General features: G+C 42.4%; 1 protein-coding gene across 2 annotated transcripts; it reads left to right on the top strand.

The window, feature by feature from the left end:
• The first annotated feature begins 44,750 nt into the window (after nucleotides 1–44,750).
• LOC108711625 (tumor necrosis factor receptor superfamily member 26) lies at nucleotides 44,751–66,718 on the top strand. 2 transcript variants are annotated; one of them, XM_018253540.2, is made up of 9 exons: nucleotides 44,751–45,028; nucleotides 57,935–58,019; nucleotides 58,338–58,469; nucleotides 61,999–62,113; nucleotides 62,859–62,932; nucleotides 64,650–64,742; nucleotides 65,483–65,502; nucleotides 65,754–65,844; nucleotides 66,366–66,718. In XM_018253540.2, the coding sequence occupies exons 1-9, from the start codon at nucleotides 44,954–44,956 to the stop codon at nucleotides 66,650–66,652; spliced, it is 972 nt and encodes a 323-aa protein (XP_018109029.1). In that variant the 5' UTR covers nucleotides 44,751–44,953; the 3' UTR covers nucleotides 66,653–66,718. The 2 variants fall into 2 exon arrangements, with proteins under 2 accessions (XP_018109029.1, XP_018109028.1); XM_018253539.2 differs by having other exon boundaries at nucleotides 44,753–45,028; nucleotides 65,727–65,844.
• Nucleotides 66,719–72,089: the final 5,371 nt, after the last annotated feature.

The following is a 72,089-nucleotide window of genomic DNA, read 5'->3' as shown; positions in this document are numbered from 1 at the left end:
AATTTATCCATTGGCAGTGATGCTCCCCACTACTTATAGAAAATCAGTTGTGTCCTTCAAATAGCTGCTTGTGGAAGTTATGCAGGGTTGTAGTAACATATCAAGGTACTGTGCTAGCTTCTCATTCAGGGACCCGGTGGACGATATTATTGGTCTCCCCGGGGGTCTCTCAGGGTTTTTATGTATTCTTGGCAGCGTATATATGACTGGCACTACAGGGTTTTTGGGTATTAAGTAACTTGCCAATTCTTTGGTCAACCATCCGTGTGTTACACCCATTTTTATTAATCCTGTGAGTTCCCCTTTAAACTTTTCTGTGGGATCATATGTGAGCTTCCCGTATTGATTGGTGTCTGATAACTGGGATAAAACTTCCATTTTATAATACGAATAGTCCATAATGACTACAGCCCCACCGTTGTCGGCATTTTTTATAATGATGTCCCTATTGTCCTTCAGGCTTCTCATTGGTTCTTTTTCATCAGGGGTTAAATTGCCTCTCCACCTGTGTAACCCTTGTGTTGCCTTAGAGGTATTGTCATTAAGTAAATGGTGGAAAATTCTTATGGAGGCACTGTGACTTGGGGGGTCATATGTGCTTTTAGGTTTAAGTGCCCGTTCATATGGATCCCCTGCCCCTTTTGTGGCCAAACTGTTAACCCCTTCAGCCCCTTCAATTAATTCACTGGCTTCCATTTTGTCCCCAGCAAACTTTTCTCTCAATTTGAGCTGGCGTGTAAATTTAAAACTGTCTATTACACTTTCAAAGGGTGATTACTCACCGTTGGGATGAAGCTTAGACCTTTGTGCAGCAGGGATTTCTCAGAGGCTGTGAGGTGGTGTGAGGAGAGATTGAATATCATTTCCTCCTGTTCTGCCATCTGTCCGGATTCAGCGATCTTGTGCGTGCCGGAGTGTATTCGCCCACCCCTGCGGGTGGTTTTCCAGGGTCTTTGGTGGCTCCCCCTAAAAAAGGCGATGCAGAGATTGGAGATGAAACAGAGGGTGTCGGGTCTGATGGGACTGTTCCTCCTGCAGTGCTGAATTCGCGGTCGCTGTCTGATCCTTCGCTGCTGGACTGGTATCCCAGTGGTCTTTGCGGTCTACGCATCACTGTTCTTCTCCTAAGGGGAACACCTCCTTGTAACCAGCGGTATACTCTGGACTCTTTGTAGTCCTGGTTCACTCTCAATCATTTCGAATTTTTGAATTCGAATATTTTGCTACCTGCTCCTGTAGCCTGGCTTGCCAGTCAATTTCTTTGTCTGCAGTTATGACCGGTCTGTGTGTGGTCTCGAGGGCTTCCAGATCACTCCTCAGCTGTCTCAGTTCACTTCCTCTGTCACTAGTAGGATCAGATCCAAAGAACATCGGTCCAGGATCTGGCACCACCGTTTACAAAACTCAGGGTTTGCTCTCCCGATTGTAGATGTGTTGGTTATCCAGAATCCCCTTGGGATCTTGTGTTCACGATAATAATCTGACAGAGAGATGCCATGGAGGTGCAGTTCCACCTCTTTCTTTCTCAGGCGTAGTAATTCATAGTATGCTTCTTTGGCACCAAGATTACCAAAGGTATCCGCAAAGGTTTCCTTAAACAGTATGCTTTGTATTGCCTCCGATGTGAAGTTCTCCTTTCTGTCGGTCTGTATTTGGGCTTCAGGGAGCAAAACAAGCATAAAAATAGTTCCAGGGGTGCCAAAAAAGGGCTTTTATTGGCTATTTGTTAGCCCCTGTGTGGACTGGAAGCCTACAGGAGGCTCTGTTTGGCTGTATATCTGGTTTTTATACAACCAAAACTTGCCTCCAAGCCTGCAATTCAAAAATAAGTACTTGCTTTGAGGCCATTGGAAACAACATTCAAAGGGTTAGTGAGTAACATCTTATTTAGAAGCCACTAATTGGGGAGCACTGTTCTAATTGGGTAAATCAGTTAAAATGTAATAAGAATTATGTAAGAAGGATAAATGGTGATGGGGAATGACATGAACCTAGATAATTGAACTGATATAGAAATATGTATGGAACATGTAGAGGTGACGATGTAGGTGAAGCAGAATAGGGCGATGAAATTGGAAGGTACATAACAGGCATGATAATTTCCCTATATGTGAGTGATAAACATTCTGACTGTTGTTGAGCACTGCCTTATTTAGCCGTTAGTCAGAGGAGGAATAATTCCCGGTGCTTACAGCTTAGTCTCTGTTACTCATCAGCAGCCTGGTATCACTGAGTATCTCACCAGCGCTCATCTCTTACAATCCCGGCCCAGTAACCAGGAACATAATAACCCTCGTCCAGTTTCAGGGACATGGAGCCAATTCTTTTGGTAAGGGTAATGTCTCAATAGGTGATTCATATGAGTCTCTTGCTTATCCCACTCCTCAAAAAAGGTTGGGGATTCCTGCTTTATAAATATCAACATTTTGTCTTCTTCCTACGGACCTGGGCAATAACACCATAGAAATTGCCCACTGTGCAAATACCCTAAAGCAGTGCTGTCCAACTGCTGTGGTACCGAGGGCTGAAATTTTTCTGGCCTACATAGTGGAGGGCCGATAATGGAAGCCAGTGGGCCGCCAGTTGGACAGCCCTGCCCTAAAGAGACACTATGATTTCCCCACCAAAACGTTCAATTAGATAAGTGCTTAAAATATATAGATCAGTATTATTACCATTAGTGTTATGTACAACTTGTAAATATGTCTTGCCTGTATGTCATAGGATTCTAGCTGTCTCTATAGAAGATTAGATAAGATTAAATCTAAATTACTCCTGCTCCTTATCTCCTCCACTTTCCTTGTGCAAATAAATCATTTGTCTGCTGCATGGTTTGATATAGGAAAAATAGAGTAAATTTTACTTACCGAAATTAACATTTCCTTCAGTCCCTTCGGCAGCACCATGCGATATTTTGCCTTTTACCTGCTGGGTAGGACAATACACACAAAGAGTTAAAACATCCTATAATTCCCTTATAAATAAACACTCCCAACCCGGAAGCCAGTGTAATAGAAAAGACCAAACACATAACTGCAAAAACTTTTTAATGAGTGGGAAAACTGCTGCTGAAGGGACTAAGGGAAAAGTAAATTTTGGTAAATAAAATTTACTCTTACCCTCATGTCCCCATTCGACAGCACTATGAGAACTAGCAAGACTGCGCAGGGTGGGTACCCGGTCTGACCACCACCTGGAGCAGGGATGTCCAACTGGTGGCCCACAGGCCTCATGCGCCCCCTTGTGTGGCCCCCACATGTAAGTCTGTGTGCTATGTCTGCTTACCATGTAAATTTTACAAGGTATCACTACAGAGATTAACTGGCACCTGCATTGTTTAAACCTCAAATTCAGACAGTAATCCCCTGTATTGTTCACACATGTAATCCCCCTGCATTGTTCACACTTGTGACACCTCTATTGTTCAAGCCCTGTACTGTTCACACCTGAGACCCAGACTGAAACTGCCCACATTGTTCACCTGTTCACACTTTATTCAAAATGCTGGAGGGGCACCAGCACTGTGTCACTGTATGTAGTACATATTAGACTGGTCCTGATAGGCTTCCCTGCCTCCTGCTCTTTTCTGCCTTCCCTATGCTCCCTGTGTGTGCCATACTCTGCCTGCCATATGCTCCCTGTGTGTGTCATACTCTGCCTTCCCTATGCTCCTGTGTGTGTTATACTCTGCCTTCCCTATGCTCCTGTGTGTGTTATACTCTGCCTGCCATATGCTCCCTGTGTGTGTCATACTCTACCTGCCCTATGCTCCATGTGTGTGCCATACTCTGCCTTCCCTATGCTCCTGTGTGTGTTATACTCTGCCTTCCCTATGCTCCCTGTGTGTACCAAACTCTGCCTGCCCTATGCTCCCTGTGTGTGCCATACTCTGCCTGCCTTATGCTCTCAAGACTTTCATCACCTGTATGATATAAATCGGAATTGATGATCTCAATTTCTGCACTTCTCTGATAACTCTTTTCTTTCTCTGCTCTGGTAAATAGACACATCTCTCTGGTGTCAATTATGAATCCCAGAAACTGAATTCTCCTGGTTGCAAGTAGAATGACTTCTCTTTGTTCACTATCCACCCTAACTTCTGAAGTAACTGTGGTGTCCTTTCTAAATGCTTCTAAAGCTTCCCCTAAAGAAAAACAGCAATCAAAAGAAATTCCCTGTGATGAAAAGTTAATAGGAACATGATGATGTGTCTTTTACATCGAAAGAGGCCATATAATCCCCTGATCCACAATATTCTGGACTGATTTTATAGTTTCCATTTGGAAAGATCTTATCTTTATGAATTGATTCATACATTTTAAGTCAATGATTCTGGTTTGGGAACTAGGAAAATTCTGCAATAGGTCCCGAAACCTTCTTCTCCTGGAGGAACAAATTCTAAAACTCTTGAGGCAAGAAAATCCTCTATGGCTTTTCTAACGCTGCTTGTCTGTGACCGAAAAGACTTGGAATTACAAGAAACCTGTTGGGAGAGAGATAGGAGAATTCAATCTAATATCCCTTTCTTATTATCTGAAGGAACCAACTGTCTTTTATTATTGCTTCAGGTCAAAGTAGAAATTGTATGCACTCCCAGGCCTTCACGTATTCAATAATCTGGTGCTCAGTCCTCTAGGGAGACGGCACTCCCCTGGGTTCACAGGAAACGAAGAATGAGGAAACGGCACACAGAATGGAATGCAAAAGGGGATATACCCCTATGGATTTATTGTGTCAAACAGCACCGGTGCTGTTTGACACAATAAATCCATAGGGGTATATCCCCTTTTGCATTCCATTCTGTGTGCCGTTTCCTCATTCTTCGTTTTTTATTATTGCTTCCCATTCTTGAAGGAAAAAGCTGATCCTTCCTCCCACAGGAAGCAAATTTCTGGTATCGGAAGTTAACATTTCTCTTTTGTTGAGCCGGTCTTCCCTTGTTTCTCTCATTTCTATGAGGGGATGCCCTGAAGTTCCTGGAAGGTCAAAGATAAAACTTTCTCTGTCTTCCTCATTCTCTAGCAGACAAAGAAGAAGATCTTCTTTTTAAGGGGGAAGCTCTTCTAGACTTAAATAATTTCTCCACTTCTTTTTTTCGAATTATCTTGTGGTAATCTCTTGCCCTTTGTTCCCGATAAAGATTCCAAAAGCTTATCCAATTCTGAAGCAAAAAGATGACCCGGTTCAAAAGACATGGAACAAATGTTTTTGGAAGCTACATCGGCTAACCAACTGCGATCTCCTAGTTACTGTAGACAGAGCCATGGAATTTGCAGATAATTTAATATATTCCACTGATGCATCACAGACAAAATCGGTTGCTTTCCTTATCAGACTCCAAAAGATCTTCCTGTGGAATTCCACTCTAAATGTCATCTTTTAGCTTTTTTAGCCAGAACATATACAGTGATTGACACTAGCAATTGCCAGTTTACATTATGTTGTAATCATGTCTGAGAGAACAATCACTTTTTCTACCCATTAGGTCTTTTAATCCTGACCCATTTTCAACAGGAATTAAGTTTTTTTTGCTAGACAGGCAACAGCAATGTCTACTTTTAGAGGAGACACCAATCTTTAGATTCTTCCTCCCGAATAGGAAATAACTGCTTGAATCTTTAACTAATAGTTGGTGCTTTTTTCCGATTTTTCCATTCCCTCTGCATGAATTCCTTCACAATCTCATGAACAGGGAACGGTTTAGACTTCTTGTTAGACTGACGTGAGGATTGACCTTCTGCCTCATCCAGTCTTTCCATAGTGGTCACAACTTTCTTAATAAGTTTACTAATCTCTTCCACAGGAAACAGAGTAAAGAGTCGTCTTCCTCACTGTCAGAAGAATCAGAGTTACCAGTATCTTTAGAATTTAATGATGCCGAAAAATACTGCCTGAAGGTTGAGAATGACTCTGCATTTGAGCAAAAGCCTTAACCCATGCTGCAGAGGATTCTTGTAACTGTAAAATCATTAACCACAATTTGTGCCATGCTTTCTTGGCACAGTCTCTTGTCATAATCATTTGGTAGTGGTGTTTCACATTGTATTCACATACATACATTGTAAGTGGTTCATTTTTCTTGATCTCATAGAAGTTCAGATGGGGTGGACATTTAAAAAACAAAACCAAAAGCTGCTAAATACGTGACACAGACATGCTTCCAATACTTTTCAGCCTCAAACAGGAGACTGCACAAGAAAGAGAATTATAAGGTGATTTATAGATCGTCCACAGCACAGGGTAATCGTATGAACCAGCCGCGTCTGCCATATAATGAAAGGGCTGCGTCATTCTCTCCGCTTTATTCTGCACCAATTGCCGCCTGCCTAGCAGGGACACGTCTCATGGAATAATGATGTCCGTCTTCTTACAACTGCGTTTGGCCTAGCGAGCGCATCTTCATTGCTTTATCCACCATTTTGAAACAGGGCAACGAATAATGAGGTAAAGGTGCAACCCTCAAAAAAAGAACTAAAGAGACCTACAACCTGTGGCCCCCAAACCCAGTCAGAGTCTAAAAAAAGGGAGATATTTTCCTTACCTTACTGTTAAGCAAATCATCAGTCATATCTAGTTAGAGAGGTTCTGTTATGGGTAAAAGGAGGTGTTCCCACATATTGGTGTAGTCTTGCACTTTGGGAACCCCACCACTACCCAAATATCAATCATATAATCAATTTTTAAAAAGGGAGATAATATCCATATTTGGCGTAGCCTTAGCTAGGCACCTAAAGAGCACCTGTCTGATTGTGAATGAAAAACAGTTCTTGGATCTCCTCCATGTTTTACATAATGCTGGCAATTATGCAGCTTACACAATGACTTCCCAGTTATGTAAAGAGTTTCAGTGCCTCATAATTGCCTGTAATAGCTGCTTTATCTTTAACCTGTAGGTATTTGCAGAACCCATCTAACAGTGCATAACAGTTACTGCTGTTAGGAATAGTGCTGGAGATAAAACAGACAGGATCTGATGTGCTGTTTAACTAAGAGTTTTAATAAAGAAAGAACTAGTACCAGGGCTGGAACTGGGGGTAGGCAGAGTAGGCACGTGCCTAGGGCGCAACGTTTGGGGGTCACCCCGTCACATACCTTTAACTGCTGCCTACCACAGTCTTAAGCTCCCTGCTCTTTGCGCGCATGCATGTGCGTGTACGTGAGGGGGATGTGTGTGGCGACTTGGCTGTTAGTGTGCATGGGTTCATATATGTGTGCGCGGAGGAGGAGGCAATGCTGTTGGTCAGGTTGCCTGGGGCGCCCTGCCGGTCTGGCCCGGCCCTGACTAGTACACACTTCTGCAGATGAGCACAAATGAGGGCAGACACTAACAATTCCAAGAGACAGGCCAAAGGTCAAGAGTGGGCGCCAGACATGCGTCATCCAAAAACAGGCCGAAGGTCAGGACAGGACAGGGTCAGGACAAGAACAGGATCATGGTCATAGGAACAAGGTTGCTGAAACAAGACCAGAATTTCAAAATAAAGGACAAGAACTTGAGGCTTGGAGTCTGCAAGAAGGCCAAAGATCCAGCATGGGGGAGTCTGGGAAGCAGGCTTAAATAGCCATTTAATGAGCTATTGCCTGCAGCTGGACATGGGGCATGGATACTGGGAGATGGAGGCAGTGTCACAGAAGATATTCTATCAGGGACAGGCTACTTCCTGAGGCTCAAGCAGGAGGAGCAGTGGCAGGAATTCAACAGGTCCCTGGTTCAAAACCATGGAGTTCCGGACAAGTGCTCTTTAGTTAGGTTTCAAAACAATGATCTCAGTACCGTAACTAGAGGGGGGCAGGCCCTGGTGCATGATGCGCAGCCAGGCCCCCGCCCCCCTCTGTACGGCCCACATTTCAGTGGTGTGCGTACTCCTGTGGGCCCTGAGGGGTTGCGGGCCCTGGCCCGCTCGCACCCCCTGCTCCCCCCGGTAGTTCCGCCACTGAATGATCTTGTGGCAGCCAATACAAATCATAATTATTTGGATAAAATATAAAATAACCAAAAGTCTTTTAAATACTACAACCTAAAAAAGTATATATATACATAGTGCTAAGAGATGATTAAGAAATATATATAAAAAAGGGGTAAACAATCAATAGTCTAGTGATCAGAGTGGATGTGGGTAGTGAATAAAGTTAATTCGTACTAACATGTAGGTTAAAATATATGTTAAAATCAATTTATTTCTTAAAGTATATCAAAAGTATATCTCTTTATACACTATAGATAAGTTCTGGAGTTATCCCAGCACTATTGTCTTTTTTTAAGCACGTGAATGTGTCCTTTTCAATATACATATGGTGTATTAATATGGGTATAGAAAAAATTATCCACTATCAAATGTATTTAATGATTAGTTTCGAATTGCAATTTTACAGTAATTAATTTAAGGGTCCAAAAGGGGCACTCATATATATATATATATATATATATATATATATATATATATATATATAGTGAATAAAGTACCCCCTCTTGTAAAATATAAGGATATTATAAATATAAAACACGAGGCCGAAGGCCGAGTGTTTTTACACAGGTCATGGAACTCCGAGGTAACTTCTAATATCCTCATATTTTACAACTGGGGGTACTTTATTAATTATAATACACAAATTTTAGTGAGTCATGTGACAGAAATTACATCACTACTCACCGTTTATAACTGATGACATCAGAACTCACCGTTTATAAGGATATAATTTACAGGATATTCATGGCTTTTGTGTATTATATATATATATATATATAGAAAAAGTACTGGATCAAGCACTCCCATGCTCTAATTCATCAATTCACCCAGGTGCTATCCATTTGTCTGGTATGTAGAAGTATTCATCAATTCCGGATGCACACAAGGATTTTTAGAAAAATAAAAACTTAACTTTTATTTAATGTATCATTAAAAGAAAACAGGCCAACGTTTCGGTCCCCATCTTGGACCTTTATCAAGACGTCTTGATAAAGGTCCAAGATGGGGACCGAAACGTTGGCCTGTTTTCTTTTAATGATACATTAAATAAAAGTTAAGTTTTTATTTTTCTAAAAATCCTTGTGTGCATCCGGAATTGATGAATACATATATATATATATATATATATATATATATATATATATATATATATATATATATATATATATATAACAGTATGAGTATATCTCAACAGTCTGTAATTTTTCATTTTTATTTTTTTATAAATTGTGTGTAATTGTAAGAGGAACTGGAAATGGCCAATTAGTCTATGAAAAATCCCCCCTCCCTCCTGCCCTCTGGCCTACCTCCCCCCCTGGGCAAATGCCCCTTAGTTGCTACTTACCCCTCGGCGCAGGTCCTGTCCACGGAGTTCACAGGCGCCATCTTCTCCCGTGCGGTCTTCTTCCTGGATTGCCCGGCGTTTGGCGGCGCATGCGCAGTAGGAGTATTTGCCGGTTCAGCTCTATTGCGCATGCGCCGAAAGTCACAAAGTTTTCCAATTTCTTTTTTCTTGATAAAGGGGCTTGCCCTGAAACGTTGCACGTTCGCATTAAATAAACAGCAAGGGGTAACCCTGCATTCCTTTGCCTTGAGTGCCATTGTGTCCTATTTGCATTGATCTTTGGGGATTGGCAAATCCAGTGTGCACCAGGCTACCTCACAGAAGGTGTGTTCAGCGTGTGCGCAGCTTCACCTATTCCAGTAGACCACATATTTATGTCCCAACAGTATGTAACCAATTTCCTCTATCTTTTCTTTCAGGAAAAATACTTGGTGATACCCTATCTCTTAGGTTATATCCCCTTCTATAGATGAACTGTGGTCTCCCAGGATCAAGTTGTGAGAGGACTGGATCCGACCTCAAAATCTGCCAATGTCTATTGATTATCTGTGTAATCTTTCTGGCATCAAGATTGATTATATGTCGAAATAAATCTCATTCTATTAGTTGTTTGTGTCTGCCGTCTATTTCTGTTTTTATCATTCATCCTATATGTTCTGAATAGTTCCTCCCTATTACTTAGTACGGCCCTATCATATGATCTATAATGGAGCGAGTCTATCCCATAATTCCATTGCCCTCTGCTGGAAAGCATCCCAAGTCGAACAATTCCTCCGTAATCAGATGGACTGACAGACTGGGGACCCGGATGGCTACTGTGTCGCTGTAGGAGAGAATTTCTACTGATAGTTTTCCTATATACTGTATGTCTGTATGTACCTCACCATTCAGGGATGTAAATTGTATGTCCAAAAACTCGATTGTAGAGGGGTGGTTAGTTAGTTTGCTGTTGTAATAAAAATACCTGTGCGGCGGGGATGCCCGCCGCATGCTCCAGCCTCCAGCGCCATCTTTGATCCTTAGGGCGCGCGCGGTGCACCTGCGCGCCTCTTAAAGGTACAGGTGCGCTGGCGTTTTGGCGCGAAATTTGAATGTATTTTAGGCCCATTCTGACTCCCAGCCAGTGCCCGTGATAGAATCTTGATTCTGGTGGTTCCTGAAGCCTTGTGCTATCTGTTCCTGTGAAACTTATATCTGTTATTCCGGTTTTGATCCCTGCCTGTTCCTGACAATTCTGATATCTGAATCCTGACTTTTGCCTGCATCTCGACTACTCTTTCTGCCTGACTCCATCTGTTTGATTACCCGGTTTTGACCCTTGCCTGCCTGACAATTCTTGATATCTGCCTGCCTCGACCCAGCCTGTTTTGACGATTCCCTTGCCTGCTCCATTTGTACTGTGACCTTCGGCCCAAAAGACTCTGCTAACAGCCGTGCCCCTTTGCCAGCCAGAACATCTCGCCTTGTTCCCCTCGTTAAGTCCAGGTGGCACCCAAGTAAGCTGAGGGCTCCTCCCGAAGCCCAACGGTGGTCACACTACTGGTGAAGCCGAGTCGAGACCAGGGTACTTGGCACCTGTTCTGGTATTGGGTGCCGGCCGTGACATTATCACGGGCCATGGAGGACGACGGTCACGAAGCTGCTGCTGCCTCTGCTATACCCTTTCCTCAGGAGGAGCAAGAGCATAAGCAGAACTATTTGCTCCAAGGGTTCCACAATCTGACCCGTCAGTTGGGGCATTCTCTGCAGCCACCTAATCCTGTTTCTGTACCTCCTGTGGGTTCTTCTGCCAATTGGGGTAACTCATCTAAACCTCATGAACCCAAAATTGTGTTCCCCGAGAAATTCAGTTGGGATCGCACTAAATTTTTCGTCTTTAAAGAGGCGTGTAAGTTATACCGTAGTTTTTTCCCTCACTCATTCCAATCTGGTGAGGAGAAAGTAAGGTTCGTAATGACCCTGCTTTTGGGTGACCCCCAAATTTGGGCCCTAAGGCTGCCTTCCTCTGACCCTGCTCGTTATTCCCTAGACACCTTCTTTAACAGCATGGCAATTCTTTACAATGACCCGGATCGTGCATCTTCTGCCGACACCGAGATTCGTAAGTTGCGCCAAGGGAAAAGGGATGCGGAGGTGTTCTGCACCGAATTCCACCGGTTGGCAGTGGAAACTGGGTGGAATGATTTGGCTCTACGGAGTCAATTCCGTTTGGGGTTCTCCGATTCTGTAAAAGATAGTCTGGTTAATTACCCCCTACCTTCTAACCTGGATGGTCTCATGTCTCTCGCCATCCAGGTAGATAGAAGGCAAAGGGAGAGAAGGGGTGAGAGGAGTACAAACTTCTCTGGGGTTACTAATATAAGATCCAATGTGGTGTCCAATGTAAAATCTCCTAACCCCTTTGTGCCTCTACCTCAGGAGGAGCCTATGCAATTAGGCATATCCCATCTAACTCCTGAGGAAAAGGCACGCAGGCATTTCCTGGCCTGGGTCTCTGCATATACTGTGGTGAAAAGGGACATTTTCTGAACCAATGTTCTAAGAGGAAACTCCGAAGCCTAAATGGAGAAGATGAGCTCCATTTGGGTGCAGGAATTTCCTCTCCCCAGTCTGCCTCCAAGGTTTTGATTCCGGTTAAACTAACCTGGCCTACGGGCTCTGTCAAGGTGTCAGCATTTGTGGATTCTGGGGCGGAGGGAAACTGGATGCTGCTTTTGCAGCCAAATACAAGATTCCTTTGGTTTCCCTAACTAACCCCATGAGAATATGGGCAGTGGATAGGAGACCCTTAGGGTCAGATGTGGTTTCCAAACAAACCATTTCTCTTTCTATGAGTATAAACAATGTGCATTGCGAAGAGATAGCGTTGTACCTGATAGAAGGGGCTACCTCTCATTTTGGGGTTACCATGGCTCCAGAGGCATAACCCTCTGATTGACTGGGTTTCTAGGAAGGTAATTCGTTGGGGTTCTAAGTGTGGTGGGGTATGCTTTCCCTCAGTAGTGGCAACTACATCTCTTGAGGGGTTACCTGCTGCATATACTGAATATGCTGATGTGTTCTCTAAAAAGGCAGCAGAAACCCTACCCCCTCACCGGCAGTATGACTGCCCAATTGATTTGATCCCCGGGTCCACTCCTCCTCGTGGTAGAACCTACCCTCTTTCGTTGCCGGAAGCCCAGGCCATGAAAGAGTATATAAGGGAAAATCTCGAGAGGGTTTTTATCAGACCTTCTAGTTCCCCTGCAGGGGCGGGTTTCTTTTTTGTTGGGAAAAAAGATGGTGGTCTTCGTCCCTGTATCGACTATAGGGGGCTCAATAAGATCACATAAAGAACCGTTATCCTCTCCCTTTAATTTCCGAACTTTTTGACCAGGTTAAAAGTGCTAAGGTCTTTACCAAACTTGATCTTAGGGGGGCTTATAACCTGATACGTATCAGGAAGGGTGACGTGTGGAAGACAGCATTTAACCGAAGTGATGGCCACTACGAGTATCTTGTAATGCCTTTTGGTCTTTGTAATGCCCCCGCAGTGTTCCAGGAGTTTGTCAATGACATCTTCCGGGACCTGCTGGGGATCTTCGTAGTGGTCTACCTAGACGATATTCTTATTTTTTCCTCCAATATTGAAGAACATCAAAATCATGTTTGTGAAGTCTTACGAAGGCTATGGGGAAATAATCTTTATGCAAAACTAGAGAAATGTACTTTTGGGGTTTCTTCTGTTCAGTTTTTGGGGTTTAACATTTCCAGCAAGGGTCTAGAAATGGATCCAGGCAAGGTGAGAGCAGTCCTGGATTGGACCCAACCCCTTTCGTTACGTGCAACCCAAAGATTTCTTGGTTTTGCTAATTATTATCGGCAGTTTATCAAAAAATTTTCCCTCATTGTGGCCCCCATCACTAATCTGACTAAAAAGGGTGCTGACCCCAGCATGTGGCCCCCTGAGGCCGTTCAAGCATTTGAATTCCTCAAAAAGGATTCAGTTCAGCCCCCATTCTCAGACACCCCGATACTGCACTACCTTTTATTGTTGAGGTTGACGCCTCTGAGGTAGGAGCTGGGGCAGTCCTTTCTCAAAGGCACCCGACTACCAACAAATTGCATCCCTGTGCCTTTTTCTCCAGGAAGTTTTCATCTGCTGAGGTGAATTATGATATAGGTAACAGGGAGTTGTTGGCAGTTAAGTGGGCCTTTGAGGAATGGCGGCACCTCCTTGAAGGTGCAAAACATGTTGTGACGGTTTATACAGACCACAAGAATTTACTTTATATTGAATCTGCTAAGCGCCTAAATCCTAGGCAAGCTAGGTGGGCTCTGTTTTTCTCACGATTTAATTTTTCTTTGACATTTCGGCCAGGGTCTAAAAATACCAAGGCGGATGCACTCTCTAGGAGTTTCGAATCCTTTTCTCCTGACATTAGTGAGTGTACTCCCATCATCCCCAGGGAAATGATCGTAGCAACCCTAGAATCTGACCTTTCTTCTTTATTGCTCCCCTTACAAACATCCGCTCCCAATGATACTCCTTCTGGAAGATGGTTTGTACCTCAGGAGTTAAGGGAACAAGTATTAAGGGAGGTTCATGATTCTAAAATGGCAGGACACCCAGGCATTGCTAAAACTGTGTCTCTATTATCCCGACATGTTTGGTGGCCTTCATTCAAACAAGATACTAAGGCCTTTGTAAATTCTTGTCCAGCCTGCCAAAGGTCAAAATCCTCCTGGAAATCTTCTCAGGATTTGCTACTTTCTTTACCTATCCCAGAAAAACCATGGACCCATCTTTCGATGGATTTTATTGTTTATTTACCTCCTTCACAGGGGAAAACTGTGATCTGGGTGGTGGTGGATAGGTTTCGCAAGATGAGCCATTTTGTACCCCTTCCACACCTCCCTTCTGCTAAATCCTTGGCTGATCTGTTTGTTACTCACATTTTTAAGTTACATGGTTTGCCTGAAAATATTGTTTCTGACAGGGGGGTTCAATTTGTATCTAAGTTTTGGCGTGCTTTCTGTTCTTTGGTTGGGGTTAAATTATCCTTTTCTTCTGCTTATCACCCCCAAACCAACAGTCAAACAGAAAGGGTAAACCAGTCCCTTGAGCAAAACTCAGGTGTTTTGTTTCGGATAACCAGTCCACATGGGCAGAACTTTTACCCTGGGCAGAATTCGCATACAATAATGCTACCCATTCCTCCTCAGGGGAATCCCCCTTTTTTGTGGTTAATGGGTTGCACCCCAAAGCATTTTCATTTTCTGGTTCTGGTTCCCCTGTTCCCTCCGCTAATTCTTATATTGACCATTTTTCTAAGGTTTGGTCGCAGGTTCTCGACTCTCTGTCAGCAGCTTCCTCAGCTCAGAAAAAAGCTGCTGACAGAACCCGTAGAGAAGCACCCCAATATAAAGTGGGAGACTCCGTGTGGCTCTCTACCAGGAATATTAAACTGAAGGTTCCCTCTCTCAAACTGGGGCCTAGATTCATTGGTCCATACCCCATTTCTGAAATTATCAACCCTTCTTGTGTTCGTCTTAAATTACCTGCTAATTTCAAGAATTCTGACTCATTTCATGTTTCTTTGTTAAAACCTGCTAACCTTGTTCGTTTTGTTTCTGTTCCTCCCCCTGTGCTAGTTGAAGGTCAGCCTGAATTTGAGATCCAGGAGTTCCTTGATTCCCGCCTTGGGCGTGGTAAGTTACAATATCTTACAAGATGGAAGGGCTTTGGCCCTGAAGAGAACTCCTGGGTCTCAGTAGATGACATCAGGGCTGGTCGCCTCAGGAAGCAATTCCATCTAAAATTTCCTGGTAAGCCTGGGGGTCCAGTGGCCCCCCTGGAGAGGGGGGTAATGTAATAAAAATACCTGTGCGGCGGGGTCGCCCGCCGCATGCTCCAGCCTCCAGCACCGGTGCCATCTTTGATCCTTAGGGCGCGCGCGGCCCGCCTCTTAAAGGTACAGGCGCGCTGGCGTGATTGCGCCAGCGCTCATTGGCGCACGTTTTGGCGTGAAATTTGAATGTATTTTAGGCCCATTCTGACTCCCAGCCAGTGCCCGTGATAGAATCTTGATTCTGATGGTTCCTAAAGCCTTGTGCTGTCTGTTCCTGTGAAACTTATATCTGTTATTCTGGTTTTGATCCCTGCCTGTTCCTGACAATTCTGATATCCGAATCCTGACTTTTGCCTGCATCTCGACTACTCTTTCTGCCTGACCCCATCTGTTTGATTACCCGGTTTTGACCCTTGCCTGCCTGACGATTCTTAATATCTGCCTGCCTCGACTCTGCCTGTTTTGACGATTCCCTTGCCTGCTCCATTTGTACCGTGACCTTCGGCCCAAAAGACTCTGCTAACAGCCGTGCCCCTTTGCCAGTCAGAACATCTCTCCTTGTTCCCCTCGTTAAGTCCAGGTGGCACCCAAGTAAGCTGAGGGCTCCTCCTGAAGCCCAACGGTGGTCACACTACTGGTGAAGCCGAGACCAGGGTACTTGGCACCTGTTCTGGTATTGGGTGCCGGTCGTGACAGCTGTACACCCACTTTACCACTGTGTATTGTTTTAATAACACTTTGGCCTCCCGTGGATAAGTCTGTCAGTGCTGCGAGGAGCGGGTAATACATTTCTATTCCTACATAAGCCTGACCAGAACATTTCAGTTTTATGCCATACTATAGCATTCCACCGCTAGTACACTGGTCAAAATTCAAGAAAAATGTCAAAGGGACATTCCAGACCTGAATGACGACTTTTGGGATGATACCATAGGTCAAGTTCCAGAAATAACAATGTCAGTCAATGACAGATTTATTCAAATACATTTTTTGAACCATGTCTATCTGACACCCTATAGGCTAAGGCATGACCTTTGCCCCAAATGAAATTCAGCTGTGGGCTCCTTTCTCTGCCTTGCTATGTAAAGGTTATGGACTGCTGTGCTGAAGTATATCAATGAAACAATATCATTTCCTAATATCCGTCTTCCTAAGGTGTGGCTTTTAGGTGTTACAGGAGACCTTGGTTTGTCATTCTGTCAATGTCTGTGTTCATTTTTAACTGTTATTTTATGTTAAAAAAAACTATTTTGCTAAAATGGTAAATGGTTAATGACGTGTTACCTAAACAGAAACTGGTTTACATGACCAGAGGCATTCCAACTAAATTTGATGGCATTTAGGGCTAAATACACAAACTTCATAATAATGCTTGGCTTGCATAGACTCTCTTCTTCTTTTCCTCTCTCTTTCTTTCCTACTAATATAACTGGAAACCAAAATGTAATTTAAAACTCTGACTCTGAATGTGCAACAGATCATGTCATTGTACTTGTGCAGTGCGGATAGAGATGTCTGATAGAGGCTCACATATCCCTGCTGTGCTATGGCACTCACTGTTTATAGAAATAGTGCCCGTGTTCTTTGGCCCCATTGGGATTAAAGTCTGCCCTAATTCACCACCAGCTGTCCATTTGTATCATATACCGATCGGTTTGGAATAGGTACATAGACATGAGCTACTACTCATATGAGCAAAGGCATCCCACAATCAAAGTCTTGTTAAGAGAAACAGCCATTATAGCAATAACATTGCCTTTTTATCCAGATAGCGCTGCAAGACACAAACTCCCTTCTGGCAGGCGTTGCATATAGTTCTCTGTCACACCTTGACTGGAGGCTGCAGGCGACGCACCTACAAATTCCTGAGGCATATGTCATTCTCATTTCTTCCTTGTTGGACCATATATTGCCTATATTATACTGGATCTCATTCAACTCACAGTGAAGCCAAGGAGTTCTTGTACTATTGCATCTCCTGGGCATCCTGACAGCATGCCAAAATGTATCTTCTAGGATTAAGCCTCCTTGCAGCACTACATTTTGTTGTGATAGAATTAGTGGGGTGACTTAAGTATACCCCATTCTATCTAATACAGGATAGTCCTTTGCAAAGGTTTATTGTATGAGGTATAGCCATAAAGCTAGAATTGTAAACTTGCCCTTTACACCTTCTGACATTCTAGCCCATCATCCTCCTGGTGTCAGTGATCCAGTGTAAAGCTGACCCTGCTGGACCCCAAAAAAAGCACAATTGTTTGTGCAGTAGAACACAAGCAGCAGATACAGATGTACTGTATATTCCTACTGTAAGACACGAGGGCTCATTTATAACTGCAAGTGCAATTACGCTCGTGCACTTAGTTGCACTCCTTTTCCCACAGGGAGTTGTTTTCAAACTCCTTTCATTAACGGTACTTGCGTCAAAATGCTCTCCTTGCGCTTTAATATAGTTGTGCTCAGCGGAGCTCAGTCCTTCCAGCCTTCTTCCAGACTAAGCTCTGCTGTCGCCACCTCCTGGTAGCTCCAAGGTTGCATTCACACCCAGCGTCAATGGGTGCAGCACACTCATGCCTCAAGAGTTGGGCGCAGATGTAACTCATACCCCAAAATTTGGAAATGGAAACAAGTGTGACAGATTAGTGATGAAATGTGGGCTCAGTTGGGTTCATTTTGGTGAAGTTGACACAAATGCACAATTGTGTCAATGCTTTGTTCAAGGAAATCAAAACAAAACATAACGCATTGTGGGGGGAAAACGTGAGGATTGCACTGAAAATTGCACTTCGCTCATTACACATACATGAGCCCTACTGTCTTCCTTCTACAACCTTATATCTCTGTCTACACTCAAAATCCAGGTTTTTCTTTGCCTATAGGTAACATTTCCTACAATCTTATCTACCTCCTCCCAAAGTCCTCGTCTCAGTCTCAAGGTGACCATAGACATATCGATGTTGACAAATTAGCGGATCTCTCCCCGATATGCCCACATTGATCCGATCGTGGGCGATAGGGCCCAACGATCGTCTCATAATGCATCTGATACGGGCTGTCGGATTGCGGGACCTCATAAACGCACTGATGCAGCCACAATCCTATGGGATTTTTTTAACCTGGCCGATCAAGATCTTGCCGACTTTGGGGCAGATATCGATCTGTGATGCCCGTTGGATCGCCCCACACTGCCAATAAGGTGCAAACTCAGTCTGTCGGCAGCTTTTATCGACCCGTGTATGGGGGGGCTACCAATAACCAATTGCAACACATTTTTGTCACGCCAGGAAATTTTTGCATCCTTATGTTGCTCTCCAACTTCTTTTATAAATTTGAATGTGACATACTGGTAAAGAAGTTTGGGGGCCCCTGATCTAGGACATCAAGTAAGTGTACAGCTAATTGACCTTAAAGAGGGTATTCTAGGAGCATCTAGGGATCTAAGGCCCCCAACCCAACACTCTGAGCCTTCCTGGGGGAGCTACACATTATGGCAACTATTGGTCTACTGTAATATTTGGGTCATTGAAGACGTGACAATAAAATATGGTTAGTATTTGTAACATTTGTTCTAAAGGCACCTTGGCTGCATACTGCACACGCAGAATATGATACCGGCATCCATGCAGGGACCCTGAAATGTATGTTATGCAGCACAACTTGTATTTTTTGCAAAAACAAAACTAAATAAAGATAAATTCCTTCATTTGAGCATAAAGAAATGCTTTAGGCAACGTTACTAGAAAAAAAAGTGATTATGAATTCTGATGATACTATCGCACTAATAATTTGTTGTTAGTTATGAGGATATTGTATTTGCGTGAAAAAGGGACAGAGCGCATAGTTACTCCATTGTCACACATTAAGAATATTTACCAGCATGCCTTAATCAAGGTAAGCAGTGACCTGAACAGCCCAAACAGAATATAGAAGTATGGCAATAAAAGCTGTATAGTGGCTGGCAACCTGGCACCCTTCAAACCCAACCCCCCACTATGGCTTCTATATTTTGCTTAATGGTTTGTTTCAGCCTCTTTCATAATATTATAATTTAATCAGAGGAAGTTGGGAGTTCACGGCTATTCAGAAGTTTTTATGAGTGCTTATCTAGTGTTTTATTGTTGTTTTCTTTGTGCACCTTTACTAAGCCTGAGCATTTATCCTTTTTCTTGGTGAAATCACAAGCTATGGTTGCCATCCTAACTCTAATCTCTACAGAAATGATCCCCAGCCAGTGGCTCACAAGCAGCATGTTTCTCCCAGTGGCCTCAAAGCAGATGTTTATTTTTTATTTCGTGGCTTGGACATAGAGGCACATTTTGGAGGTATAACAACCAAGTGTACTGCCAAATAAAGCCTCCTGGGGGTAACCTTTACTCCCAGCAACTTTTTCATGCTCGTGTTGCTCCCCAACACTTTTTACTGCTCTAGAGTGACATCAGTACATCATGGTTTCCAGCATCATGTGACATCTTGAATGACATCATGGATGTCCAAATATTATCCCTGCAGCTGTTGATAAACTTCAATTTGCTGGGGATGCTTCTTAGAGTTGTAGAACAAGAACAGACGATGATGCATCCCTTTATCGCACACTTTACTACACCTGCAACATCCAACATCTTATTCTGAAATCAAGGCTAGCTGGTCATCCGTTCGCTGCTATAACAGAAATTTCTTACATCTAGGGTGGGGGTTAAATCATATAACTAAACGCTATTTATATAAGGCCATGTTCATTCAAGCCCTTAATTGTCCTTGTTGTATTCTTATTGTGGCTTTATGACAAAGGCCTTCTAGCTGTCACAAAATAAATAACTATTAAATATTATTATATATTCTTACTTGGAGTTTAATAACTATACTCATTGGGCCTCTCTGTACTTGGAATGCCTGGGCCTATTTTGACTCCCAGTTCAAACCTGCATGGGAGACAGGAGACTGGCAATTAGTAGATCCTAAAGGGGCTGCTGTACAATGCCATTGACAGTCACTATTTATTGGACCTGTAGGATGCTGATTGGGTCTCTGTGTACTTGAAATGCAATGTAATGAATATTAGGATAAGATATAGAATGTCTCTGAAATTGGTTTCTGAACCACCATCATTTCTTCACAGGCCTCTGTAGTGCTTATCTTATTCAGCCAGTAATATGACTCAGCACCGTGCATGGCTTCCAATGTAATTTCCACCCTCACTGGGGCCTTGAGCAGCCACTCTGTGGTCTCATTTTATAACCTGTTACACAAAATATTTTTTTAAATATATAATTCTAAGCAACTTTCTCATTTTTTACACATTTTCAGTGGTTGTAAAGTTAACCTGAGGAGAGTCATCAATGAGTCACAATGTTTGCCTTTGATGCATGGTGCAAGCTTTGTCCATTTGTCTGGATAACAACCTCCCATACCAATGTATACAAGTGACAAATAACCTATTTAATAAGGCAAAGGGCACAGGAAATAGCAGAGCTGGGTGTGCTCCTTTTGCTTAATATTTCGCCCATGGTGACAATGTGACTAGAATCTCAATGCCAGTAGCTGCCTATCATTTAGATGTGAAATACATTATCACAGCAAGGAAATGCACGTTGTGGCTACAGTACTCACAGTATAAGGAATATGTACTATTAGTCACCATATTCATTTGTTTGTTGCAATGTGCAACTGATACAGAGCTTGCACTCAGAATGTTCAGCTCAGAGCCTTGCACTAAAGACAAACAAACTGAGAAGGTTTACTCTGTTGCCTCTGTTTAGAGGAGCCCTTTTCTATTTGATGCTGCAATCTGCAATTATGGTCACTCCTATTGCAAAGGAATACGAAGGACACTGACTTATTTTTGCGTGTACAAACTTTACATGGAAATCTATGCAGGCTAAAACCCAGGGTTGGAACCATTGCCAGTCAGTCTATGGTTAAATAGGGCTTTTTCTTCCTTGGATTAATTAAATTATGTTTTCAAATGCTTTTGTAAATGTTTTCTGCAGTTTTCCAGCTGTAACTGACCTTCAATTCTTAGTAGAGGACAAAGGTTGCTAATAGGATGGCAGAAACTAAAGCCAGCTATACTGGAGCAGTATACTGAAGGAGGTCATACACTGGATTGGTCAAATGGATGAGTATCCATCCAGTCAAGTCACTGTGCAGGCAACTCTATAAATGGCCCTACATGTACTGAAGGATCAGAACTGCAGGGAGTGAAGGGGAGCTGGGGTTCAGATCAGATAAAAGAACTTGGGTTTAGATGAGAAAGTGGAACTTGGTTTCTCATGAAGGAGTGGAACTTGGGTTCTGATGAGGAAAAGGATTTTGGGTTCAGATGATGAAGAGGAGCTTGGGTTCAGATTAGAAAGAGGAGCTTGAATTCAGATGAAGAAGAGCAGCTTGGGTTTAGTCTAGGAAGAGGAACTTGAGTTTAGACTAGGAAGAAGAATTTACATTGGTTCTGATGAGTAAGAAAAGTTTGAGTACAGATGAGGAAGATGAGCTTGGGTTCAAATGAGGAAGAGGAGCTTGGGTTCAGATGTGGAAGAGGAGCTTGGGTTCAGATGTGGAAGAGGAGCTTGGGTTCAGGTGCGGAAAAGGAGCTTGGCTTGGGTTCAGATGAAGAAGAGGAGCTTGGGATCTGATGATGAAGTGGAATTTGGGTTCAGGTGTGGAAGAGCAGCTTGGGTTCAGATGTGGAAGTGGAGCTTGGGTTCAGATGCAGAAGAGGAGCTCGGGATCTGATGAGGAAGTGGAACTTGGGTTCAAATGAGGAAGAGGAACTTGGGTTCTGATTAGGAAGTGGAACTTGAGTTCAGATTAGAAAGAGAAATTTGAGGAAGTGGAAATTGGCTTCAGATGACAAAAGGGAACTTGGGTTCTGATGAGGAAGAGGAGTTTGGGTTCTGATGAGGAAGAGGAGTTTGGGTTCTGATAAGGAAGAGAAGGAGCTCTGATTAAGATGAGGAATGTCCAGTGATTCAGCCATTTTGTCTTGCCTGCATTTTTATTGCAATACAATGGATGCGTCTTCTGGGTCCCTGTGAATTTATCGTGGCTTCTACTAACTGTGAAATCCCCAGGACTTAACTACTGACACCAGTGGAATTTTCTGAGCACATTGTAGTAAATAGTCATGGAATGCGGCTACTTTGAAATGCTATCAACAACACTTTGTGTTATGTTGTTTTAGTAAAAACTTTACACAAGGGTTCACTTTCAGTTAGGTGTGAGTGCTGATAGGTCAAACATGTGGAACCTTGTGACACCTTTCACAGACCCCTATCCAATGGGCAGTGAGAAGAGTTTCTGTGACAGTTGTTCTTTAGTTGAAACTTCTAGTGCAAGGGACCTATATACTTACATGAGCTGGCATTGAGCAGAGCTGGGCCAGAACTGCTTTGGATTGGAAGGCAAGACACAGACCAAGAGCCTTTAACTGCCTGTGTTAATGCAGACGTGCCTCAGGGTATCAGACATACAGAGGATCATGACGTCAGGGAGGGTAATTCTGGAAAGTCCCATTATCTGCCATACACAGCTGCCTGTTCAACTTTGATACACGGGACTTACAGGGCTTTGTGTGATCATTTCTGAAAATTCTTTCACCAACAAGACCTGATGAAATATAGATGGTGACAAAAACAGTAGTTCTTTCCCATTGTCTCCAACTGGTGGTACTGGCAGTCCCAGAGCTGCAGTTCAACTACAACTAACAGCATTCAGTGGCAGCCATTGCTAGTACTGTGGTGCTTAAGGTTTCATCGGTCTGTAAATGAACAGCCCCTGTGCACAAAAATGATGTCTGGGCAGTTTGCTGTTATTATCACTTGTGGGCACACTTGCTTAAAGGGAACATTACATTACATTATGTGGCAGAGTTTGTGGCACAGTTTGAGTTACAGGATATTTTGCATTTTCTGTAATGTTTTCCCATGGTACATACCAAGTGGCATGATGCAGCCCAGGTGCCCCCCCCTACCATTCCAAAGCCAGTAGGAATAGGTGCTGGGCCTAGGATGGCACACTTTTAGGGGCTGCATGCCTCCAAGCTACATTGTATTGGGTTCAGAAGCACTGGGGACATGCAGGAGAATTGCTAGCTCTTTAAATCTCCTGCACTAATACCCATGCTCCAGACCTATTGATATAAGGCTTTCTCATGCGTGCCTTACCATATGAGGGGGAGGCAGAAAGAGGGAAAGTGGGCCTGGCCTAGGAGTGACCTATTTAGAAATCCTGACTGCCCAGCCCCCTTCCAGGTGCTCAAGCACCTTTTCAATTCTGTCCTTGTTGCACCATTTCTTCTATGGTGGGCTCCAAAGGGGGTGCAGGTCTGGGTGCAATTTCACGAAGGTTTCCACTAGATGCTAAGTGGGATTTGCTTCCATTCAGCCACAGGAGCATTAGTGAGGCTGGGCCCTAATGTTGTGGATCAGGTCTGACTCTCAGATGACACTCCAGTAGAAAGCACTGAATTGCAAAGAATGTAATTGTATGCTGAATCCTTAGACCAGGGATCCCCAACATTTTTTACCCATGAGCCACATTGAAATGTAAAAAGAGTTGGGGGAGCAACACAAGCATGAAAAAATTTCCTGGGGGTGCCAAATATGGGCTGTGATTGGCTAATTGGTAGCCCCTATGTGGACTGTCAGCCTATAGGAGACTCTGTTTGGCAGTACACTTGTTTTTTATACAACCAAAACTTACCTCCAAGCCAGGAATCCAAAAATAAGCACCTGCTTTGAGTCCACTGGGAGCAACATCCAAGGGGTTGGCAAGTAACATGTTGCTTGTGAGTCACTGGTTGGGGATCACTGCATTAGATTATATGTCTAAGATTTGGGGTTTTTGCATAATAAAAGAAAATGTAATTCAAACCAACTTATATATACATTCATTGCCCAATGTCAGTGATTTTAAAGTTTAGAATGACACTTTCTTTCACTAGGCGAAATAATGGAGATCCCCCTAATGTTTGTTACATAGTTTCACATCATTCTGTGCAGTTCATGCTCAAGGTAGGGCAGGATGTTATTGTCTGTTGTTGATAAAGAGATATGAATGTACTGACTGTAGGTGAAGTTGTAAATTATATATTGGTAAATATTGCACATATTTTCTACTGACTTTTGTTTAACAAGGAAACACACTGGCTACATTTAACCATTCACCCATATTACACCCTGTTTTCTTTCCCTTTTTTTTATATAAACAGGCCATGAAGAAGAATGTCTATATATATATATATAGCTCAGCTACTAATTGACCAACTGAAGTAATAAATAGATATTAAACATTAAGGGATGTAAGGTGGGTGAGTGGAGCACAGAAATGGCCCATTCTAGCAAACTGCTTCCACATGGGCACCAGAATGTTATTCATTAGATGCAAGTCTGTTGTATGAATAGGTTCAACACACAAACAGAACTAAAAATCAGCTGTAGCCTATAACTATTGATTTAACAGGAGAAGTAATTGAGTCCAGGTCCACCATCAGAAATTTTGGGGCTCTGTACAAATGATATATATGAGGCTCAGGCAGCAACAGCCCCAGGAACGGAGCTGAGCAGGGCTGGGTATCAGGGGGAGAAAATGGCCCCCCTAAATCAGTATGTAGACTTGGAGGATCATATTGCACCAATCCATTAAAAAAAAAGTACAGGGTAAAGTAGAGGAGTAACAGTATAAATACATAAATAAATAAACATCATAAAAAAGTGGACTGCCCCAGCCTATTGGTTGAAATTAGAAAATTTTGTATAGACACACATATAAAAACATAAATAAAAAAGTGCTTAGGTGATAAATAAGTGCTTACAATAAATGCTAGTGCCATGCAAGGCTCCAGTCGCATGGTCGAATATGAAAAAAAGAATAAAAGCAAAATAAAAGCATTAAAGTGCATGTGCATAGTGTGAATCACTGTAGTGAGTCCAGTACCTCCCCATGGGGGGCACAGCACCTCGGGCTTTCATAAAGCTAGAAAATGTTAGTTCTAATACAGGTATATCCCAGTTTACTGCTGGGCTGGGGGAGAGTATCTGCTTACAGAACACGAGGAGACACAACACATGCCAGGCATGACTGGGACTCGCTATGGAATTACAGGCTGCGTTGGACTGAGTGGGGCCTCTTGGTATTTGTTGTGTCTCTGTGTGCTGGAGACACTGATGGGTAAATCAGAAAGCTTTGTTCATAGTCTAATTCTAACTATCAACAAGTACTGGGTCTTCTAGGGTCAGATCATGAGCAGTACTTTCTGGGCAGTTTTAACTGTTGGTTCAACCTGGGCCTTCCGCATTAAAGGGGCCCTTAGCATAAATAGAATAACAGATAAACGTATAAAAGACATATTATATTGCAACTCTGCACTCCCACTGATAGACTTTGGCTTCTACGGTGACTAATTTAATACACTCAGTATACCCCAGTGGTTGTCATCAGCGCCGGACCATCACCGCTCCTCAATACATGGCCTTCCAGTTGTGACATATTTATACAGTCAGCACTTGATTATATAAATATGGTATTCATAATAATAAATAGGTATACAGAATATCTCTTTTTCCAGCACAGTAACCTGTAATATCTACCAGCCATCAATAAGCTCTCAATGGTCTAATGCAGTTAGAACAAATATTGTAGCCATCTGATGTGCAATCTGAGGCTGTACTCACTGTTTAACCAATCAGAGCAGGAGAAAGACCTTTGCATTTGATTCCTTTTATGGCTCACAATTGAAATGAATGGAATGTATTTGCTCTCTTTATTAGTTTACTTTTTTGGTTACATTGAGCCAGTGATACCTCCCTCCATTCAGCTTTGCACATTATTTCCTTGACTTACCAGCGGTGTTTACACATTGAGCTCATTATTCCGATTGTGCCACACCTTTGCACCAAGAGATATAGTGATAAGAATTTCTGAGACGCTGCTCTGCTCACAGCTCAGATGTTCTGAGTTCCTACCTGCAGCAGTTACACAGAATTATACAATATGGCACTGGGACCTGTCAGGAAACTATGAAATTCCTCAGTGGGCCCTGGTCTGGATTGACCTTTCCTTCTTTTTGGACAAAACAAAAACTGTTGTACAGTGTTAGCCAGTAGCAAAAATAACAAATAAAATGGGGATGGGATGCCCCCATTAAAAAGAGAGACTTGGGGTAACATTACCTCCATCAAAGTCAGGGAATAGGGACCATGTGGGTTAGTTGGTGATGCTTCACCTGGGCATGTAGCCGGTTAGTATATGCAGACCGGTCAGGAGAGGAGCACATCAGCTGGCCAATGTGGTCCTTACCAACAAGATTTTCTAACCTGTCAGATATCTGAGCAAGCATTGGTCATGTAGGCCATACGGAGGGCCCCATACACGGCACTGACATGGCAGAAAGAGGTGTTGTTGGGCTGCTTGTACCAGCCCCTGACTTAATTAAAGAAGTAGCTAGAAATGCTGTACATTGTTTTGGGTTTCTGTACCAGTCCAAGGCAATCACAGGGAAGCTATGTGCCTCCACAGATGCCCCAGTAGCTCCCCATTTTCTTTTCTGCTGATTCACTGCACATGCTCTGTGCTGCTGTCACTTACTGAGCTTAGGGACCCACTCACAATATACAGTACACATAGAAATGTCACAATATAAGGCTGATTAGTAATTAATAAGGATAATTACTACATGGCAGCACAGAAACCAGTGCAATTAGCATCAGAATTTAATAATCAGCCCTGTAGCATCAGCTTATATTACAGACTAATTTTCTGCTGGATAATTAGTGACGAGCCCTAAGCTTAGCTTCTCAACAGCTGCTCAGAGCCCACTGAGCATGTGAGTGTCACAGACACTTTCCAAGATGGTGACCCCCTGTGACAAGTTTGAAGTCCTGGACCATTGCTGCTATTGACAAGCTCAAACTTCAGGCTGATGCATTAAGCTTAGTATATAAAATATGGCATTTTTACCCATATTCATTTTTTGGGTTTAGTTCTCCTTTAAGGCTGCATTCTGAGTGTACTAGACTCTTCCTGTCAGCTGTTTATTGTCACTGTACTTATCATCGTAAAATTCCCACCACTGATTTGTAACAAGGGATTACACATCAGTCTGCATTTGGTCTCGTTAGTGTAACACTCTACCTACATCTAATTGAATGCTCAAGGAAAATGTTAATATGATTGTTGCCACCCTAAGCTGTATAAGTTTGGTTCACAGGCCAACATTAGACTTCTGTTAAAATCTTGCTTCTCTAAGTAAAACTCAATAAATCTTGTGAAAACAAAAATATGATGGTTGGCCGACTGTCATCTGCAGGTCTAGGTAAGAGAGCAAGTGCCTGTTATACATCTCTATGGAATCAGTGACAGGTGAGATGAGCATTTGGGCCACTGCTGTTTTCTGCCTGAACATCAAAATGTCTTGTGTGCAATTAACTTAATACCCAGCACATCACCTTTTGTATATTAATTATGATCCTTTAGACATTAACCTGTTATGTTTTATTGCTCTCTTTAAGAGCTAAATCTTTAGTATTTATTATTGCGCTCCTTTTGATGTTAACCTTCCACATCGTTTCTTAGAGTTTGTTTTCCACTTTTCATCTTTTTTATTCCTGTGCTCTTTACCTTTTAATCATTAATTCCCCCGCTGAGTGGACTTTGTGTTAAGCTGCAATTTCTGCAGATTCTGTTTTGCTTTTCAGATTGTGACGTCATATACCTGTTGTGTTTCATAATATGATTTCCTTCTATGTGTGACTGTTTCTCTATAGTCATCTATGTATTATGTATAGACTATGGATAGAAACATACATACCAACATACAAACAGTCATACATACATCAACAGACAAACCGCAGTCTATATATATATGTCTATTTCACAAGAGTATGATACACAGTATGTGCACCTATTTGATATTAAATTATAACGATTTTATCCTTGATTGTGTCACAATGGTGCTGAGCAAAAATGACTTGTTTCGTCTTGGAAAGGATCTCAACTTTCAAAAAAATTGGCACATCAATGGGCGCAACATTGGCTCCGACAGTTACTGATATTATTTTATGCACAAACATTGTGTAGAGATCAATACAAAGAGTTTTTCTGTGATTATTACAGGTTTGTGGACAATACAACATTGATCTGGGGGGTCCGGGGACCACCAGGGCTGCCACTTCAGGGGTCCCCATACACTCCTTCGGTTGAGAAAACACTTTTATCAAGTTCAGCTTTTGGTCCCAGCAAAACCTATTTACCTACCTGCTACAAGGAGAGTGTCCAAATATTTTGGTACAATATGCTTGTGTTTATGGGGGGTGGCAGAAAAATGTACAGGGACCCTTGTTGGAGTATCTTCTTGTTGGAGGCCTCCATCTTGACTCCATCACTTTTGGTTACCTGCTGGGGCCATCAATCATTTCTATACAACAGACAACTAGTGGGTCAAGGTTGGTTCTCTTTTAAAGGGGAACTATCACGAAAATGAAAATTTAAGATAAGCTTCATCATACTGAAATAAGACACTTTCTAAATACAATCAATTAAAGGGGAACTCCGGCTTCCAAACCAAAATTTGATAAAGAGGCCCACATAACACAGAAACCCCTAATATCCCCATTACAGTTACCTGTTTCTTCAAAAAGTATGAACAAATGCCATTTTCTATGCTGAAATCCATCTGTTTAATAGTTCTTCTCTTTCTGCATCATTTGAAATCCTGGCAGGGAAGGAGGGACTAAACATTGATGTTACAAATTGTAACAACTTCTCCACAGCTTACAGACAGCATGCAGGAACTACATAACCCACAATGCATTGCACTGTGATGTTCCTTTCCTTATTGAAATCATGTGTGCAGGGAATTATGGGGTTTGGGGGATGCAGGCTGAGGACAGGTGGCTGTTGAGATACAAAGTAACAGTAGTCAGCCATGTCAGCAAAGTAGTCAGACAGATCAGTAGGAGAGCAGGGGGCTAGGCCAAGGGAACTGTCAGAAGTCTGCATATTTTTTTATTGATTTATATTGAAAAGTTGCTTGAAATTATGTTTACTTTTCAAAAAGCTTAAGTTATGTTTTTGTGGAGTTACCCTTTAAATATACTGTACCGTTTCTGAAATTATCAAGTTTATCTTCACTATCCCTCTCACAGCATCTGTTTCTCTTCATTTTCTCTTCATGCAGCAGTTGGCTGTCAGATATTCATTGACAGTTAGATCCAATATATCTTATAGGGGGCTCCTTTTGCCTAGAAGATGTATTAGAGCTCACTCTATTAAAATCACCAGACATCATGTCTCTCTACATGCAGGATTTGTGCAAAAGGCAGTTATTTTGTTAGATTGTGTTTGTACTGGAATCAGTTATTTGAGTGAGCTCTAATTCATCTGCTAGGAAAGGAGCCCCCTATAAGATATATTGGATCTAACTGTCAATGAATATCTGACACCAAACTGCTGCAACAAGACAGAATGAAGAGAAACAGATGCTGAGAGAGGGATAGTGAAGATAAACTTGATTATTTCAGAAACAATGCAGAATATTTAATAGATTGTATTCAGAAAGTTTCTTATTTCAATTTGATGAAGCTTTTATTAAATTTTTTGCAATAGTTCCCTTTTAATTTCCTCAACTTGAGTGACTGGAGCCCCTAGCCAGCATAGAGGCGATACAACTTAGGTATTATAGAAATTTTCTGTATTTAACTGAAATCCAGAGCCGAGCTGCCTATCTTCATCAATAAAGAATAAGGAAGCAGACGCCAAAGAATGTGGTGTCACAAAAGAAGAGTCCATTAATACATTCCTCACACTGCCGTCAATTATAGCCTTGGTGTGCAAAATCTCTGACTCGAGTTCATAGAAATTTGCACAGTAATGTGAAACAATACCTCCATTCGGTAGGACTTGTATAGAAAAGTTGCATAAACACAACTGAACTGACAACATAAATACATATTTGTAACAGATATACATATGTGATAATGATTTCAATGGATTGTGGTATGTAGTTGCCACCTGTATTTATTCTCCTGCAGGTCAAACACCAAAAAGTTCCTTGTAGCATTACTATTGGGAACTATATCCCAACCCCCTTAGGCTAGTAGAGTCATTCAACCCCTCCCTCACCTTCTTGCATGTTGAAGTAATGGATTTAGAGACCTGAAGTCTCTTTACTTTCTATAGCGGTTGGTGTATAGATATTTTGCAAAGCATTGAGTTTGTTCAGGAACACTAGACAGCAGCGATTTCTTCCATGAAACCCGACATCGCTGATGGGGGTCCTCTACCTGCCTGTGCACCGCTGGAAAAGTGCCGCAACCTGTCAATCACAAAAGAGAAGGCGCCACAAGTATCTGATGTAGGTGACTCAACACGTTGAAGCAGTGGTATATGTGCACCAGCGCTAGACCTTCAGCTCGGGGAGCAGAAAATCGTCTGCAAAATTAACAAACAGGCTCTCCAGGAAATCCACAGGGCCACAGGTATAAAGTAAAAACACTTTATTTTAATTGAATTAAAAAGTAATCATTTCCATTGGCCCTAGTGGTTTAGTGCCCTTTAGGCATAAGCCCATGACTAAAATTATTAAATTATTTATCAAAGGTCCAATTTTAGAGTTTTTTTATACCTCAAATGAACTCACAAATGGTTTATTTTTTAAGAAAAAACTTGAATGCAAAAAACTAGAATCAGCGAGTTCGCGATTAACAACCTCAAAACTTGAATTGGTTCAATTGAGTTTTAGGCGAAAAAAAACTTGAATTCCTCAAATCGATAGTGAAGGCTAAAAATGGTTCAAGGGACCTCTGCCATTGACTCCTACATGACCTCGACAGGTTTTAGATGGTGTATTTTTGGATTCAAGCTTTTTCCAGGGTTGGGGTATAATAAATCTTGGGGAAATTTTTTTTACCAGAAAAATAGGGATTTTTGAACAAATAAATTACCATGAAAACTAGAATTTTTGTGGAAAACACAACTCAATCCTTAATAAATCTGCCCCTAAGGGTAGAACTCCACGAGTGTTTTTCGCCGGATCGACACCCGCCGACAAAACGTACGGGACAAGTCGGATGGAGTCGAAAAGTCAGAGTTAACAACTACACGGTCCGACTGTCGGATGAAGACGTTGCTTTCTGCGTCCACATCTGACAGTGCTATCACTCCGGATATAATGCAGTTGTTACCGCCGTCTTTTCATTCAGTCCAATTGTATCTTCACGCATGCGACTCCATCTGACTTGACGCGTGCGTCTTGTTGGCGGGCGTTGATCTGACGAAAAATAGTCGTGGAGCTCCACCTTAAAGGCCAGAATTATCAAAGGTTGCGGTGAATTTTCGAATTCAAAAAATGTTGAGGTTTTTTTGGTGTACTTCGACTAGGGAATAGTCCAAATTCGATTCGATTGAAAAAAATTTTTAAAAAATTAACTGACCCCATCTAAAAACAAACGCTCTGTAAGGCTACAAATGTATTGCTATTACTACTTTGTATTCCTCATCTTTCTATTCAGACCCTCTCCTATTCATATTCCAGTCTCTTATTCAAATCAATACATGGTTCTAGGGTCCTAGCAACCAGATTGCTGAACTATTATTGACATTTTCTCTTATATAGTGAAAGAACTGGCTTGGGTAGGATGACTGCAGCCATCACAGGATCTCCATTTCCCCTTTACTTCCTTTTCTCATGCCTCTTCTAATACTCAAGAACTAAAGTCACTCAATCAGTTTCCCAAAAATCATTGCAGACACCACCAGCTTGTCATAAGCCTTCTTGTACAATAGAACTGTATATTACTCAGTTACATGAGTCATTTGGAAATCTATTTTCTGCAAGGATATTGTATGTTCTTCCCATGTCGGGTGCTTGGGTTTTCCCTGGGTCCTCTGGTTTCCTTCCACACTGTGAAAACATACAGCAACTATAACTGGAGCTGACCAAAGTGTGTGTCAATGTGCCGGGAAACTTAGAACTTGCAGGTCTGGACTGGGATTCAAAATAGGTCCTGGCATTACAGTACAAAGAGGCCCAAACAGCCCCCAGCAGTCCAATAAATAATGACTGTCTATGGAATCTCTGGCATTTCCCAGAACCCACAGATTGCCAGTCCGGGCATTGCATAAGTTGTTGGTGTAAAATAATTATAGGACTATAACATATTTGGAGGACAGGGGTGGGGTGGATTGTCTGCTTTGTGAAACTTAAAGGAATTGCCTATTCTAAGCAACTTTTCATTTGGTCTTCATTAAAAACAAAAATGCCATTGGCCTTTCTGTAACATACTAAAGGTTTTGGTGAATCACCCCTTAAAGGGGTAGCTCACCTTTAAGGTAATTTTGAGTATGTTATAGAATGACCAATTCAAAGCAACTTTTCAATTGGGTTTCATTATTTATTTTGAATAGTTTTATAGTTATTTTCCTTTTTCTTCCGACTCCTTCCAGCTTTCAAATGGGTGTTGCTGACCCCTTTCCAAAAAACAAATGCTCTGTAAGGCTAGAAAATGTATTGTTATTGTTATAACTTGGTATTCCTCATCTTTCTATTCAGGCCTCTCCTATTCATAGTCCAGTCTCTTACTTAAACCAACCCATGGTTGCTATGGTAATTAGGACCATAGCAACCTGATTGTTGAAATTACAAATTGAAGAGTTGCTGAATAAAAAGCTAAATAACTCGAAAACCTTAAATAATAAAGAATGAAAACATGGATTTTTACTACTGAGTATTGTTCTTACATCTACCAGGCAGCTGTTATCTAGTTATCTTCCCATTGCTCTGTTGTTAGGCTGCTGGGGAGGAAAGGGAGGGGGTGGTATCACTCAAATTTACAGTACAGCAGTAAAGAGAGAGTGAAGTTCATCAGAGCACAAGTCACATGACTGTGGGCTCCTGGGAAACTGACAATATGTCTAGCCCTATGTCAGATTTCAAACTTAAATATAAAAAAATCAATTTGCTCCTTTGAGAAACAGATTTCAGTAAAGAATTCTGCTGGATCAGCACTATTAACTGATGCTTTTTGAGAAAAAGAAAATATTTTCCCAGGACAGTATCCCTTTAAAAACACAAAACAAACTGTACGTGCATCTAGACGCCAATAGGAGATATGCACAGTATTTCCGATTTGGTGGACAAGGAATGGGAGGAAGCTCTACAAGCCCAATCTCTATTATCCTTTATTGTTAGCAGTGGATTTTCTCAAACACTTATTTTGCATCAAGCCTACCTTATGGCCCCTATAATTCAGGTTCGAACTGCTCCAGGAATGTTTATTGGGGTTATAATGCATCTCACTAAATTCAGTTGTAGCCTTGGGGATCATTTATAAACACTGGGCAGATTTGCATCTGGGCAGTAACCCATGGCAACCAATCAAATATTTGATTTTATTGTTCAAAAGCGAGTTACTGATTGGTTGATATGGGTTACTGCCCATGGGCTTAATTGCCCAGTGTTTATAAATGAGCCCCTGATTGTTTCTTGCCTGCAAATATATTGCCCTCAAATGGCTCTTGGGGGACCCTCCTACTACTGCCATGTGAAGACTCTTCTAACAGAACATGTGACATTGGCCCGTTGGACCAGTGTTGGACTAGGACACCAGGGACCCTCCAGAGAAGCTGATATCAAGAAGCCACCACCTGAAGCCTTAAAGTGGGAAGTCCCCCTGGGAAGTCCAAAACTGGCTTGGTCTATACTCAAAGGGATATTTCATATTAAAGGTGTTTGGCAATGTTGACAGCAATACCATTGAAAGGGGTTTCGGCACACTGGAAAAACCATGGGGCCACAAATATAAAGTAAAAAATCTCCATTTATTAGATTACATTAAAAAAACAAACATCTCCTAATGGCCCGATGCGTTTTGTGCCCCTAAGGCACTTAGTCATGGGTTATGTTGGCAATGTTGGCAAATTTTGTCAAGGTCTGAGGTTATTGTTATCACTGTTACATAATATCCGTATCCTTTTTGTATTTGCCTTAATGCAAGAATGTATGTACAATGTGCCACTTATTTTTCTTAAAGCTGCATTTCTTGTTTTTTTTTATTGAAAGCAGCAGTACACATTACCGTAGTAGCCGAGTTGGAAAAAAGTAACAGGTCCCTCAAACTGATAATGCCTACCTACACAGCAACGTAAATTAACCAAATGCCATGAATGTGGCACCTGTATGCTATTTATTTTACCCCCCCCATAGAATTCCAGCTCTGAAACAATGAACGCACAATAAAGCAGAGGAATGACATGGCTTTTTTATTATTATTAACATGTATTTATATAGCGCCAACATATTGCGTAGCACTGAATTTTCAGAACAGTAAACCCAGTTGATCTGGGCCCACCCAGGCATTCTAACAGTCCAGGGATCCTTGCTAGCACCCCTTTGCCTTAAATCAAAGGGCTTTACTGGGACTGCTGGGAATTTAAAGGGGAACTATTGCAAAATTAAAATTTAATATAAGCTTCAGCAGAGTCCTGCACGTAAACAATTTCTAAGACCCGGACCAGACCCAAATCCACAACCCAAAGCCCGCGACCCGAACCGCAACCCGCATAATTACCCACTTTGATCTGCTACCGGACCCGCAACTGCCTTATCCACAACCCGACCCGCAACCCGCCGACCACCATCAAACTGGAAGTGATGGTGCTGCTAACCGGAAGTGACGTCATCAAAAGTGGGCGCGGGGACAGAAACAAGTTTTGTAAAACATAAAACATAAGAAGGAGTAAAATACAGACAATATTACATAAGATAAGAAATATAGATGAGACTCGCAAACCGACCCGCAATTATACCCGCACCTGAAAATGCTCCCCTCATTCCGCAGGGTGCCCGCTGCAGGACTCTACTTCAGCATACTAAAATAAGAAACTTTGAAAATACAATCAATTAAAAATGCTGCATTGTTTCTGAAATAATCAAGTTTATGTTCACTATCCCTCTCTCAGCATCTGTTTCTCCTCATTCTGTCTTCATGCAGCAGTTGGGTGTCAGATATTCATTGACAGTAAGATCCAATATATCTTATAAGGGGCTCCCTTTCCTAGCAGAACTATTACAGCTCATTCAAATAACTGATTCCAGTACAAAAAAAATAACTGCCTTTTTGCTCAAATTCTGCATGTAGAGAGACATCATGTCTGGTGATTTTAAAGTGGACCTGTCACCCAGACACAAAAATCTGTATAATAAAAGTCCTTTTCAAATTAAACATGAAATCCAATTTCTATTTTTTATTAAAGCATTCATAGCTGTTGTAAGCTCATTTAAAAATCTCAGCTGTCAATCAAATATTGTCTGCCACTCCTCTATGCCATGGGCATAGAGGCGGGGCAGACAATTACTTTCACTTTCCATTCAGCACTTCTTAGATGTCACTGCTCTCCCCACGTCCCCCCGTTCTCTTTACCATTTAATTGTGTAGCCAGGGCATGGGGATGGACATTGGGTCCCCCATTCTGGTGCATAAACAAGATTCTGAGATGATACAAGGCTTGTCTTAATAACAGTGTGCATAAAATGGCTGCTGCCTGCTTGCTATAATTTTGAAATCCCAGATTGAAGAAAGCAAGATTCAAATAATTGATATAGTTTAATTAAAGTTCATTTTGCTTGATTAATGTGATAAAATAGGATTTTGAATAATTTTTTTGGGTGACAGGTCCCCTTTAATAGAGTGAGCTCTAATACATCTTCTAGGCAAAAGGAGCCCCCTACAGGCCCGGATTTGTGGAGAGGCCACCAAGGCCAGGGCCTAGGGCGCAAGGATTTTATGGGGGCGGCATACTGCCCAACCACACCCACATTGGTTCAGAAACACTGGGGTGACAAGTGACACAATAAGTTTTTAAATTCCATGTGCGCCAATCCCCATTGCTCTGGTCTCGATGATGAAAATTTCAGCAAATTGAAGAGAAGGGGACGGGGGCAGTGAACGACAGCGAGCCTAGGGGAGCCTGCTATGTAAATCCGGCCCTGGCCCCCTATAAGATATATTGGATCATTCATCTGATACCCAACTCCTGAATGAAGACAGAATGAAGAGAAACAGATGCTAAGAGAGGAATAGTAAAGATAAACTTAATTATTTCAGAAACAGTAGAGAATATTTAATTGATTGCATTTAGTAAAGTTTAATTAAAGTTTCTTATTTCAGTATGCTGAAGCTTATATTACATTTTCATTTTCTTGATAGTTCCCCTTTAAGCACTCTCCCTGTAAGTAAAAAAAAAGAAAAACTACAGCTCGGTCTTATCTCTTGGTGCCACCTGGGTGAGTGGGCTGCTATTAAACACAGTGCAGCTGGATATATTGTAGTAACAATATAGGAAGAGTATGTAGGGACCTATAGGATATCCTATCCCTATAGAGTTAATCCCCTACCTTTTGTATGTAGTTCTCTTTTCCCTTGTTATTGGGCCAAGCCCTTGTAACTGGCAAAGTGTAACACCCACACCTATTGGACAAAGAGTGTAATGACACTCCCCTGCCACACTGCTATATAGTGTGTGTAGGGAGTGTCCTCTTCCTCTTTGGCTCCTGGTGCTGCTGCTAGGTGAATCTCCATTGAGCCTGGGATCACCATAGGCCCCAGTAAAGCCTTTACCCTAAAGGGACCTGACACCTTTAGTGCTAAGTCGGGGACCAGGTAAACCCCGTGAACGAGGACCAGCTAAAATAGTAAGATACTGTTATAGTTCTCTCTAGGAGAGAAAGACAGAGAGGTGTAGCAGAAAGAGCAGCTGTCGCTCCAACGAGGATTTGTAGTAGGGAGTAGCTTCCCACAAGGCCTGTTTGCCTTTAGAGCAGGGAACTCAGTTGTTAGGGCAGTAGGTGAGCAAAGGACTACCTGACCCCTACCTGATTGATCCCGATCCCCTCACTGTGCAACGTCGGTTGAACTGGGATTTGATATACACCTATCTACAATATCCCTTGGGAGTCGCATCTGTTTGACTGTGAACCTTTACTGTCCAAAGTGATTCCATCTGCTGTGTCCTCAGAACTGTTGTAAGTAAACCTGCGGTCATTTGCCTCTGGCATAATAAATCTGCTCCTGTTTAACCCTTTTAAAAGAACCTCCTGGCGTCCATTCTTCTATTTGCACTTATATGCCTGTGAGTTGTAGTTCAACTATAGTTTAAAGGGGAAGCTTCCATTTGGCGAAGGCTCTGCCCTGGGTGAAGATTCGCATTGTAACCCATGCTCACTATCTAGCTGGTCACCCTTAACTCCTAATTGGCAGATTAGGCCAGAAAAGCGTTACATTTTGGCGCCCAACGTGGGGCCACGCCCCTAAATCCAGGCTATTTTTGTATTTTTGTGATTTAGTGTTTTGGTGCACTGTCGCTTTAAATTTTCGTGACAGGCGGCGGACCTGATTGGCAAAAGGCTGCCTGCACATCTTTTTCTACTAAATTTGCTAGGTATTTTTCCCCTAGTATCTCAGGGCCGTGGGTTCGGGCTTGGAGGTTCTATTCCCGATACACGAGCCTGCGCCATAGCTCAAGTCTCGCGAGCGCGAGATTTCGCTGGCGCCAATCTTTTTCCCGCGCAGTTACTGTTGGCGCGCTTTGGGAGTAAGGCGGTCCTTAACGTCACGTCCCGCCGCCATTTTGTGAAGAGACTTTGCAGAGAGAGGACGTGTGCTTCACTACTCCACCTGTTTGTGCCTGTGGACTTCCGGCGGCTGCCTCGAAGTTTCCCCGCACTTCCACTCTTCACTCCAAGCGGTACCTGCTTGTTACCGTTTTCTCATTTCTGCAAACCGGAGGATTTCTACATCGCTCCTGTTCAAGGTGCTGCACCATCACGGACCACGGCTGTGGCCCATCCACGTGCAGACCTTCCGGACTTCACTACTGACTGCCCTGCGGCTGCGGGCATAGTGGAGGACTGTCTACATTTCTTCATACCGGTAAAACCTTTTCCCTATTATTATGGCTGACCATTCTTGGGAAGGTTGGGTGGATGCGGAGGAAAACCTATCTGGGGCTCCGCTGTTCTCGGATGAGGACATAGAAGAAGTAGACTTTGGCCTTAGATATATTTGGGCCGGGACATATGGAGAAAAACTAAATGTCCACTATAACCGGATAGTTGTTCCCTATTGCGGGCACTGTACCCGTGAACTATCCACAGAGACCTGTAATTTCCACTCATCGTGCCCTCATTGTTTTCACGAGTGCTGGTTAGGTCCCTATGTACTTTATGCTGATCCTAAAAAGGGCATAAAGACAAAATCCATCGCTACAGACACAGATGGACTGTCTTCAGTGTCAGGAGACTCTGCTCCTGCACCTGTTCCCGCATATCCTCTTCACTTCTCCTCAGGGTGCCCACCCAGCAAGCAAAGCCTGATCGTTCCTATAAAAGCTTTGTCTATTTCACCTGGAGTAGGCGCTAGTGGGGATGCAGCCACAAAGCGTGAGGATACACGTGTTCCACCCAGAGGGAGGGGGAGTACTATGCGCAGGAACCCTGATATTGTACCTAGGCCTATCACTCCTAGGCCGGCTACACCCAAGCCTGCCATGCCTAGGCCTGCTACTCCAAAGCCAACCACTGCACCAAAGGATGAGGCTTCATCCACAGTGGTTCCATCAGAGCATTCCAGTTCTCAGCAGCCTGTTGCCTGCTTGTCAACACCCTTGCTTTCTCCAGAGGCACAAGGTTTCTGGGTCGCTCAGGGAAGGGCCGACCCCAAGAAGGCACGCACAGTTTCACGGGTGCAACGCATCATCAATGCCCGTGTGCGTGACCGTTGGGGATATCCAATGCCCTATGCACCTGAGTGGGTTTATGACGAAGTAGAGAAGAATTTGGAAGAATGGCTTTATGGAGAACTTCTAAGGAAAACAGATGTGGGACCCAAGGGATTGTTTCAAAGCGATCCACAGAAGCGGCAGCGTGACATGGTCTTCCTCTGTGACACCCTCAGCGAATGGTGGTATGGGCGTACCATCTTAAAGCACCATGTTAAAAGTTGTGGGGAAGTTTCAAGAGGACCGCTTCTTCAGTTTGTCAACCACTCTGCCTAATGGAGGGAAGGTAGATAAGCCTCACCCTTCTTACTATCTATCCTATGAACATACCCTGGAAAAGTATGGGATGATTTCTTAAGCTGTCCACAGTGGATCCGGCTGGACCCTGTGTGTTGTAACTTTTCAGTATGCCTCTAAGAGTGAGAATTCCTCTTAGAGATGATTTGTTTACACTTGAGGACGTCGTTTGATTGCCCCAAGTTTTGGGCCTTCTTCATTGTTCTTCAAGATTGATGCCCCAAGTTTTGGGCCTTCTTCATTGTTTTGTTCACTCATTGTTCCATTTCTGGACTTCTGAACATTGTCTGGAACTTGTAAATAGTTGGGTTCATGAGACAAAGACTGCTGAGCCCCCACCAAAACTCTTCTACCTCTAACTACTCGCTGAGTAGCACCTTTATTCTTCACCTTACTACTCCCCAAGTGGCTCTCAGTGACTTTGTACACTTGGGTAGGGGGGGGGGTGTGATATGAATAAAGCTTTTGGTTATGGTGGGGTCATGTAACTCAACTGCAATAAAAATGAGTGTTCATGTGTGAAAAGAAATCTATGCTAATTTTTCTTTTCAGCCAAGCCTGTGCCTGGACCTCCTGATACGCTATGGAAGGTTCAAGTGTCGTAAGTTAAGTGCCTGAGTGTTCCTATAAGGACCTCATGAATGTAATAAAGTTATGCAACTGAAGTTATTTGCACTGAAACTTATCCAATACAGTATTGCACTTTTGCTCTTTACTGTTCTTTTCTCCACAGTACCCATTGTTACCAGGTATTCCTCAGGAGAGGATACCAGAAGAGTGATGTTCAATGGTATTGTTGGTTTGCACTTATATATTCACTTTGTTACTATTGTGTCTATATCGTTTCACCATTGTCGGGACGAAATGGATTTTTCCCCCGGGTGTATGTAGGGACCTATAGGATATCCTATCCCTATAGAGTTAATCCCCTACCTTTTGTATGTAGTTCTCTTTTCCCTTGTTATTGGGCCAAGCCCTTGTAACTGGCAAAGTGTAACACCCACACCTATTGGACAAAGAGTGTAATGACACTCCCCTGCCACACTGCTATATAGTGTGTGTAGGGAGTGTCCTCTTCCTCTTTGGCTCCTGGTGCTGCTGCTAGGTGAATCTCCATTGAGCCTGGGATCACCATAGGCCCCAGTAAAGCCTTTACCCTAAAGGGACCTGACACCTTTAGTGCTAAGTCGGGGACCAGGTAAACCCCGTGAACGAGGACCAGCTAAAATAGTAAGATACTGTTATAGTTCTCTCTAGGAGAGAAAGACAGAGAGGTGTAGCAGAAAGAGCAGCTGTCGCTCCAACGAGGATTTGTAGTAGGGAGTAGCTTCCCACAAGGCCTGTTTGCCTTTAGAGCAGGGAACTCAGTTGTTAGGGCAGTAGGTGAGCAAAGGACTACCTGACCCCTACCTGATTGATCCCGATCCCCTCACTGTGCAACGTCGGTTGAACTGGGATTTGATATACACCTATCTACAATATCCCTTGGGAGTCGCATCTGTTTGACTGTGAACCTTTACTGTCCAAAGTGATTCCATCTGCTGTGTCCTCAGAACTGTTGTAAGTAAACCTGCGGTCATTTGCCTCTGGCATAATAAATCTGCTCCTGTTTAACCCTTTTAAAAGAACCTCCTGGCGTCCATTCTTCTATTTGCACTTATATGCCTGTGAGTTGTAGTTCAACTATAGTTTAAAGGGGAAGCTTCCATTTGGCGAAGGCTCTGCCCTGGGTGAAGATTCGCATTGTAACCCATGCTCACTATCTAGCTGGTCACCCTTAACTCCTAATTGGCAGATTAGGCCAGAAAAGCGTTACAAGTACATTTCTGAAGGCAGCCTGAGTAGTACTTTAATAGTTCATCTGGAAAAGAGGGGGCTGAGAGCATGGGATACAGATACAGAGTTTACTAAATCACACAAGGCTCCGATGTTGTGTAATGTGGAAACAGCAGCACATAGAGACAGTGAATTACACATAAACAGATAGGAAGTTAGGAGCCTTCCTGCAAATGACGATTGAAAGAAAGGTTCCCAAATTGCAGGGGTGTGACTCGTAGGGACTACGGCACCAAATGGGGGGCTCAGTCTGAAGACTGGTTGGACCATCTGCACATGCACCCCAAGTCATATAAACATACCCCAAAGATACTAGCGAGTTGCACTGGGGAATAACAGGCTTCTTGGCTGTGAAGGAATTAGTCAGATGTCTGGGAAAGTCCGTTCTGCAGCTAGGGTTATGAATTCTATCTATATAGAATATATTAATAAATATATAATACACAAAAGCCATGAATATCTTGTAAATTATATCCTTATAAACGGTGAGTAGTGATGTCATCAGTTATAAACGGTGAGTAGTGATGTAATTTCTGTCACATGACTCACTAAAATTTGTGTATTATAATAAATAAAGTACCCCCAGTTGTAAAATATGAGGATATTAGAAGTTACCTCGGAGTTCCATGACCTGTATAAAAACACTCGGCCTTCGGCTTCGTGTTTTTATATGGTCATGAAACTCCTCGGTAACTTATAATATCCTTATATTTTACAAGAGGGGGTACTTTATTCACTATATATTGTTGTAGGAAAATTGGTCAATGTTTACAGAATTTGCATAATTTTTTTTTCACCCTCTCCTAATCAAAGACCTCCAGTGGCAATGGCTCATTGTAACACATGATGAATTTCCTTCCTTTTCCTCTATGAACCCTTACAATTTGCTGTATCTTTTAACTATTTATCTTTCAGAAAAACATCAGCCACTAATGTATCGACTGTAACACCAAAGCACAGGGAGCATGCTCAGTAGAGGTTTGTGGATAACAAGCTGTGTAACTGTAGGCACTGTCACTGGTAAGGCTTCGCCTGGAGTATGTAGGGCAGTTTTGGGCTGAAGAGAGTGCAGTTTTGTGCAACCAAACTGGTTAAAGGGATGGGTGATTTAAATTATGAGGGTAGACTGTCATGGTTGGGGTTGTTTTCTCCATAAAAAATGTGATCTTAAGATCTACACTTAGTTTATTATATGTAGCTGTATATCATGTATATATGTTAGTGTATAAATAGGTCTGAAACTCTGAATAAGTATGTGTATGTACAATATGTGCATTGGGATTGGACTTGGTGAACTTTGGTCTTTCTTCCCAGAGACTACTACTATAGGCACCATCTCTCCCTACTATACCTGCTATCCCACAGTCACACTCCCTTCCCAGAGACTATTATCCCACTGTTACTATAGGCACCATCTCTCCCTACTATACCTGCTATCCCACAGTCACACTCCCTTCCCAGAGACTATTATCCCACTGTTACTATAGACACCATCTCTCCCTACTATACCTGCTATCCCACAGTCACACTCCCTTCCCAGAGACTATTATCCCACTGTTACTATAGGCACCATCTCTCCCTACTATACCTGCTATCCCACAGTCACACTCCCTTCCCAGAGACTATTATCCACTGTTACTATAGGCACCATCTCTCCCTACTATACCTGCTATCCCACAGTCCCTTCCCAGAGACTATTATCCACTGTTACTATAGGCACCATCTCTCCCTACTATACCTGCTATCCCACAGTCACAGTCCCTTCCCAGAGACTACTATCCCACTGTTACTATAGGCACCATCTCTCCCTACTATACCTGCTATCCCACAGTCACAGTCCCTTCCCAGAGACTACTATCCCACTGTTACTATAGGCACCATCTCTCCCTACTATACCTGCTATCCCACAGTCACAGTCCCTTCCCAGAGACTACTATCCCACTGTTACTATAGGCACCATCTCTCCCTACTATACCTGCTATCCCACAGTCACAGTCCCTTCCCAGAGACTACTATCCCACTGTTACTATAGGCACCATCTCTCCCTACTATACCTGCTATCCCACAGTCACACTCCCTTCCCAGAGACTATTATCCACTGTTACTATAGGCACCATCTCTCCCTACTATACCTGCTATCCCACCGTCACACTCCCTTCCCAGAGACTATTATCCCACTGTTACTATAGGTACCATCTCTCCCTACTATACCTGCTATCGCACAGTCACACTCCCTTCCCATAGACTATTATCCCACTGTTACTATAGGCACCATCTCTCCCTACTATACCTGCTATCCCACAGTCACACTCCCTTCCCAGAGACTATTATCCCACTGTTACTATAGGCACCATCTCTCCCTACTATACCTGCTATCCCACAGTCACACTCCCTTCCCAGATACTATTATCCCACTGTTACTATAGACACCATCTCTTCCTACTATACCTGCTATCCCACAGTCACACTCCCTTCCCAGAGACTATTATCCACTGTTACTATAGGCACCATCTCTCCCTACTATACCTGCTATCCCACAGTCACACTCCCTTCCCAGAGACTATTATCCCACTGTTACTATAGGCACCATCTCTCCCTACTATACCTGCTATCCCACAGTCACACTCCCTTCCCAGAGACTATTATCCACTGTTACTATAGACACCATCTCTCCCTACTATACCTGCTATCCCACAGTCACACTCCCTTCCCAGAGACTATTATCCACTGTTACTATAGACACCATCTCTCCCTACTATACCTGCTATCCCACAGTCACACTCCCTTCCCAGAGACTATTATCCACTGTTACTATAGGCACCATCTCTCCCTACTATACCTGCTATCCCACAGTCACACTCCCTTCCCAGAGACTATTATCCACTGTTACTATAGACACCATCTCTCCCTACTATACCTGCTATCCCACAGTCACACTCCCTTCCCAGAGACTATTATCCCACTGTTACTATAGACACCATCACTCCCTACTATACCTGCTATCCCACAGTCACACTCCCTTCCCAGAGACTATTATCCCACTGTTACTATAGGCACCATCTCTACCTACTATACCTGCTATCCCACAGTCACACTCCCTTCCCAGAGACTATTATCCACTGTTACTATAGACACCATCTCTCCCTACTATACCTGCTATCCCAGTCACACTCCCTTCCCAGAGACTATTATCCCAGTTTGGTGGCTGGTTTATGGGCTACATGGTGTGCAAAGTGGTCAACAACATCATGTCTGCCACAGCCCTAAGAGAAATTGACAATGGTGATGTGATATTTTAAGCTACTTAAAAAATGCCTGACCTTAAATGTCCCAAACTGTTCCATTAACCATGTTTATAATGGATTGTAGACTGCTCATGTGCTGGGGCAGTTGCATTTGGCCCTAATGAACAGAACAATAGAACAACTGGCCATTTATACGGTAGCTGACAGTTTGGCAGTTCCCTGTGCATGGCCACCTTGCAAATCAGAAGAATGTCTATTACACATACCAGGAAAAACTTTTTAGCAAAACAGTCTGCGCGAACTTGTGTTTTGACGTCAGTGCACCTGCCAATCTTTTTACTCACACACTTGTTCTTGTGTTCTTCACAAGTTCCTTCCTTCCCATTGGCCTTCAATCCCGCGCTCCTCCCCTTTCCTTATGAGGATTTAGTTTCGCCCGCTGGCCTGACGCATGGAGTTACAGTGGGTTGGGCCATTATAAAGAGTCGGAATAGGGGTGGCAACGTTGAAAGCGGCGTTGCGTAAAGTTATGAACTACTATCTAGACCGGCAGAGACAGCAGAGGAGTAGGATTGTGTTTTTGCCATAGACTATACCGCTGAGAGAGGAACTGATAAACGCTGAGCTGATTTATTGTTTATAAGGGAAAAAGGACCCAGACTGCTAATGGCCCCGCGAGGGGAGACCACTGGATATGCCCCCATGGCCAAACTTACCTTCGGCTTCTTCTCCTTCTTGTTGGTGAGTGGTTTGATCCATGCTATTATGAGTCTTAGTGTGCGCCTTGGGAGTCTTTAATCATTTGCACTACTGTTAAGTTGATGGGTAAAATCCCCCTTTTTTTGTAATTGGTATGATCCAAAGGAGCCCAGGTGCATCTTTACTGTGGGGCTCCCAGACTTACATAGTGACTGAGGTTAAAGGAACAGTTCAGTCTTTGAGAATTCCTACCCAGCCTCTATAGTTCATCCCAGGCGGGCCCCAGAGCAATTTAATTTTAGGGCCCCCAACATATGCAGAGGATTTCCTGTTTTCCAGTATTTGTTGAGATTGCTTAATAATGAGGGTCTCATGGGGCCCCTAAACCTCCGGGGCCCCCCTGTAGAGTTCTACCCATGGCTCATCCTGAGGAAGGTAAAAGAAATAAAGGAAAGTGAATCACCCTCTGCTAGAGTCCTGAGCAGGTGCTTTTTTTTTTTTTTTTTTTTTTTTTTTTTTAACCACCGACCCCACACCACCGACCGCCATTGAACTGGAAGTGCTGTTGCCAAAAAGTGCAAGTGACCTCATCCAAAAAATAACAGGAAGAAAAAAAGATTTAAAGGAGTAAAACGTGCTTCTATTATGAGGTTCTACCCTCAACCCAACTCTGGACTCTAATTGATGTTGCTCCTCACCCCTTTAATACGGGCCACATACTGAATCCAAGTCCTGCATGGCTAATTAGCAATAAATGTAGATGCATGCTGCGGTCTCAACTGATATCTATGCAGCCATGCAGGATGTGGATTCAATGTGGCCGGTATTAAAGGGGTGAGGTTACCCTAACTCTAGTTTCCATGTCCGCTGCAGTTTGATTCTGGACATCAGAGCGGCAATGAGACCAGTCACTAGAACAGAGGTTTTCCAAATTATAAAGAAGTAATTGAAGCCTTTGTCAGTGGTGGAGCTACAGGGCATCCCCTACACATGAGTAAGTGCCGGTTTGGCACGTAACATGTTTGGCTATTATGTCCGAATACCGCTGTTACTTTACAACAATTTCTACCACTGCACTCATTTCCGTTGGGTCTCTCACAAGTATTTGGATTTTTAGGGCATCCCCTAGCCCAACGACGGCCAAAAACTCAATGGAGCAATGCAGGGGTCACTGTAGTAAACTGATGGTATTGGGGGAGAGGGGCCTGGAGCCCTGATACTTTTATTTGCAACACTGACCCTAATCCTATAACAGACTTTCAGTCTATCTATAGCCCTCTCTGTTTTGCTGAACTACAACTTTTAGCATCACGGTGACAAAGGCTACAGATTCCCATTGGCCAGACACTTGTGGGTCACATTCTGTGAGTAGGCTGCCTTGTAACAATTGCCTAGTGTTTGCAGGCTGGAATTCCCAGCTATTACAAACCAACTTAGTTTTGCTGAGCAGTGACATATGGGCAGTTCTTATCCCGGCCCAACCTGACCTGAGATCCTCACTGCCTGCTTTGTTTTTTTTCTATTTTTTTATTAACTGTGCATTTGCTGTTCTATTAGATTAATTAAATCATCGTGTTACAGTGAGGCTCTGCGTTGCCCCCTACTGCCCAGTGTGTGTATATGTCCTGATAGGCATACGCTCTGCTCTGCCTGGCACTGATTACCCAGAGAGAATTTGGGGCAGAGAAATTCACATTTTCGTGTGTATGCAAGAGACGCCCAGTAACAGATTCCCTTCCCGTCATTACATACGCACACACAGGGTGCCCAAACCCAGCATTGCCCTAATGGGGAATTTTATGATTGCTTAATTGCAGGAGTAGAAAGGTGCAAGGCTAAAGCATTCCATGTCCTGCATTCCTACGTATTCCGGGTGTGCCTACTGCTTGGCCTTACCAGATTTATGCAGGTGGAAAAAGCCTGGGAATTATCTGCAAGGAGCCTATGCCATACATAAATTCTAAACACTAGTTGCATTAAAAGAGTAAATGTATCTTTAGAATAACCAATCAATTTTTTAGAAACTTTTTAATTGGCTTTCATTATTTCGTATCGGTTTTGAAATACTATTATTGTTTTGTCCTGCTCTGAGTTATTCTGATTTTAGCATTACTGTATATATATATATATATATATATATATATATATATATATATATATATATATATATATATATATATATATATATATATATATATATATATATATATATATATATATATATATTATATATATATATATATATATATATATATATATATATATATATATATATATATTCTGTTCAACTTCCACTTGCTAATTGCCAGGCCAGAACTATGGGTAGGCACGTGCCTAGGGTGCAAAGTACCTTACCTGCCTTCTACCCCTAGTCCAGTCCCCTAGTCTCTCCTTGGCGATTTGTTCGTCCATGTTGAGCATCAAATCATGCATGCACACTGATGCAGACAAGTGTCAATTCACACATGCGCACTAGCGTTAATTTGCACATGCGCACTACCAGACGGCACTGCGACCGGCCAGGTTGCTTAGGGTGCCTGGAGGGTGGTCTGGCCCGGCTCTGGCTAATTGCTATGGTAATTATCCCCATGAACCAGCTAGCTGTTTAAATGTTACTCAACCCCCCCCCCCATAAATAATGAAAATAAGAATGAAAACCAACAGCAGATTGTCTTGGAACTCTCCATCATGCTACGGGTCACCCCCAGGTTTCAGGTATTGACTTACCTGAAACCAAACTGCACCGGTCCGGGGTTATACCAGTGAGCACCACAGATTGATCCTTTTCCGGCTTCTTCTTTCTTCAAATTTCCAGGGGCAGACGCATGCGCAGTTGAACGAAATAGACGACTTTTTATTCAGAGTTCGCTCTTCGTTCTACTGCGCATGCACAGCCGTGAGGAGGAAGACGGAAGAAGATCGCTCCGTGCAGGCCCGGACTGGCTATCTGTGGATTCTGGCAAATGCTAGAGGGGCTGCTATAAGGTGCCATAGAAAGTCTGTATTTACTGGGCTGCTGGGGGCTGTTTGGGTGCTCACTGGTATAACCCCGGGCGGTGCAGTTTTCTGCTGATAGGAGCACCGGCCTCGGGTTTCAGGTTGGTCAATACAATCAATTGGGGGTGCCTAACATTTGGCACCCCTAAGTGCAGGATGCCTTTCCTTCTCCTTTAAGACAGAAGTCCGTGATGCTGGCTTGCATTTATATGCAGATCTTTGGATGAGCTTTTGGAAGCCAGCCCCATAAAACGCTGACGATGCAGCCACTCCTAAACCTTATTTATTGCAGTTTATTTAGCGTCACGTTGATCATGAACTTAGGGTAGGTAAAGCAATAGACCCGTAGCACCCTGTGACACAATAATCATGTAATTAGAATCATACAATTAAGATAATGTGGTACAAAGTACACCGATTGGTTTCATTTTCAGCCACAGCAGCCTCTTGTCGTTCCTTTGTAGTCTCTGGGTCTTTCTCTATCTGCCGCTGATAAGCTTTCCCTTATCTCTTCACTGGATTACTTTTATTGTGCTCTGTTTCAAGGACAAGTAACACCAAAATATATTATCTTTTTTTTTATTATTTCTTTTTTTTATAGAATATCAATATTAGGACAAATTTTGTTCACCTTCCAAACACTTTCAGTTCAGTTGTTTTCAGATTTTTCTCCAGAAATAGACTTTTTTTAATTACTTTCCATTTTGAATTTTTGACAGTTTCCCCAAAATCTAAATAATCTTAAGTAATTCAGCCGCAAGTTCTGAACTGTTACAGTTTTGCAACATTTGGTCGATCCATTTCTCAGCAGCATCTCTGGAGTATTAGCAACTATTGTATCAATTCTAACAGCTGCCTGTAATGAAACTCAGGGATTCTGCTCAGCAGGGCTAAAAATAAGAAATGTATCAGGAGGGTTGGCGACCCCTCCTCCCAGAGCTGCTTTAGAAAGGTGAAAAATTAGATTTACACTTCAGTATTAGAAGAACGGTGACACATAGAAAATATTAAGTAATTGGTAAAAAGTCTTTATTTCTGGTGAACTGTCTGAAACCAACTGAACTGAAAAAAATTTTGGAAAGTGAACAACCCCTTTAAGCTACTAAAAATGCCTTACCCTTTAAACAAAACAGGGATTGTTTGTCCATATATTGCAATATATTTTAACTGACCAACTTGTCAGTCATCCCAGGTATAAATATAAGTTGTTATACCATCCATTACTGCTTATGGATTTATTTTGCTCTTTTTGTTATACAGTATAACCCTGAATTTACATCCCCGGCTTTAAGGTTTTTTTTTTTTTGGTTTTTTTTTTTACAGTCCCACCATTCTTAATGCATTCCTATGGATGCAATTCCCTCATTTTACTTTTTTATTTTACATCATTTTTTTTTTTTGCCCTGTCCCATGCTAATTGCTGCATTTTTAGATAAAAAAAAAAAAAACCCTTGTGATTTAAGGCTCCTAAAACTTTCCCTCACTGTCCATATCTACACCAAACTGCTCCTTTAAGAGTAAAAAAAAAAAACGTCGGGGCTTTCACTATGACAATAGATTGTGGACAGTGATCTGCACACCTGTTGAACCTGTGATTCAGACCCCGCCCCCTGGTCAGGGATTCTGATTGGGCGAGAGGCTGAGGTGTCTATAACTCAAACCTGTTACATTTATCTTTTTACCTGTGTTCAAACATCATAGAAAGTCCATTATTTGCTGTGCATTTCCCTGTAATGTGCCAACTGCAAAGGCTGTTTAATAGGGAATCTGTTGTGCCCGGGCATGTCTGGATGGGCTGAATATCATAAAAAAGAAATTATTAAAACTGAAATAACTTGGGGGTGGGGGGTGGCTAAGTTGATAGGGTAAGTTTCCCTTTCCATCTCCTTAAAGGGAGACATTGCTACTCTGAGACAATTTGTCTTCACTTTTATTTGTTTGTGGTTTTTCTGTTATTTTGCTTTCTGTTCAGCAGCTCTTTGGGTATTTCAGCAGCAATCTAGTTGCTAGTGTCTTGTTAAGCCTAGCAACCAGGCAGTGTGACTGGAAAATACATAGGTGAGGGACTGAATAGAAAGTGAAGTAACTGGTGAGGGACTGAATAGAAAGTGAAGTAACTAAGTTAAGAGGAATATTCTACTTTTTTTTTTTTTTTGGCTGGTAGTCAGTAACCACACTGGCAAGCTGGAAAGAGGCAGAATAAGAAATGTTATAATTAAATGATAAGAAAACAAAACTATAATCAAATTGTTTTAACAAATGAATACAGACCAAGAAATAGGACATTCTAGAGCAGGGATCCCCAACCTTTAGAGCCAGTGAGCAATATTCAGAAGTAAAAGGAGGTGGGGAGCAACACAAGCATGAAAAATGTTCCTGGCGACCCAAATAAGGGCTGTGATTGGCCATTTAGTAGCCCCTATGTGGATTGTCAACCTATATTGAGGCTCTGTTTGGCAGTACATCTGGTTTTTATGCAATAAAAAGTTGCCTGGAATTCAAAAATAGGCACCTGCTTTGAAGCCATTGGGAGCAACATCCAAGGGGTTGGAGAGCAACATGTTGCTCACGAGCTTCTGGTTGGGGATCACTGTTCTAGAGCATACTAAGTTAACTTAAAAGTGAACCATGAAGCAGTGTTTGCACCGGGGGTGCCTCTCCTATTTACGTTATCAGACAAGAGACAGAGGTGAGTGGGGGTTTATGGACATCAGGGAGTAAACCTTGCCCTCTGTGCGACATTCTACTGCTGCTACATGACCGCCGTGCGTACTTGTGGTCTCGGCATAATGCTGCGGTTCATGCAGTGGTGAATCTGCTAAGTCATTTTGGGAAGTCAGAATGTGAAGAAATCGGGGAGTTTCTGTTTTGTTCTCTGCGCTGAATGAAGTGGCGGTAACAGAAAGAGAAACCACTAAACCAGTTGCTACCGGTGCCTCCAGGAAAGGCGCGTCTCAAATAACATGCTTGCGCTGTCTTATTTGCACCAGTAATTCATGAAATAGAATGAAGTGTAGTCTGCTTGGTATATAGTAAGATTTCGTACACTTTTTTTTTTTTTTCTTCCCCAAAAGCCATTTAAAGCAACATATTGTGGTTTACTAAATGTTTGTTTACCTTTAAAGGACCAGTAACATCAAAAAATGAAAGTGTTTTGAATTATTCAAAATATCCTGTAGTGTTGCCCTGCACTGTAAAACTGGTGTGTTTGCTTCAGAAACACTACTATTGTTTATATAAATAAGCTGCTGTGTAGCAAAAGGGGCAGCCATTAAAATGAGAAAAGGCTCAAGTTACACAGCAGATAAGCTCTGTAGAACATAATGGTGTTATCTGGTATGTATAGATAACTTTATTTGTAAAGCGCTGTTAAGGAGCCGCAGCGCTGTACAGTGCGTAAAAGTACTATGACAAATCGCATACTAAACATATACAGAATCATAGGACAAAGAGCTTAAGTGCTATGTGGTAAGAGACATAGTGGGAAGGAGGTCCCTGCCCCGTAGAGCTTACAGTCTAAGTGGATGGTAGACTAACATACAGGTACAAATTGGAGATAAAAAGTGCACAAGGTAAGGCATAGTCAGTAGGGCCAGGACTAGGCTAATGTTCTAGTCGTCCAAAAGGTAGACTATTAGTTATCCATTATTTATCCTGTGCCATATAGCCTTTTTTTTGTTTCTGCCAATGCTACACAGCAGCTTGTTTATATAAACTATATTAGTGTTTCTGAAGCAAACACATCAGTTTTACCAGTGCAGAGCAACGCTACATGATATTTTCATTACTTTAAAACACTTTAATTTTTTTGGTGTAACTGTTACTTTAAGTACCACCTGCCATAAAATCCCTGTGGGTCAAAATGAAAACGCAGGTATGGGATCCGTTATCCAGAAACTGGTTATCTAGAAAACTCTGAATTACAGAAAGGCCTTCTCCAATAGACTCCAGTTTATACAAATAATCCAAATTATTTCCTTTTCCATTCTAATAATAAAACAGTACCTTGCACTTGATCCTAACTAAGATTTAATCCTTAAAGGAGAAGGAAAGCCCCAGGGCGCAAAACCCCTCCCCTGTGTTGCCCCCCCTCCCTCCTCCCCCCTGGCCTACCTGTCCCCCTGGGCAAATGCCCCTAACTTGTTACTCACCCCTCTGCGCAGGTCCTGTCCACGGAGTTCGCAGTCGCCATCTTCTCCCACGCGCGTCTTCTTCCTGCTCTGACCGGCGTCTTCTGGCGCATGCGCAGTAGGAACAGGTACCGGTACAGCTCTATTGCGCATGCGCCGAATGTCACGAAAAAATCGGAAAACTTCGTGACATTCGGCGCATGCGCAATAGAGCTGTACCGGTACCTGTTCCTACTGCGCATGCGCCAGAAGACGCCGGTCAGAGCAGGAAGAAGACGCGCGTGGGAGAAGATGGCGACTGCGAACTCCGTGGACAGGACCTGCGCAGAGGGGTGAGTAACAAGTTAGGGGCATTTGCCCGGGGGGAGGAGGGAGGGGGGGCATCACGGGGGAGGGGTTTTGCGCCCTGGGGCTTTCCTTCTCCTTTAACGGAGGCAAATTTTTAAATGATGGTAGGTATGGAGATCCAAGGGAATCCCATGTCACGAGCATTCTGGATAAATGGTCCCATACCTGTACCAAAATGATGATGCAATAGTTTGTGTTACAGGTTTCCTATTGGTCTGTGCTGCTCTGGCAACCGTTGGTGCAGCCAGGCACGTTTCAGGGAGCCCCAATGCCGCCCCTCCTCCTGCTCCGCTCTTCTAACTTCCAGTGGAGGAGGGGCCGCATCGCTAGTGCAGTGAGCGCTATTGCGTTCACTGCACTAGAAGAGCCGAATTTCCGTTTTAAAAAAAAAACGGAAATTAGTCTCTTAAAGTTACCAGAGGTGGCTTTTTGCCGCCCTTGGGAACTGGCCGTTCCGTGCCGACTGAGGCAAGATTCTCACCTTGCCTCATGGCCAGAGAGGCCCTGGGTGCAGCAAAATCAGCCCTGTGCTTAAATGGTTAAAGGTTTGTACATGTTGACCTCCTGGATGTCGGCTATTATTTTCAAAAATGAGGCTTATTTACAAACCTAGGCCTGATATGGCACAATCATTCATAGCTACAATTTAGAAAATAAGAGATGATTTGGTTGGTCGTAGAATCCTGGTTGTTCCTAATTCAGCCCTGTTTAAAGGGATGGTTCACCTTTTAGTATGTTATAGTGTGGCCTGTTCTAAGCAACTTTTCAATTGGTCGCCACTATTTTCTATAGTTTTTAAATTATTTGCCTTTCTTCTGACTTTTTCCAGCTTTCAAATTGGGGGTCACTGACCCCTTCTAAAAACAAATGCTCTTTAGGGCTACACATTTATTGTTATTGCTACTTTGCGTTGCTAATCGGGTCCTTCCTTATTCATATTCCAGTCTTTTATTCAAATCAGTGCATGATTGCTAGGGTAATTTGCAACCAGATTGCTGACATTGCAAAGAGCTGAATAAAAAAACGAAATAACTCAAAATCCACAAATAATAAAAAATGAAAACCAATCGCAAATTATCTCTGAATATCACTCTCTACATCATACTCAAAGATAACTCCAAGGTGAACAACCCCTTTAATACAAAGAGAGTAGACTTAGCCCAGGCCAGCCGCCAGTCATCGGTAGCTCCCTGATTAATATAGCCAATGGTCAGTTGCACTAAATAATTAATTTTAAGGCCACAAAAAATACAGTACCTTACAAAGCAACCAATCCGAAATCAAATCAAAAGATTCACTTTCAGTTATCCTACCTGTACAGATTGATCTGTGCTGGATCGCTATTGGCTACTGCCTGTTTGTATGTGAGGCACAACATGCCAGTGCTCAGTCAGCTTTGATAGTTTATGGTGTAAAAATATGTGCAACACCATTGTAAATACACATAGAAGGGCCCTGGCATAGGCTGATTTAAAGGAACAGTAACACCAATAAATTTAAGTTTATTAAAGTAATTGAAATATAATGTAGTGTTGCACTGCACTGTTGCAACTGATGTTTGTTTCAGAAAGACTACTATAGTTTATATAAACAAGCTGCTGTGTAGCAATGGTGGCAGTCATTAAAATCTGAAAAAGGAGAAAAGGCACAGGATACACAGCTGGTAACAGATAAGCTCTGTAGTATACAATGGGATTCTTCAGAATGTAAAGGTTATCTACTGTGTATGCTGTGCTTGAATGGCTGCCCCCATGGCTACACAGCAGCTTGTGTATATATAAACTATAGTAGTGTTTCTGAAACAGTTTCTACAGCAAAAAACACCAGTTTTACCATTGCAGTGCAACACTACATATAAAATATTTTTATTTGTTGATGTTATGGTTTCTTTAAACCATTTTGCCATCATTTTGGAAGAATATTAGCACTAAGAGTGGGCCCCTGGTCTAAGATTATTTGGTGGGCCCCTGGTCAAAGGGTTTTGGGTGGGCCCCTGGTGTCCCGGTCCGACACTGCTTGGACTGTTCTAGACTGAGTCCGTACACTCCGAGTAAATTATAAATCGCTACCTTAAAGCAACAGTAACACCATAAAATAAAAGCGTTTAAAATTAATTAAAAATATTATTGTACTGTTGCTATGCATTGGTAAAAGTTTATGTGCTTGCTTCAGAAAGACTACTACTTTTTATGTAAATAGGCTATTATATAGCCATGGTGCAGCCATTCAAGCTAAAAAAGGAGAAAAGGCACAGGTTGCTTAGCAGATACCATATAATCTCTTTAATTGAATACAATGGCATTCTATAGAGTGCATCTTGTATCGGCTGTGTAACCTTAGCCTTGAATGGCTGCACAGCAGCTTAAACTATAGTTTTGTATCTGACGCAAATACACAGCTTTTACCAGTGCAGGGAAATATTTTAAGCTTTTACTTTTTTGGTGTTGCTGTTTCTTTAATTCATTACTCGGTTCATTCAGTCATCAGTAATATGTAACACAGGACTGTGGGCTTAGAAGCTGCGGCTCAGGGCGGCACCAATTTTCCTGTTCTTTATACCACATTCATGTTGTGTGGTTTTTTTTTTTTTTGTTTTTTTTACATTGCAACATACGTGAGCAGTGCGTGTATTTTCTGCCCCAATCTACAGCTATTTCACGTTGTAATCTGAAGAATTTCCCCCGGAATGTTGTAATAGCTTTGTTACAGGAAGAATGTTACTGTCCGTGTATTTATATAAAATGAGAATGTTGGCAATGCTGACTATGCCAGTTCAGTTTCCCATGATAATATTCACCCTCCGGCCTCACGCCCAGTTCAGACTGGTTTCTGTAGATTTAAAGTCCCGGATCACCAGAGCTGCTGTTGGCAGCAATTGTCTGCCCTACAGATCCATTTGCAGTACTTTGGCATGTCTAGTTGGACTAACTGTCTGGGCTGCAGTCAACGTGACGCCTCCTAAGTCCCACCCACCAGATAAGATCTTTACAAGATATCGGCACCTTGATCTCCCGCAATGTCCGGAGCTACAACTCCCATTATTAGAGCTTTAAAGGGGTGGTTCACCTTTAGGGTGGTGGCACACGCTCAGATTCTGGTGACTAATCACCCCGAAATGCCTTCCCGCCGGCTAGAATGTGAATCGAACGGCAGGATGGAACTCGGAGTGCTTCATTTTTCCGAAGTTGCCCGAACCTTCACCTTCCAAGCACTTTTTCCGTTCAGTTGCTTTCAAATTGTTCACCATCAACAAATACTTTTTCCAATTACTTTCCATCTTTTATCTCTTACCGTTTGCCCAGAATTTAAGTCTAAAGTTTTATGTTCCTGTCTCTGGGGCAGGGATGCCCATTAGGTAGATCGGGATCTACCAGTAGACCTTTAGCTGGTGATCAGTAGATCTCAAGACCTATAAATATAACCATATACATTTTCTCATAAATCAAGATTTAAGTAATCTCTTCCATGGAACAGAGTACTAACAATGTATGGATGTAGATCATAATGGGACATCATCACTTAGGGGCAAATTCACCAAGGGTCGAATATCGAGGGTTAATTAACCCTCGATATTCGACTGGGAATTAAAAGCCTTCGACTTCGAATATCGAAGTCGAAGGATTTTAGTGCAAATAGTTCGATCGAAGGATTATCCTTCGACCAAAAAATACTTAGGCAAGCCTATGGGGACCTTCCCCAAAGGCTAACATTGGGTTCGGTAGGTTTTAGATGGCGTTTGGGTCGAAGTTTTTTCTTAAAGAGACAGTACTTCGACTATCGAATGGTCAAATAGCCTTCGAAGTAGCCCAAAAAACACTTCGAAATTCAAAGTTTTTTTACTTTGAATCCTTCACTCGAGCTTGGTGAATTGGCCCCTTAAAGTAGACCTCGCATTAGTAAAGTATGGGCACTCCTGCTCTGGGGTTTCAGTCTGGCATCTCGGTTATCCAGGAGCATCACATTTAGTTGATCCAATTTTCAGCAGCATCTCTGGAGTATTGGCAAATATTGTAACAATTCTATCAGCTGCCTGTAATGAAACTCTGGGATTTTGCTCAACCAGGCCAAAGATAAACAATGTATCAATTTAGAACAGCTTACAGGGTCGGCGACCCCCCCCCCCTCCCAGAGCTGCTTTAGAAGGTGAAAAATGCCACTTTACATTTCAATATTCAAAAAACAAATGGAAAATAGAAAGCACCAGGAATATAACTTTTTCCAATTAAACTGCCTGAAACCAACTGAACCGAAAAAAGTGTGAACCAACCCCTATAAGTTAACTTTTAGTATATTATAGAATGGATACTTCTAACCAACTTTTCTATTGACCATTTTTATTTTATTAGTTTTTGTATTTTTCTTCTTGTAACTCTTTCCAGCTTTCAAATGGGGCAACCAAAAAACAAATGCTTTGTAAGGATACACATTTATTGTTATTGCTACTTTTTATTTCTCTTTCTATTCAGACCCTCTCCTATTCATATTCCAGTCTCCTATTCAAACCAATGCATAGTTACTAGGGTAATTTGGACCCTAGCAACCAACTTGCTGAAACTGCAAACTGGAGGGCTGCAGAATGAAAAGCTAAGATCACTCAAAAACCACAAATACAAAAATGAAAAACAATTGCAGTTGTCTCACAATATCAATCTGTATGTCATATAAAGGTGAACAACCCCTTTAAGAGCTCGGCAATTTATAATCCCAGTGTAAGATTATTTTATCCAGTAGTGTTCTGGCAGACTGAAGGCAGCCATACTGGGGCTGTGATTGGGGCAATTAGACTGATAAGGCCCAGAGATTGTTGGGTGCTGAAAGTCCGAATAGGATTATATAAATTAAATATTAACTTGAGTGTATGGCTGGTACCAGGACCCACAATGGAAGGATGGGTAGTTTCAAAGGCATTACATCCCATGGACTTGACCGGATGATTTATGGGGGTGATTTCTGTACCTGAGCACTTTTAGATATGTAGTAGGGCCACATGAGAGAAAAGTCAATTCTCTAGGTAGGGGAACTTAGTAAATGATCGTTTCTATTGCCTTCCCCAGTGAGATTCTCCTGTAAACTCTGTTGCTGATCTCGGCTAGTCAATGAAATTTGGGGACTTTGGCTATTTACATGCTGGTGGTACCGAGCGCTCCAATAGGAGCCAGTGCAGGTTAGTTTGGCACATAAGCTTACAATCTGGCTTTTTGTGTACTGAAAGCATTCAGCTCAGGCCTGTGTAGGTTTTCCCAGTGTCTATTGCTGCATTGCACAAAACGCATGTGGTTCTTTTGTATATGAGTCACAAGGAAAACTATGTACCTTTCATAATGTCTCTTTATTGCACAGCTCTGCAGGGTTGCTAGGCAAAACCATGACAAGGCAGGTCTTTCAGGGACAGATATTCTAAACTAAAGCAAATCTCATGGAAAAGTGCATTTACCAAGGGTGGGGCGATAATTAACTGTTGTTCTCTCCCCAGGTGGTCTCCACTACCAATGGGCTGCCGTTACCCCCCGAGATGTATTACCAGGCTGGAAATATCCGATGTCTGCGATGCCCTGCAGGTAAATCATTATTGGTCTGTTAGTTTCTGTACAATTTGTACATGTGCTTGTATATACACAGCTCTTATATGTAACCCTCTGTCCAACTTTTGTTTTTGTATTGCTGCTTCTCCATTGGCCATTTAAACTGTTCTAGTTGCATAAATCATCCCACTATACGTATATGTTCTTATACATAACCATCTGTCCAACTTTTATTTTTGTGTTGCTACTTCTCCATTGGCCATTTAAACTGCTCTCTGATTGCATAGATCGTCCCACTTCTTAAGGCCTTGGTTTCGTTCTGTGTTCTGACTCCTATATGTTTATCATTTGTAGGGACGTATGTGGGAGTGCCATGCACAACGCAGGACACTGTGGGGAAATGCTTTCCCTGCCACACAGGTTCTTCATTTAGTGAAGGTTTCACTGGCCTGGACCACTGTCTCAACTGTTTGAGTTGTCGTGATGGTAAGTGTTTGTGCCTGTCCTATCTGTCGGCCTATGCAAAACTGTCATGTGTGCACCAAATCTCTGCTTCTTTTTGGCATCCAGCCAAGATTTTGCTGCAATCCTGAGAATTGGACTGGGGGCCGTTATCTGTTTTTGCAATACATTCACATTAAAGGTCATTTCTTTGTTACATTTAGGGATGCACCAAATCTAGGATTCAGCCGTTTTCAGCAGGATTCTGATTCGGCAGAATCCTTCTGCTTGGCCGAACAGAATCCTAATTTGCATATGCAAATTAGGGGCGGGGAGGGAAATCTCGTGACTTTTTTGTCACAAAACAAGAAAGTAAAGAATGTTTTCCCCTTCCCCGCCCTAATTTGCAAATATCATATGCAAATTAGGATTTGGATCCGGTTTGGTATTCGGCCGAATCTTTCCCGAAAGATTCAGGGGGTTCGGCCAAATCCGAAATGGTGGATTCGGTGCATCCCTAGTTACATTGGCTAAAAAAAAGTTTTATATCTAAATGAGGATTCAGTTCAGCTTTTGTGGAGGATTCAATTTATGTCTGGCTAAAAGTTAAAAAACTATTTAGCCGGTCAGAAAATGTCATTGTATGAGGACACAATGGGCAGTGCAATCTGATCAGCTCTATTTATTCCTAGTGTGTTGGTGGCCATGGGCAGCTCATTGGCCAGCCTTAGCAACTGAGCAAATGTTACTGTGCATGGCCATGGCCAGTTTAAGTGTTAATAATAGAGATGCACAGATTCTTGGATTCAGGTAAATCCCAGACTTTTTTCAACAGGATTTGGTCGAACTCAAACCCTAGAAAATGTGGAAAATTAGCCCGTTTTGCAACAACTTCCACCTATGAGCTGCCAATTTTCTGGTTGTGCCGGTGGGTTTGGATTTGGTTTGCCAAGGATTTGGGGATTCACCAAAATCACGATTTACAGGCTTTAGTGCATCCATAGCAGATTAACCCTAAATGGCTAGAAAATAGCACGAGATTGAATCTTGTGACTCGAACTGACCACCTGTTTTGGCTGAGACTTGGCTAATGTATCAGTCACTCTGAATGAGTTTATAAAAAGAGAAGGAAGCAGCGAAAATGAGAGATTAATGGAGAGGAAATGTGTAGGAACAGTAACGTGATGAAAGACAATGAGAGGAAAGGGAGAGAAGATGTTGATAGGCGCAGATGTGGAGCTTGGGGGGGGGGGGACAAGTGGAAGGAGCAGAAACCAGTAACATAAACAGAGATGAATGCACACGGCCATTGTCTGATTCCATGCCACTGATAAAGGAATCCTGTCCTGACCGGACCAAGATTAAATATTGTGAACTGGCAGATACCAGTGAAGTCTCCTCTGATTTATAAAGGGAAACCGGATGCGCTTTGTGACTGCTGCACATTAGGGAGCTCTGCACGTGCCCAGAATCCATGCTCTGCCCTTCTGCTGATGTGATTTAAAGCATAGTTTCTTTGGCAGAAAGTGTATTTGCTGTTTTAAAGGGGATCTTACAGACCTCCACAAAGAAGCCCTACATTGGGATATAAATAAAGTTCTTGGGTACAGAGTTGTTTGCGATAAGGGATGTTTCTCCCCACTGTGCATCAGCAAAGATGTGGTTTTATAGCTGCATATCCACACATTGGGGTATATTGGGCTTAAAGGTGCATTCTCCTCACCTTGCAGTAGGGCCCCTACTGCAAGGTGGTTAAAATGGGTGGTGTATTGCAGCCAGAGTGTTGATGGCTCTCGAAGGTGATGTCTATGTTGAATGCATATAAATGCAGCTGGTTTTGGGTTTACATTTGTGCTCCAGCCCCCCCTTCCTTGGCTACAGTCGGCTGCCCCATTCTAACTACTACTACTACTGCATGATCAGTGCACATTTATTGCACAAGTAATTGCCCTTCTTGGAAAAGCTGCATTTTTTTTTGTTGAAGGGGGGAAGAGAGAAGACCAGTACAAAAAGCACTAGGCACGTTGTGGTAGTCGCATGTGCCTAAATTAGATTGCTAGCTCAGTTCTTGCTTTTCTTCCTTGTGACAGATCTGTGTCGCCCTCTTCACATCTCTGCCCCATCCTTTGTTTAAGGTTAGGAGACCCCTGCACTTGGGGTGCTGCAGCTTCCCTCTAGGTAAAACATTGACCCTGCAGGCAGCCAATAGGGAAGGGAATTGTGCGTTACATATGGCAGAGTTCCCGCCCATTGGAGCGTAAGAGATGTAACAGAGCGCTAATCATGTATTGAATAGACCTGTTGACAGAGACGAGTAGGGAGGAAAGGAAGCAGTTGTGTGAAGTAATGAAATTCCCTATTGTCAAGTAAATGTACTTTGTGTTCGCTGATCATGTGACACATTCCAAGAAAATGATGGGGAAATCAGCAGAGCCTTTAAGACTTGTTTTTATTAGGTAGCTGCCATGCCTTTTTTTTTTATTTTTATTTTTTTTTTTCTCATGTCATGTGACACATTGAGACTGAATTAGCTATAAGCGGCTGTATCCTGTTTTTCACCTGTTTTAACCTGTTTGCATTTATGTTCTTGAAAGAAAAGAAAGCTAAAAATAGAGTTAATAGAGACAAGAGTTGAGCAGTGGTGGGGCAAGTCCAGTACAATTATTTCATAGACATACATACAACTCTTACATAGAAAATGACTGACTGGAAGATCACTTGCTATTTCTTTGTGTAACTGAAGCAGTTCTGTAAGCTGGAAGCATATGGGGCCCTGTAATTGCCACACCAATGTTCTCTACTCCCCTGAAGCAGAGAAACTTATAACTAGTGGGTTAAATGGGTGTGTTTTTAACTATATCTCCTGAAAGAAATGGTATATTCTATAAAACTGGCATACACCTATCCACAAATGCATCCCTTTTACACTGAGCTGCCATTTTGTGATGGTCTGTGAGCCTCCCTCACTGATCCCCTGACAGGAAACAATGCAGCTGTAACACGTGTGGGAGTAAGAGCTCTGTCCATTCATTGGCTGATAGAACCCAGCATGTACGTGTGCCCTTGGTTTGTGTTTAGGGCGGTGTCTCATACAAACCTGAGGGATGGACTTTAGTACTGGCAGTTTTTCAGATGTAATCCAATGGCACATGTTTTTAGGAAACTTACTTTTTTTTTTTTTAAATTTATTTATTGTTTATTAAAAAGGCTTTATTTATATGGACTGTTTTATGTGATGTATTTTTTTTTTTTTATAGTGTTCAGGGGTGTCTATCATCCTATTTACAAAAACTTAAGCTTACCTGTTTGTAGGGTTGCCACCATTTCCGGAAAAAAATACCGGCCTTCCTATATATTTATCTTTTTTTCCCTATTAATAACATTGGGACCAACCATCATTTTTACCTGCCAGGCCGGTAAAAAATACCCAGGTGGCAACCCTACCTGTTTGCTGCCTCCCTCCATATATGCCTGTACTGGTGCATCGTTTATATTTAACCTGTTGTGGTGGAAGCTGGGAATTGCGGAGAGCTGCAGGGCATTGTGTAATAACTCTCTCCCTGTGGATTTGCAGATCAGGAGGAGGTGAGACCCTGCACAGCCACTCAGAATGCTGAATGCCGTTGCAAGAAAGGGACGTACTGCCCCTTGGATCACCCGTGCGAAGTGTGTCTCACGTGTACCGAAAGGTAATTAAGTAGTCTTCAGAAATGAGCAAGCAGCTACCACATACATAGCTGTCCGTATAATAATATAGTGAATAAAGTATCCCCTCTTGTAAAATATGAGGATATTATACGTTACCGAGCCGTTCCATATAAAAACACGAGGCCGAAGGATTGTATACAGGTCATGGAACTCTGAGGTGACTTCTAATATCCTCCTATTTTGCAACAGGGGGAACTTTATTTATTATAATACACAAGTTTCAGTGAGTCATGTGACAGAAATGACATCACTAAGCTCTGTTTATAGCCATGACATCACTAAGCATTGTTTATAATGATATAATTTACAGGATATTCATGGCGCTTTTGTAATTAATTATAATGGAATAATCCACATTTTTGATAATGGCTTCCTTTTCTATGTAATAATAATGATCTGAAATAAGATATAATTAATCTTTATTGGAGGCAAAACCAGCCTATTGGGTTTATTTAATGTTTACATGATTTTCTGGTGGACTTAAGGTATAAAGATCCAAATTGCAGAACGATCCCTTGTGTGGAAAACCCCAGGTCCCGAGCATTCTGGATAACAAGTCCCATACCTGTACCACGTGCTTCCACAGGTCTGGGCCTTGTTTGTTTGATAAAAAATATTGGCTTCTAAAAAAAAAAACCTGTAAGAAGAAGATGGAAATGGGATAATGATGATTTCAAGAAATCTGCCAGCATTCCATGTAATTGTATGTTGTCATTTTGCTTCTAGCTGCCCCCCAGGCCAGGAACTCCAGTTCCCGTGCAACTCCACTTCGGATAGTCACTGCGGACCTGCTCAAAGTGGTAAGTTTCCTCCTTGTTGGACTGGACCTTCTAGGGCTCACTTTTGGAACCAACCATCTAGGGGCCCCACTTAAAACAATTACTTGAAGGCCGTGCTAAACGGTGGAGAAGTTATAAAGGCTTTTGTTGGAAATGTGAAAGGCCTCATCGGAATTTAGGGAAATCCTGGACTACATTGGTAGCCCAGTCCGACCCTGACTTTCCTCTTTAATTCTCTTTAGCAAATGTGTGTCCTGCCTAAACTACTGAATAGATGGAGCAGAGTCAGCGCACTGTTATGGTGAAGACACAGGGGGTTACTAGTAACCGCTAATTGTTGTGGCTACAAGATGCAAAAAAATGGAAAAAAAAAAAAAAAATACCCTGCAATAAGCAATACTGAGAATTGCTTCTTGGCAAAGATGCAAAACCAGTTATCACTATTGGCTATTTTGTAACCTAGTGCTACTAGGGATGGGCAAATTTTTTCACCTTGATTCGCCGCGGAAATGACACCTATAGATTAGTATGGCGGCGCGCGTCAAAAAAATTTGCCGCACGTCACATTTTTTGACGCCCATAGACTATATGGCCGGTGGCGAAACAAAACAGGTCGAATTCTGCTACTACTAGCCCTGTGTGTCCATTCATCCATCCCCACGTGTGAGATATGCAGACCCTCTGGAATTCAAGTTCTGATTCCTTGCCTATGAAGTTTTTTTTTTTTTTTTTTTTTTTTTTTTTTATACAGCTCAATCTACAATTTCTATGAAGTATCTGTATATAGGAGAGGGTATTGGGGGTTTTTTTTTTTTTTTTTGGCCACACCCACCCCCTACTGATAAAACATATGAATGCTAATAGCTATCAGAGATATGTGTGATATATATATATATATATATATATATGTGTGTGTGTGTGTATATATACACACACACACACACACACACACACACACACACACACACACACACACACACACACACACACACACACACACACACACACACACCCCCCCCCCCCCCCCATATGCTGAGTACATTTATACAGAACACTGACCTGCATGGTCCAAAATGACCCGTTATCTTGGTTTTCTATAGGAGGAAGGTGCATAATGTCTTGTAATACACAGGTAGTTCATATGATCGCTGTTAGTCAATGAATGAGTGTATTTATAATGAAGCATATGATATTCAGGGAGACCAGTTAAACGGTAAAGCAGTTTTGTTACTCCTGGCCTTACTTTGGATGGACCCACAATATCTCGGTGCTACTGGGAATAAGATAGCATGCAACAATAGTACAGGTATGGGATCCTTTATCTGGAAACCCTTTATTCAGAAGGCTCCAAATTATGGAAAGGACATCTCCCATAGACTCCATTTTATACAAATAATCCAACATTTTAAAAGTGATTTCTTTTTTCTCTGTAATAATAAAACAGTAGCTTGTACTTGATCCAAACTAAGATATAATTAATCCTTATTGGAGGCCAAACCAGCCTATTGGGTTTACATGATTTTCTAGTAGACAAGTTATGAAGATTTAAATTACAGAAAAATACATTATGGTTCTGGGCATTCAGGATAATGGGTCCTATACCTGTAGTTCATTTGTAAGAAATGAGTAGAATATCTAGAAATGGCGGTGTATATAGGTAACATAAGAGAAACATCATATTATTCCTTCCCCCCCCCCCCCAAATTATTTTGATACTTATGTCAAACTGTCTCTACAGGATCGTGGATAATCATGGTGTGTGTCCCAATTCTACTCATTCTACTGCTTCTGATTGGATTATGTCTGTGTAAACATCTAAAGTGGTGTAAAGGTAAGAGGGAGCTTGTGCTTTGGACTTGGGTGGGGATAGGAGTGCTAGCAAAGGAAAGTGAATGGGGGCAAAGTCCAGACAGGGGTTAGAGCGGTCAGTGCTTGGAAAGAGCAAACACTGATGAACGGGGTGGTGTTCCAGCAAAATATGATTCCAGCAGTGCTCACAGAGGGCAATAAATGGAGCAGGGAATTGCCAGGGGAAAGTGAGTGGATGCAGCAGTGCTTGGGCAGAGTAGAATGAGTGAATGCAATAGTGTTTGGGCACAGGAGAGTGAGGGAGTCGTATAGTGTTTGGGCAGAGGGGAGGGAGTCGTATAGTGTTTGGGCAGATGGGAGAGAGTGGGATAGTGTTTGGGCACAGGAGAGGGAGGGAGTGGGATAGTGTTTGGGCAGAGGGGAGGGAGTCGTATAGTGTTTGGGCAGATGGGAGAGAGTGGGATAGTGTTTGGGCACAGGAGAGGGAGGGAGTGGCATAGTGTTTGGGCAGAGGGAGGGAGTGGGATAGTGTTTGGGCAGAGGAGAGGGAGGGAGTAGGACAGTGTTTGGGCAGAGGAGAGGGAGGGAGTGGGATAGTGTTTGGGCAGAGGAGAGGGAGGGAGTGGGACAGTGTTTGGGCAGAGGAGAGGGAGGGAGTGGGACAGTGTTTGGGCACAGAGTAGTGAATGACCAGAATTCAAGGTGGGAGGAATTAAATGGGGAGTTGCTCATTACTGACCAAAAATGTTTTTTCATTTCTAGATAGGCGCTCTCGAGTTCAGGTAAGAAATAATTATACACTTATTTAATAACATTCATATTCAAGAACAATGCATACATTTGTGGAAGCCATTGTAATATGTAAAATTGTGTACTAAATGTGAACATCACAACATCATTGCCTGCCCCCCTGCTACACACATCTTTTTATTTTCCCCATGTGTTATGTCTTGTCTGTCTGTATATGCACAACACTGTGTACAAGGCTTGTTCTATATACACACAGATGTCCATTTCTTTATGTGTCTCCAAGATGACTGAAAACCCAGACACAGAAGGAATTCCCCTTATATATCCGTGTTTGGTCTTCTCGGCAGAAACAAAGAAAGAAGATCAAGAAGCAAGTACGTACAGCCTGGGGGCCGCTCACTGCCATCCCAAAATCATAATCATGTATATAGTGCCAGCAAATTACACATCGCTTTACAGTAATTTACAACAAACCAGGATCTTGCAAAAACAAAGGTTTACATAGTTGGAATAGGATGAGGGCCTTACTTGCAAGAGCTTACTATCTAAAAGCTCAGAATAAGAGGCAGTGGCTGCTTAGGCATGAATGTGGCAGAATGTAGAGCTGGCAACACCTTCACAGAAGCTAGGGAAAGAAAAGGAAGACGATTGTATGTTCACCTCTCCATATTTTTGCTAGACAATTACCCAGACAGAAACACCCAGCTTCTCCTACTCTCTGCCATTGCTGAGAGCTGCTATTTAACAACAGCTGGATGGCTGCAGGTTGGACATTCTTGATATAAATTCATTATCATTCACCCCCCTTGCGAATACCTTCTCCCCTGTCCTAACACCAGCCATGTGGCCATGCTTTTAGCCCTGTAACAAAACATTTCCTTTCCTCGTCCAACAGTATTCCGCCGATCTTGGGACCACTTTGTTGAAGAGGTGCCGATGCCAAAATGGGACCAATTCATGCGAATGTTGTGCCTCTCTCCCAACTCGGTGAATGAAGCCAAGGAAAACAACAGAGACAACTCCAGAGAGCAGAAGATTGCCATGCTCGATGCCTGGTACCAGCAGAAATCCGGAAATGTCAATGAGCTGCTGTCTTATCTGCACTCCATTCGATTGCACACCCCAGCCACAATCATCGTCCAAAAACTTTTACAGGAAGGATACTATGTAGACACAAATTAAGAGACTATTTATGCACGTAATATATTTAATTTTGTAATAAAATTGAAAACCAGTACCCAAAAAAAACAAAAAAACCCAAAATACCCAAAAAAAATGCTTTTCATCAAAAACAAGTTTGTATTTGTATTTATTTCAAAATGTCGGTGAGCATGTGACTATTTGGAAAAGGTTTATCTCTAAACTAGTGGGTAGCTGTGGATCTCTGCACTGAAAAGGGGGGCCAGATCAATCTGAGCCAACTGTGTGGCCTGACGATCATGTCTTATAAGGGAAGGACTGCATCTGTGGCCCGATGACACTAGCCCTTCATAGATGTCTGACCCAGAAGCCTTCGCTTTGGTGCTTATTCGTATATATATATAGATTGTAAGCCATTTTTTTTTTTTATGTCATGAACAGACGGTTCTGAGAGAGGGAAGAGAGAAGCTGTCTCACCTCAAGGCCTTCCATAACAAAGTTTGGTTGAGAAGACTTCTCTCTTGCTTCCCTTAGTGTTCCATTGTGCAGTGATAGATTCTGGTTTCCATAATGTCTCCCTGCTTTCCATAGTGGGTGTTGCACAGATTCTCTGGAAAGCTGAGGAAATACAAATCCCAGAAGCCTTGCCTTGTCATAATGCAACAAGGTGAAGGAGGGTTTGTGGTACATTTTGAGACATAGGGGGGAATTCACAAAAGTGTCCAAAATAAGTAACCCAGAAGCGGACAAATTGGTAAAATGACAAATGCCGAACGGCAAATTCACAAAGGCCGATGTCTCATAAGTCTGACAATTTTCTAAACTGACTTGTATCTTTTCGTCAGACAGACGTCCTTTTACCGAGCGTTTTGAAAAGACAATTTGACCGACATTTTCATTTTTGAGAGCCTGTGTCGGAAAAATTGTCGGCAAAACAAATTGGTTTACAAGCAATTCCTAAAAATGTTGGGGAGGGGGGGGGAAGTGGCGATGAAAAAACCACGCCCACTCTTAATGACACGATTTCAAAAAGTGTCGGAAAATTGGCGAGCAGTATCCTCCTCCTCCTTTCTTAACCGGAACTCTTGTGTTGGCTCCGGCACAAACACACGCGGCGGATTTCAGTGGCGTTTATGTAGGAGCTAACACATGGGTTCCAGACTAGAAAGAAGGTGGATACTACTTGCTTTGAGACACACATAGAGACAATTATCTTTATGAACCAAGGTTCCTATCATAGTAAATGGACTATGAACCCTACTGGGTTCAGAGATAAATCTTACCTATAAAACCTTGTGCGTCACTTCCTTTGATGTAAGTTTCCCTTAAATGCTTCAGTTCTGTCGTGTTCACGTTTAACCTTTAACCAGAGTGATAAAAGATCAAAGCAGACGTCACTGAGTGGGAAACTGATAAGTCGCACCCAAGAGCTATCCTGTAATACAGTGTTGAGCCTGGGCTGGAACTCGGTGTTGGATTTGGCTCTGCAAGGCAATTTAATGACTACACCATCCACCTATAGGTTTTATAGACTGTATGAATGATACTGTTAAATTATATAGCCTACTCTCAATTTTAAGAACATAATTATGTAATGTGTAGAATGGATGGGCTATTTTTGTTCTTTTCTGTCATCGGATTCTGTTTGTACTTTCTCTGTTCCCTGGGTCCGTAACCTTGCAGGATGTTGAAAATGAATTATTCAGAGCTATCCATTGTGCCTGCATTCCGTTCCACCACCTCAGCACCGAGGAATGTTTGGAACCTGTTTCCCTTGTCCCGCCCTACTGTCTTGTGACTCGCCTTAAAGGAACAGTTACGTTACAAAATAAGTGTTTTAAAGTAATTAAAATATAATACAGTGTTGCCCTGGACTGGTAAAACTGGTGTGTTTGCTTCAGAAACACTACTATTGTTTATATAAATAAACTGCTGTGTAGCAATGGGGGCAGCCATTCAAAGGAGAAAAGGCTCAGGTTACACAGCAGATAAGCTCTGTCTAATGATGTTATCTATTATCCATTATTTAACCTGTGCCATATAGCCATTTTTCAATTTCCGTCATTGCTACACAGCAGCTTGTTTATATAAACTACAGTAGTGTTTCTGAAGCAAACACATCAGTTTTACCAGTGCAGGGCAACTGTATTATATTTTTATTACTTTAAAACACTTATTTTTTGGTGTTACTGTTCCTTTTAAAGTTCAGAGGGTGCTGCAGAATGTTCCATGCAGAGATGTTTCAGTGTACTGGATAGAGGGGCATCATTTACTATAAGTATATATTCGTGCAATGTTGTGGGATGAAGTAAATTTTCCAGCATAAAGGACTGACATTCAAACTGTGACCAGCGATGTGCCTTATTGGTATGAATACTTCTCCAACAGAAGCAATACATTGGGTTACAGAACACATTATATGACGCCACCTCCAGCATGGCGGCTAAATGATGCCATTTCTGTCCTTTACAATTAATGCTTGTCAGACCATAGGCCTTACAAAGGAGGGACAGCAGTGCTGCAGCTTGCTAGGACTAGGGAGGCAATGAACAAAATACTGGGGAACCTCACTGAAGCCTGGGGGGAGTGAAAACCCCACCAAGCCACCAAGAAACCAAACTGGAGTCCACTACTCCCCAACTAGACACCGCACCCTGGGCAGCTAGTTGCCTCCCCATTAAAATAATACTTGCAGGAACATGTGAATTGGACCCCGGCAGTGAGATGATATCAAATGACAAAGGCAATAGAAAACTACAGGGCAAGACAGAGGGAAGTACTGTAAATGTCAATAACAGTGAATGGAGAACTTTCTTAAACCCCTTAGCCCCCTCCAGAGGTCTCGTGTCCCATTCCATCAAAACCACCATCACTATGGACCCAAAACAGGCCCAGATTTGTGAAAAAGCCACCAATGCCCAGGTCTAGGGAGGCTGGATTTTAGGGGGCGGCAGGATTTTAGGGGGCGGCATGAAGCCCAAAAACACCCACATTTATTCAGAAGCTCTGGGGCTGATCGTGAGATACAATCGCTTTTTAAATTTCCCATGAGCCAATCCCCTGTGCTCCCAACGTGATAATAAACATTTGCGCTTGTGCAGCAATGAAAGGGACAGGATGATGAACAACTGTCAGCCTAAGGGCGCCTGCTATGTAAATATGGCCCTGACCACAAATACTGCCTCATTAGCCGTACTGGTTCTCAAAAAGGAGAAGCACAGCAGGGTTAGTGGCACAATATTCTCTTCCCAACCGATATGAACCTGCCTTCAACTGTGCTTGCTTCTGGTCAGCAGAGAAGATCAAGCAGCAGAAGATGGTGCCCCCCAAACCCAAGCACTTTTGGAGCCCTTTCATCCACTTGTAGTCTGTCTCCATGTGAAAAATCTGTTTACTGCATTCTGATTGGGGCCCCAATTCCACTGCTTTTGTCTCAAAGTGTGGGAGTCCATGGCTGCTCCAAGGGGAATTTTAGAAAGAAAACACAAAGATTTCATCACATCCCTGCGCCATATATTTTTCATTAGTGCATCTATATAAAAGGGCATGTTGGAAGGAATACGTGGGCTTCAGAGGTTTCAGACACTTCTGGCAAAAGTATCTTTAAAATATTCTACAAACTGAATAGTCCACACGCTTCCTTAGAGGAAATGTGTTATTAAAGGAGTTCATGTGATGGGGTGACTCACAGCAACAAGTGCCAAGTTACAAAACCGCAAGGGGAAGGTGGGGGGTTGAAGTATGTAATATCAGTAACTCAAATTCTATATGATATACATTGTACTCAGCATTCTGCAGTGGTAACAGTGTGAGCTTCACAAGCTCTCATATAGTTTATAGAAGATACTGTACAGTCATGGAGCTGCCATTCAGGTGGGCCCACATTCAGCCACTAGATAACAGACAGGCTATTAGGAAAACAGTGGTTTTTGTTGTTAAAAGAATATAAACAGAGATCAAAATAGCTTTCTATGCCATGCCTGAAAAAGGTTGCCACCTGGCCGGTATTTTACCAGCCTGGCCGGTAAAAATTATGGCTGATCCCAATGTTATTAATATGGAAAAAAGATAAATATATAGGAAGGCCGGTATTTTTTTCCAGAAAAGGTGGCAAACCTATGCATGAAGGAATAGGAATAACAGGCCAATGTGTTTGCAGGAATAATGGATATGAGGCTGGGGCCACATGGGGGCGCAACCCTCTAGCTGAAATAGACTGTCTGATTTGAGTCCTACCGGGGGAAGTGGCCTCCTCTTTTGTAGTGTTGAATTGGCTTTGGAGCAAACACACTCAGTGGATTTAGGCAAAGGAATGCAAGTCTCTGTATTTTGATCTGAAATCGGCCTAAGTCTGTTCCCACTAGGGTTGCCACCTGGCCGTATTTTACCGGCCTGGCCGGTAAAAATTATGCTTGGTGCCAATGTTATTAGTAGAGTTGCCACCTTTGTAAAAAAAAAAAATTACCGGCCAGCGGGGGGGGCGGGAACTAAAGGGGCGGACCATGAAACAAAGGGGGTCGGAGCCGCGCTACAAAAGGGGCGGGGCCACATCACACGGGGGCAAGATGAGGACGGAAAGGTAAGTCCTCTTCTTAATGCTATTACAAATTACAGGCAGCTACATTGCCGGTAAATTTGTAATACTGGCCCTGGCACATGTTTTACCAGCACCCCTAGTTATTAATAGGAAAAAATTTGAAGAATATAGAAAGGCCAGTATTTTTTCCAGAAAAGGTGGCAACCCTAGCTTCTGAATGCGGAAAGAGAGGAGGCTACTGCCCGTGGTAGGGCTCAATTCAACCAACGGTTTTCAGCCCCCGTGTGGCCCTAGCCTTATGTGCATAGAAAATAACCACACTAGTGTCTGCAGGGCAAGCCCTTGCAAGAGTTTTACTGCGGTGGTGCAACGTTTCGAGGCTCCGCCCCTTTGTCAAGCATAATAGATACAGGTGTGGAGGTACATTTAAGGGCAAACCAATTCAATTGATGAGAAAAAAAGGAAGAGTGTGAAAAAACAAAAAAATAATTCAAATGATCAATGAAACATAATACACAAGATCAACATCGAAAAAGATTTTTTGTAAATTATAAACTCCATTCACAAATAGTTGTACTTTAGAGTCCATATCAATAAACAAAAAGAAACAAAGTCCATGTGTTGAACAACTCAATTATTACAGTTGTTACAATTAACCTAAAAAGAAAGTGAAATGTTACAAAAAATAAACATAGATAAAAAAGGTTAAAAAATATCTTACCCTACATATCAGGGGAAGAAAATTACAAATACCTGTCCCTGTAGTTTAGGCAAATAGAATTTTCTTATCTGCAAGGGAAATTAGACACTAATTAGAGAAATTTACAAGAAACAGGTCAAATGAAACTCTTCATATAATCCCCTGGGTTTATTAATGGGTTACCAAAAAGTCAGTTATTACGTGTCCGACGTATTACATCTTCTGACAGTTTGTATGACCCT

The sequence above is a fragment of the Xenopus laevis genome, chromosome 3L (assembly GCF_017654675.1).
Source record: "Xenopus laevis strain J_2021 chromosome 3L, Xenopus_laevis_v10.1, whole genome shotgun sequence".
Classification (NCBI taxonomy): Eukaryota; Metazoa; Chordata; class Amphibia; order Anura; family Pipidae; genus Xenopus; species Xenopus laevis.
The sequence above is the reverse complement of the archived record's forward strand: the minus strand, read 5'-3'. Positions and strand labels throughout refer to the sequence as shown.

Coding starts and splice junctions, on each gene's coding strand:
- LOC108711625 (XM_018253539.2), top strand. CDS start 44,954: ATGGCCCCGCGAGGGGAGACCACTGGATATGCCCCCATGGCCAAACTT. Junction 64,743..65,482: donor ACATCTAAAGTGGTGTAAAG/GTAAGAGGGAGC, acceptor TTTCATTTCTAG/ATAGGCGCTCTCGAGTTCAG. Junction 65,845..66,365: donor GAAAGAAGATCAAGAAGCAA/GTACGTACAGCC, acceptor CTCGTCCAACAG/TATTCCGCCGATCTTGGGAC.